This window comes from Chamaea fasciata, unplaced genomic scaffold, assembly GCF_029207755.1.
Source record: "Chamaea fasciata isolate MVZ Bird 193981 ecotype frontalis unplaced genomic scaffold, bChaFas1.0.hap1 SCAF_3, whole genome shotgun sequence".
NCBI classification, from domain to species: Eukaryota; Metazoa; Chordata; class Aves; order Passeriformes; family Sylviidae; genus Chamaea; species Chamaea fasciata.
In genome coordinates, this window is record NW_027094088.1 from 28,204,290 (window position 1) to 28,271,518 (window position 67,229).

The 67,229-nt window shown below is 55.5% G+C and overlaps 7 protein-coding genes and 1 pseudogene across 7 annotated transcripts in view; all 8 read left to right on the forward strand.

Moving 5' to 3' along the window:
* The first annotated feature begins 4,616 nt into the window (after positions 1–4,616).
* On the forward strand, positions 4,617–6,477 carry LOC136287506 (acrosin-like). The gene is made up of 4 exons (XM_066180289.1): positions 4,617–4,816; positions 5,132–5,397; positions 5,646–5,791; positions 6,289–6,477. Exons 1-4 carry the CDS (start codon positions 4,617–4,619, stop codon positions 6,475–6,477), a joined length of 801 nt encoding a protein of 266 aa, XP_066036386.1.
* Positions 6,478–11,480: 5,003 nt separating this feature from the next.
* On the forward strand, positions 11,481–13,348 carry LOC136287507 (acrosin-like). Its single transcript, XM_066180291.1, has 4 exons — positions 11,481–11,680; positions 11,996–12,261; positions 12,511–12,656; positions 13,160–13,348. Exons 1-4 carry the CDS (start codon positions 11,481–11,483, stop codon positions 13,346–13,348), a joined length of 801 nt encoding a protein of 266 aa, XP_066036388.1.
* Positions 13,349–18,351: 5,003 nt separating this feature from the next.
* LOC136287508 (acrosin-like) lies at positions 18,352–20,218 on the forward strand. Its single transcript, XM_066180292.1, has 4 exons — positions 18,352–18,411; positions 18,940–19,147; positions 19,388–19,527; positions 20,030–20,218. The coding sequence occupies exons 1-4, from the start codon at positions 18,352–18,354 to the stop codon at positions 20,216–20,218; spliced, it is 597 nt and encodes a 198-aa protein (XP_066036389.1).
* A 4,160-nt stretch (positions 20,219–24,378) lies between these two features.
* Positions 24,379–27,085, forward strand: LOC136287509 (acrosin-like; annotated as a pseudogene).
* A 4,631-nt stretch (positions 27,086–31,716) lies between these two features.
* On the forward strand, positions 31,717–33,954 carry LOC136287510 (acrosin-like). Its single transcript, XM_066180293.1, has 5 exons — positions 31,717–31,787; positions 32,046–32,148; positions 32,662–32,884; positions 33,119–33,264; positions 33,766–33,954. The coding sequence occupies exons 1-5, from the start codon at positions 31,717–31,719 to the stop codon at positions 33,952–33,954; spliced, it is 732 nt and encodes a 243-aa protein (XP_066036390.1).
* A 5,003-nt stretch (positions 33,955–38,957) lies between these two features.
* On the forward strand, positions 38,958–40,826 carry LOC136287511 (acrosin-like). The gene is made up of 4 exons (XM_066180294.1): positions 38,958–39,017; positions 39,546–39,753; positions 39,994–40,133; positions 40,638–40,826. The coding sequence occupies exons 1-4, from the start codon at positions 38,958–38,960 to the stop codon at positions 40,824–40,826; spliced, it is 597 nt and encodes a 198-aa protein (XP_066036391.1).
* A 5,003-nt stretch (positions 40,827–45,829) lies between these two features.
* LOC136287512 (acrosin-like) lies at positions 45,830–47,700 on the forward strand. The gene is made up of 4 exons (XM_066180295.1): positions 45,830–46,029; positions 46,345–46,610; positions 46,860–47,005; positions 47,512–47,700. The coding sequence occupies exons 1-4, from the start codon at positions 45,830–45,832 to the stop codon at positions 47,698–47,700; spliced, it is 801 nt and encodes a 266-aa protein (XP_066036392.1).
* Positions 47,701–59,201: 11,501 nt separating this feature from the next.
* LOC136287513 (transmembrane protease serine 9-like) overlaps positions 59,202–67,229 on the forward strand; it is a 9,055-nt gene continuing 1,027 nt past the window's right edge. The window contains exons 1-9 of the mRNA XM_066180296.1: positions 59,202–59,272; positions 59,531–59,773; positions 60,089–60,354; positions 60,604–60,749; positions 61,257–61,434; positions 62,501–62,553; positions 66,077–66,147; positions 66,406–66,627; positions 66,942–67,213. Coding sequence (XP_066036393.1) covers positions 59,202–59,272; positions 59,531–59,773; positions 60,089–60,354; positions 60,604–60,749; positions 61,257–61,434; positions 62,501–62,553; positions 66,077–66,147; positions 66,406–66,627; positions 66,942–67,213 — 1,522 coding nt within the window. The remainder of the gene's footprint in view (positions 59,273–59,530; positions 59,774–60,088; positions 60,355–60,603; positions 60,750–61,256; positions 61,435–62,500; positions 62,554–66,076; positions 66,148–66,405; positions 66,628–66,941; positions 67,214–67,229) is intronic.

A 67,229-nucleotide genomic window follows, 5' to 3' on the forward strand; every position in this document is an offset into this window, starting at 1 on the left:
AAAAGCAGACACCTTGGGGACAGTGCTCAAATGCCCGTGGGCTGATGATTTAGGGCCTGGTGTAGGCTTGGGCAAAGAGAACAGACCAGAGACAGTCCCAAGCATGACAAGGGAAGCTCCTGCCTCCTGAGTGGACTGCCAGTGATGGCTTGGGAGGGCTGACCTGAAACAGAGATTGGACAGAGATAAAAAAGGAAGTAGGTATTTCTTGAAAGGCCTCCAGAATCCACCTTGGCCAGGACAGGAGCCTGATCAGGGCTATCCACAAGTTGGACAAATAATGGCCACAAAATGGCTGCCGGGTCACAAGATCTTAAGTTTTTATTAAGTTTTGGTCCATTTGCATATTGGGGTTTAATTGTCCAATTGCAGCTTCGGGTTGTGGGGTCTCATCCTTCTTGTTTTCTCTCTTCAGTCCGCTGTTGTTTATGCTGTTGGCCTGAAAGTTGTCCTTGGTCCTCAGCAGGAAAAGGATTTGTTTGTCTACTTACTCTATGAAAAGAGCCTACTAGCACTTAATGCGAGGCTCAGAACTACACCCCTAAGCAGCACAGAATCTGAAACTAGGAAAGCTAAAGCTTAAGGCCCGTCACCAGTGCCCTAAGGCAGAGCCAGAGTTCACAGGTAGTAAAGGGGGACTGATGTGCTGGGCGGTCACACTTCACAGATACTCAAAGGAAGAGCTGGGCTCATTCTGGGGAGAGGAACCTGGCAGAAACAGTAGGAGAGCACACCGGGAATGCCATGGAAGGCCAAAGTGAGTGGGCCAACAGCAGCTGCAACACCGAGGCTGTTCACAGGCAGGGAGGGCCAAGCCTGGGAGCCATGGGAAAAAGATCCCTGGGCTTGGCTCCAAATTTGGGAGGAGACAAAGGCAGAGACAGGGAGGAGTCAAGGAAGATGAGGTTGCTGTGTAAGTCTGGCAAACGGAGAGAAGGAGCAGTCAAAGATCCAGCTGCACAGACACAAACTGCAGCTTGCCGTGCTTCCTTGTCTGAGTGCTGCACATAAGCACCACAGGATGGGCAAGAACCTTCTTATCTCGACTCACTAATTAACAAATCCTCTACAAACTGTACAAATTTGCCCCAGAATTTATACTCTTTTCAATCAAAGCTCAATATTTGGGGCGGTGGGACGGGCAAAGAAAAAAATGACAGCCTAATGCCACGGGGAAGACAGTTGTTGAAGGCAGTTGCTGTCTTTTCCAGGTGAAGGCAAGTGAACACTGACTTTCTAAATATACTGGAATGTTGCGGTGTGAAAATTATTACTTTGCAACTTTACGTAGAATGGTTTGTTCCAGATTACCCCGTGTTCCAACCCCTTTGGTTTTTCCCTAGTTGTGGCTCCTGTCCATCTCCCTGCAACCCTGCCCAGACTCTGGTGGGGGGCTGGGGTGATTGGCAGAGCCTATGACTTCTCCGCCCTGTAGCGTGTATCAGGATGCCCTGCGTACTGTCTTTTTGTCCTGGTAACTCCCACCCCCCATGGTATTGGTCCTGGGCTAATCCCTGCCCCTCTCCACACCCCTGGTACTTAAGGTCAAGGAGAGCCCAGAGAAGTCATTTTTCACCTGGCCAGCTGGCAGCAATCAACCTATCTTGTCACCCACGTGAGAGTCTGCCTGTCTTCCACGCCGGAGCCACACTTCTACCTGAGGGCCAGGGCTCACACAGCAAGAAGGAACCGGAGCTGTACCAATTAATGCGTGTTCAGGACCGAGCTAGCCGTTGCAGCTCTGAACGCCCGCATTAATGGAAGGCTTCAAAATGCCTTGGGCTAGGTGTCACTCCGTCTGCTTCTGGATATTCTTCTTGGGTTCCAGGCAAATGGAGTCCTGTCTCACGGCATGTGGCATTCTTCCCTTTGTATTAATCAAGGTGGGCTGTGCTGAGAGCAATCATCCCACATCTGTACTTGCCCCTGCCAGCCTGGCATAAGCTTCTTCAAATATTTACTGAAGTAAATTTCAGGGGCTGCCCGCTCACTAAAGACACTGAGTCCAAGAGTGTCACTCAGGGTTGGGGATGGTCATTACCCTGCCCAGAGGGGAGACAAGCTTCGAGCTGCCCCATCATCCTGGCACAACCTTAGTGTGCAAAATTCTGCTGCCCATTAAGAAGTTCTCCCAGTTCTCTACAACTTTGGCCACAGACACGTCCTCACCTAAAACAGGGATATTTCCCACCACGTCAAACACCTTGGTGCATGTGAAGCCCTCTTCTGCGTGCCAAGAAGGGATTTCCACCCCCTTCTGTGTGTGCTCTGGCACCCATTGTGCGGCATGAGGGACACAAGGTTCTCCCTGTGCCTGTCTGCAAAAGCCTTCAAGCAGAGACTCGAGCCCCTCTACCTCACAACTTACGGGGGCCTCCACAACTCCTCTGTGGCCACCTCACACCGCTCGTGCTGCGCACACCTTCTCCACCCACTACCCACGACTTCACCGAATCTGCGGCAAATGCCACAGCAATAGAGAGGCTCAATTCCACGCTTATAATTTACACAGACTCTGCACATGGAATTATAACACTCCTCCCGTGGCTCCTTCCTGCTCTAAAGGTCCCAGGTGAACTCACCAGTAGCTGCTCTTCAGGACGGAGGCTCCAGCAGTACTGTCCTTAGGTCCCATCTGGGCTGCCAAAATGCTGAGGAATCTCCCCTGTGTGACCATTCCAGAGGCACAGGTGACTCCAACAAGCTGATGGGTGACCCGTTTGATTCCCTACCCACACCACTCTCAGCCAGTCAGAGCGGGTATCCGTACCCATTCAACCTCAGGATTCATTCCCCCAGCAGACTCGCAGATGTCACATTCCAGAAAGAGCCACCGGCTCCTGCTGCAGCACTCAGGGTCCGTTCAAATCCCTGGCCTGTGCCACAGCTCCCTGTGCCCTCTGTCATGCAAAGGGTGGCAGTCTCTGGTCCCAGACTCCCACCAGCCAGAGCTCAATCTGCAGCTGGCACTGCAGCTGCACAACCAGCTCCCTGCCCCAAATGGATTCCTCAGCAGCTGCTGGCCTCAGAGACTGCACAGCCTCATCCTGCAAGAAGAGGGGCCTAAAGAAAGCAGCAGAGAGCAGCCCTTCTTACAAGGGCAGGTCCTCAAAGGACAAGGGCAATGGCTTTACAGCGACAGAGGGTAGCTTCGTATGAGATACTGGGAAGAAATTCTTGACTGTCAGGCTGCAGACATACTGGCACGGGTTGCCCAGAGCAGCTGCGGATGCCTGTTTTTCATGTAGGCAAAGTCAGCACAGAAGACACAGACACCAACTTCAGGAATAAATGCAACTTACTGTAATTCAAAACCGCAAAGAATGGGAAAAGGATAAGCTAAGCAATGCATCTAATCGTTACTGTAAAAGACTGCCTACAGTGATGAAGGGAGACACATCACAAGTTACCCTAATCCTTGACCATCATGCAGGTCTGCCCATCAATGGGGGGGGAAGCCAGTGTCAGTCACAGTGAAGGACTGGAGAACCACTGCCAGCAACTGGGAAATCCTGCAGGTGCCTTCCCCTCCAGGCAATGAGGTTTCTGACTGGGCTGCGAGAGAGGCCCATCTTTATGCTGTTGAATAAACAAGCTACCAGAACTACTAGTGCAGGATCATCTGGTTTTTTTCTCCTCTTGGGATGCTCCCCAGGCCTTGGAGGACTCCAGGAGGAACCAAGGAAGTTGTCTGTGATCCTACATCCCAAAAGAAGGCCAGATGTGGCCTTGTCCAGTTTCTGATTAGCGAAAGGCAAATCCACGTTTTGCCGATGAGCGGATCTCGACAACATTTGGTTGGAAGGTTCACGCAGAGGCCAACCTTTGATCAAGAGCTCTGGTTCCTGCCTCAGTCAGGTCCTGTTGATAAAGACTTTGTACTTCAATGTCCCATCCTCCCTCAAATTGTCCAACGACAGCTTCTGAGCCAGGCTCTGAGCAAACTTCTCCAGTACAAACTATCCATCCCTACCAATGGCAGGAAGTCGGAGCTATGTGATTTCCAAGGTCCCTTCCACCCCAAACCATTCCACGGCCCATGGATTCGGTGTTGCCCCTCCCCCAGTGGGCCCCGGTTGCACAGGCCCCCACAGCGCCCCAAACACGGAACCCAGCCCTCAGTGACATCAGCCCCGGGGCCGGGGCCACCACGGGCAGCGCGGCTGCTGCCGGGCACTGCGGCTGTGGCTGTGCTGCTGCACGGAGCCCTCAGTGCTTGCAGCTGACACGTGCCTCTGGCAGCCATGAATCGGCTCGGCCTCCTCGTCCTGCTGACCGTGGCCGCGCTGGCCCACGGCATACAGTACCCCTGCGGGTAAGTGGCCCCAGGCCCTGGGAGGGAGCCGTGGCAACACTTGGGGCCTTCCCTGGAGGGGACCCGCCTGTCCCCCGTGGCTGGGCCACAGCTTCCTACCCACCATGGGGAAGCCTCCGTTCCTTGGACAGACAAACATCCCATGGGCTTCCCTGGCCTGCTGGGCCTGCAAACGCTTGTGGGGAGGGCACAGGGCTGAGCTTCAGCCTGAGCCACAGCAGGCCACGCAGCAGCATGGAAATGACTTTCTGCTTGCAGAGGTTCCTGCGGCCTCCGCGCTCCGCAACCTGACTACTACCCCATGACTTATTCCACCGGCAACGAAGCTTACGACTTCGGCATGACACGCATTGTGGGTGGAGTAGGCGCTCTGGAAGCATCCTGGCCCTGGATCGTCAGCATCCAACATCCCCTTTCACCGAACCTGGGTCATTGGTGTGGAGGGTCCCTCATCACTGCAGATTGGGTCCTCACGGCGGCCCACTGCTTCGACAAGTTTGAGTAAGGCAGACCAGGGAATGGGGACACCCTCGCTACACCAGCAGGTGCCCTGTCAGCAGCCACCACCTGCTACTCCCGTCCCCTTTCCTCTCAGGCAGTCCAGCTGCCACACTGCTCAGGAGAAGCCTGGGCTTGTGCCAAGGCTTCCTAGCGGCCTCCAGCTCGACATTCCCCCAGCCTCATGTGTGTGAGGGCACTCACACCTGCCAGAGCACTGCTCCCTCTCTGCCTTGCCAAGCAGAAGAGAGGCAGCTGCTGGGCTGCTGTGGTACATGGCTCTGCTCCCTCTCAGCCCTCTCTCCATCTTCTTTCCAGTGACATCAGCATGCTGTATGTGGTGCTTGGAGCTACCAAGTTCACTCAGCCGGGCCCTGGGGCCGTAGTTCGCAACGTGAAGCAGGTGGTGGTTCACCCCTACTACAAGCGTGCCGACTTCAGCTACGACATTGCCCTGCTGCAACTGGACGGTTCTGTCCAGTGCAGCGCCTACATCCAGCTGGCCTGTCTGGCTGACCCCGCCCTAGAAGTCTCAAAGCTCAACAACTGCTGGATCGCTGGCTGGGGTTCCACCACTGCAAGATGTGAGTTCCAGCTAAGTGCAGTGGGGAGAGGGTTTGGGCTTCCTCACAGCAGAGTCCAAAGCCAGGCTGAAGGACGTAGCCCGGTGCAGAGATGGGCCTGGCCTGCTCCCCAAAGGCGGGAAGTAGGGACACCGTGCCCTAGCGCCTCTGCGGGGGAAAGCCGTGCCCAAGGGACAGGGATTCCCCTCAGACGGGGAAGGAGAACTGACATGGGGGTGCTGAGGGCTTATTGCTTTCTCTGCTCACAGCTCAAGGTTCACGTGGTCGCCTGCAGGAGGCCAAGGTCCAGCTCATCAATTCCCAGCTCTGCAACAGCAGTGACTGGTATGCAGGGAAAGTCCACCCCTACAACTTGTGTGCTGGTTACCCACAGGGCGCCATCGACGCCTGCCAGGTATGAATGTGTCACGAGCCTCTCAGCCCCCAGCAGCACCAGCAGCCCTGGCAGCGCTGCCCAAACACAGCCCAGGGTCTGCTTTGCCCCGGCCAGTTCTCCCGGTCACCCTCCCAGCCCCAGCTCCCCCCCAGCTGCTGGGGGGGGGGGGGGGGCTTCCTACACACTCCCCATCCACTCCTACTTGCCCAGTGCCCCCCTTGTGCCAGAAAGCCCAGAAAGCCCAGCTAGCGCTCTCGGCAGCGCAGAGATCCGGGTGCCAAACATCCATGCTCTGCACATCCAGGACTCCTGCCTTGTGCAGAGAGGACACAGAGAGCCCTACCCTACAGGACCCCAAGCCATTCACAGCCAAGGCTCTGGAGGCTCCAGCCTCTGAGGAGAGCCTTCCTCTGCCTGGAATACAGTTCTGGCAGGGGCTGTGAGAGAAGAGGAGACAGCCCCGGTGCTGGCAGGGGCCACTCAACACCACCTTAATCCTCTCTGCTCTATTGCAGGGCGACAGTGGTGGTCCTCTCATGTGCAAGGACAGCACCGCCGAGTACTGGTGGGTTGTCGGCATAACCAGCTGGGGAGAAGGCTGCGCCAGACCAAAGCAGCCTGGAATCTACATCTCCACTCGGCACTTCTATCACTGGATTGACTACAACATGCGTGCATACCACACCGCTGAAAGTGCTTCCTGAGCAGCAGGACAGGCAGGATCCAGGGCAGGCTGCAGTGCACCACAGCCCTTTCCTGCTGGGGCAATGCCTGCTGATCCAAAGGCAGCCTCAGTGTCAAAACCCTGCTCTGTCCCACCCACATTTCTCTCCGGTGTGCAGGCAAACACTGGAGTTGATCTAATTGTTGAAATAAAGCTAGCTTTGTTCACAGGGAACCATCTTTTCGGTGTAATTCCAATTCCTGGGAAGGGCAACAAGTGCCACCTTCGGCACCTGCAGAATGAGCCTGAGGCACAAAGGGACAGAGTGGCTCCAGAGAGCACCAGTGTGCCTGGTCAGAGAGGAGAGTGCCCTGAGCCACCATGGGCTGGAGGAACCCGGTACACCAAGCCTAGGAAGGGGATAGGACAAAAGCAGACACCTTGGGGACAGTGCTCAAATGCCCGTGGGCTGATGATTTAGGGCCTGGTGTAGGCTTGGGCAAAGAGAACAGACCAGAGACAGTCCCAAGCATGACAAGGGAAGCTCCTGCCTCCTGAGTGGACTGCCAGTGATGGCTTGGGAGGGCTGACCTGAAACAGAGATTGGACAGAGATAAAAAAGGAAGTAGGTATTTCTTGAAAGGCCTCCAGAATCCACCTTGGCCAGGACAGGAGCCTGATCAGGGCTATCCACAAGTTGGACAAATAATGGCCACAAAATGGCTGCCGGGTCACAAGATCTTAAGTTTTTATTAAGTTTTGGTCCATTTGCATATTGGGGTTTAATTGTCCAATTGCAGCTTCGGGTTGTGGGGTCTCATCCTTCTTGTTTTCTCTCTTCAGTCCGCTGTTGTTTATGCTGTTGGCCTGAAAGTTGTCCTTGGTCCTCAGCAGGAAAAGGATTTGTTTGTCTACTTACTCTATGAAAAGAGCCTACTAGCACTTAACGCGAGGCTCAGAACTACACCCCTAAGCAGCACAGAATCTGAAACTAGGAAAGCTAAAGCTTAAGGCCTGTCACCAGTGCCCTAAGGCAGAGCCAGAGTTCACAGGTAGTAAAGGGGGACTGATGTGCTGGGCGGTCACACTTCACAGATACTCAAAGGAAGAGCTGGGCTCATTCTGGGGAGAGGAACCTGGCAGAAACAGTAGGAGAGCACACCGGGAATGCCATGGAAGGCCAAAGTGAGTGGGCCAACAGCAGCTGCAACACCGAGGCTGTTCACAGGCAGGGAGGGCCAAGCCTGGGAGCCATGGGAAAAAGATCCCTGGGCTTGGCTCCAAATTTGGGAGGAGACAAAGGCAGAGACAGGGAGGAGTCAAGGAAGATGAGGTTGCTGTGTAAGTCTGGCAAACGGAGAGAAGGAGCAGTCAAAGATCCAGCTGCACAGACACAAACTGCAGCTTGCCGTGCTTCCTTGTCTGAGTGCTGCACATAAGCACCACAGGATGGGCAAGAACCTTCTTATCTCGACTCACTAATTAACAAATCCTCTACAAACTGTACAAATTTGCCCCAGAATTTATACTCTTTTCAATCAAAGCTCAATATTTGGGGCGGTGGGACGGGCAAAGAAAAAAATGACAGCCTAATGCCACGGGGAAGACAGTTGTTGAAGGCAGTTGCTGTCTTTTCCAGGTGAAGGCAAGTGAACACTGACTTTCTAAATATACTGGAATGTTGCGGTGTGAAAATTATTACTTTGCAACTTTACGTAGAATGGTTTGTTCCAGATTACCCCGTGTTCCAACCCCTTTGGTTTTTCCCTAGTTGTGGCTCCTGTCCATCTCCCTGCAACCCTGCCCAGACTCTGGTGGGGGGCTGGGGTGATTGGCAGAGCCTATGACTTCTCCGCCCTGTAGCGTGTATCAGATGCCCTGCGTACTGTCTTTTTGTCCTGGTAACTCCCACCCCCCATGGTATTGGTCCTGGGCTAATCCCTGCCCCTCTCCACACCCCTGGTACTTAAGGTCAAGGAGAGCCCAGAGAAGTCATTTTTCACCTGGCCAGCTGGCAGCAATCAACCTATCTTGTCACCCACGTGAGAGTCTGCCTGTCTTCCACGCCGGAGCCACACTTCTACCTGAGGGCCAGGGCTCACACAGCAAGAAGGAACCGGAGCTGTACCAATTAATGCGTGTTCAGGACCGAGCTAGCCGTTGCAGCTCTGAACGCCCGCATTAATGGAAGGCTTCAAAATGCCTTGGGCTAGGTGTCACTCCGTCTGCTTCTGGATATTCTTCTTGGGTTCCAGGCAAATGGAGTCCTGTCTCACGGCATGTGGCATTCTTCCCTTTGTATTAATCAAGGTGGGCTGTGCTGAGAGCAATCATCCCACATCTGTACTTGCCCCTGCCAGCCTGGCATAAGCTTCTTCAAATATTTACTGAAGTAAATTTCAGGGGCTGCCCGCTCACTAAAGACACTGAGTCCAAGAGTGTCACTCAGGGTTGGGGATGGTCATTACCCTGCCCAGAGGGGAGACAAGCTTCGAGCTGCCCCATCATCCTGGCACAACCTTAGTGTGCAAAATTCTGCTGCCCATTAAGAAGTTCTCCCAGTTCTCTACAACTTTGGCCACAGACACGTCCTCACCTAAAACAGGGATATTTCCCACCACGTCAAACACCTTGGTGCATGTGAAGCCCTCTTCTGCGTGCCAAGAAGGGATTTCCACCCCCTTCTGTGTGTGCTCTGGCACCCATTGTGCGGCATGAGGGACACAAGGTTCTCCCTGTGCCTGTGTGCAAAAGCCTTCAAGCAGAGACTCGAGCCCCTCTACCTCACAACTTACGGGGGCCTCCACAACTCCTCTGTGGCCACCTCACACCGCTCGTGCTGCGCACACCTTCTCCACCCACTACCCACGACTTCACCGAATCTGCGGCAAATGCCACAGCAATAGAGAGGCTCAATTCCACGCTTATAATTTACACAGACTCTGCACATGGAATTATAACACTCCTCCCGTGGCTCCTTCCTGCTCTAAAGGTCCCAGGTGAACTCACCAGTAGCTGCTCTTCAGGACGGAGGCTCCAGCAGTACTGTCCTTAGGTCCCATCTGGGCTGCCAAAATGCTGAGGAATCTCCCCTGTGTGACCATTCCAGAGGCACAGGTGACTCCAACAAGCTGATGGGTGACCCGTTTGATTCCCTACCCACACCACTCTCAGCCAGTCAGAGCGGGTATCCGTACCCATTCAACCTCAGGATTCATTCCCCCAGCAGACTCGCAGATGTCACATTCCAGAAAGAGCCACCGGCTCCTGCTGCAGCACTCAGGGTCCGTTCAAATCCCTGGCCTGTGCCACAGCTCCCTGTGCCCTCTGTCATGCAAAGGGTGGCAGTCTCTGGTCCCAGACTCCCACCAGCCAGAGCTCAATCTGCAGCTGGCACTGCAGCTGCACAACCAGCTCCCTGCCCCAAATGGATTCCTCAGCAGCTGCTGGCCTCAGAGACTGCACAGCCTCATCCTGCAAGAAGAGGGGCCTAAAGAAAGCAGCAGAGAGCAGCCCTTCTTACAAGGGCAGGTCCTCAAAGGACAAGGGCAATGGCTTTACAGCGACAGAGGGTAGCTTCGTATGAGATACTGGGAAGAAATTCTTGACTGTCAGGCTGCAGACATACTGGCACGGGTTGCCCAGAGCAGCTGCGGATGCCTGTTTTTCATGTAGGCAAAGTCAGCACAGAAGACACAGACACCATCTTCAGGAATAAATGCAACTTACTGTAATTCAAAACCGCAAAGAATGGGAAAAGGATAAGCTAAGCAATGCATCTAATCGTTACTGTAAAAGACTGCCTACAGTGATGAAGGGAGACACATCACAAGTTACCCTAATCCTTGACCATCATGCAGGTCTGCCCATCAACGGGGGGGGAAGCCAGTGTCAGTCACAGTGAAGGACTGGAGAACCACTGCCAGCAACTGGGAAATCCTGCAGGTGCCTTCCCCTCCAGGCAATGAGGTTTCTGACTGGGCTGCGAGAGAGGCCCATCTTTATGCTGTTGAATAAACAAGCTACCAGAACTTCTAGTGCAGGATCATCTGGTTTTTTTCTCCTCTTGGGATGCTCCCCAGGCCTTGGAGGACTCCGGGAGGAACCAAGGAAGTTGTCTGTGATCCTACATCCCAAAAGAAGGCCAGATGTGGCCTTGTCCAGTTTCTGATTAGCGAAAGGCAAATCCACGTTTTGCCGATGAGCGGATCTCGACAACATTTGGTTGGAAGGTTCACGCAGAGGCCAACCTTTGATCAAGAGCTCTGGTTCCTGCCTCAGTCAGGTCCTGTTGATAAAGACTTTGTACTTCAATGTCCCATCCTCCCTCAAATTGTCCAACGACAGCTTCTGAGCCAGGCTCTGAGCAAACTTCTCCAGTACAAACTATCCATCCCTACCAATGGCAGGAAGTCGGAGCTATGTGATTTCCAAGGTCCCTTCCACCCCAAACCATTCCACGGCCCATGGATTCGGTGTTGCCCCTCCCCCAGTGGGCCCCGGTTGCACAGGCCCCCACAGCGCCCCAAACACGGAACCCAGCCCTCAGTGACATCAGCCCCGGGGCCGGGGCCACCACGGGCAGCGCGGCTGCTGCCGGGCACTGCGGCTGTGGCTGTGCTGCTGCACGGAGCCCTCAGTGCTTGCAGCTGACACGTGCCTCTGGCAGCCATGAATCGGCTCGGCCTCCTCGTCCTGCTGACCGTGGCCGCGCTGGCCCACGGCATACAGTACCCCTGCGGGTAAGTGGCCCCAGGCCCTGGGAGGGAGCCGTGGCAACACTTGGGGCCTTCCCTGGAGGGGACCCGCCTGTCCCCCGTGGCTGGGCCACAGCTTCCTACCCACCATGGGGAAGCCTCCGTTCCTTGGACAGACAAACATCCCATGGGCTTCCCTGGCCTGCTGGGCCTGCAAACGCTTGTGGGGAGGGCACAGGGCTGAGCTTCAGCCTGAGCCACAGCAGGCCACGCAGCAGCATGGAAATGACTTTCTGCTTGCAGAGGTTCCTGCGGCCTCCGCGCTCCGCAACCTGACTACTACCCCATGACTTATTCCACCGGCAACGAAGCTTACGACTTTGGCATGACACGCATTGTGGGTGGAGTAGGCGCTCTGGAAGCATCCTGGCCCTGGATCGTCAGCATCCAACATCCCCTTTCACCGAACCTGGGTCATTGGTGTGGAGGGTCCCTCATCACTGCAGATTGGGTCCTCACGGCGGCCCACTGCTTCGACAAGTTTGAGTAAGGCAGACCAGGGAATGGGGACACCCTCGCTACACCAGCAGGTGCCCTGTCAGCAGCCACCACCTGCTACTCCCGTCCCCTTTCCTCTCAGGCAGTCCAGCTGCCACACTGCTCAGGAGAAGCCTGGGCTTGTGCCAAGGCTTCCTAGCGGCCTCCAGCTCGACATTCCCCCAGCCTCATGTGTGTGAGGGCACTCACACCTGCCAGAGCACTGCTCCCTCTCTGCCTTGCCAAGCAGAAGAGAGGCAGCTGCTGGGCTGCTGTGGTACATGGCTCTGCTCCCTCTCAGCCCTCTCTCCATCTTCTTTCCAGTGACATCAGCATGCTGTATGTGGTGCTTGGAGCTACCAAGTTCACTCAGCCGGGCCCTGGGGCCGTAGTTCGCAACGTGAAGCAGGTGGTGGTTCACCCCTACTACAAGCGTGCCGACTTCAGCTACGACATTGCCCTGCTGCAACTGGACGGTTCTGTCCAGTGCAGCGCCTACATCCAGCTGGCCTGTCTGGCTGACCCCGCCCTAGAAGTCTCAAAGCTCAACAACTGCTGGATCGCTGGCTGGGGTTCCACCACTGCAAGATGTGAGTTCCAGCTAAGTGCAGTGGGGAGAGGGTTTGGGCTTCCTCACAGCAGAGTCCAAAGCCAGGCTGAAGGACGTAGCCCGGTGCAGAGATGGGCCTGGCCTGCTCCCCAAAGGCGGGAAGCAGGGACACCGTGCCCTAGCGCCTCTGCGGAGGGAAAGCCGTGCCCAAGGGACAGGGATTCCCCTCAGACGGGGAAGGAGAACTGACATGGGGGTGCTGAGGGCTTATTGCTTTCTCTGCTCACAGCTCAAGGTTCACGTGGTCGCCTGCAGGAGGCCAAGGTCCAGCTCATCAATTCCCAGCTCTGCAACAGCAGTGACTGGTATGCAGGGAAAGTCCACCCCTACAACTTGTGTGCTGGTTACCCACAGGGCGCCATCGACGCCTGCCAGGTATGAATGTGTCACGAGCCTCTCAGCCCCCAGCAGCACCAGCAGCCCTGGCAGCGCTGCCCAAACACAGCCCAGGGTCTGCTTTGCCCCGGCCAGTTCTCCCGGTCACCCTCCCAGCCCCAGCTCCCCCCCAGCTGCTGGGGCGGGGGGGGGGGGGGGGGCTTCCTACACACTCCCCATCCACTCCTACTTGCCCAGTGCCCCCCTTGTGCCAGAAAGCCCAGAAAGCCCAGCTAGCGCTCTCGGCAGCGCAGAGATCCGGGTGCCAAACATCCATGCTCTGCACATCCAGGACTCCTGCCTTGTGCAGAGAGGACACAGAGAGCCCTACCCTACAGGACCCCAAGCCATTCACAGCCAAGGCTCTGGAGGCTCCAGCCTCTGAGGAGAGCCTTCCTCTGCCTGGAATACAGTTCTGGCAGGGGCTGTGAGAGAAGAGGAGACAGCCCCGGTGCTGGCAGGGGCCACTCAACACCACCTTAATCCTCTCTGCTCTATTGCAGGGCGACAGTGGTGGTCCTCTCATGTGCAAGGACAGCACCGCCGAGTACTGGTGGGTTGTCGGCATAACCAGCTGGGGAGAAGGCTGCGCCAGACCAAAGCAGCCTGGAATCTACATCTCCACTCGGCACTTCTATCACTGGATTGACTACAACATGCGTGCATACCACACCGCTGAAAGTGCTTCCTGAGCAGCAGGACAGGCAGGATCCAGGGCAGGCTGCAGTGCACCACAGCCCTTTCCTGCTGGGGCAATGCCTGCTGATCCAAAGGCAGCCTCAGTGTCAAAACCCTGCTCTGTCCCACCCACATTTCTCTCCGGTGTGCAGGCAAACACTGGAGTTGATCTAATTGTTGAAATAAAGCTAGCTTTGTTCACAGGGAACCATCTTTTCGGTGTAATTCCAATTCCTGGGAAGGGCAACAAGTGCCACCTTCGGCACCTGCAGAATGAGCCTGAGGCACAAAGGGACAGAGTGGCTCCAGAGAGCACCAGTGTGCCTGGTCAGAGAGGAGAGTGCCCTGAGCCACCATGGGCTGGAGGAACCCGGTACACCAAGCCTAGGAAGGGGATAGGACAAAAGCAGACACCTTGGGGACAGTGCTCAAATGCCCGTGGGCTGATGATTTAGGGCCTGGTGTAGGCTTGGGCAAAGAGAACAGACCAGAGACAGTCCCAAGCATGACAAGGGAAGCTCCTGCCTCCTGAGTGGACTGCCAGTGATGGCTTGGGAGGGCTGACCTGAAACAGAGATTGGACAGAGATAAAAAAGGAAGTAGGTATTTCTTGAAAGGCCTCCAGAATCCACCTTGGCCAGGACAGGAGCCTGATCAGGGCTGTCCACAAGTTGGACAAATAATGGCCACAAAATGGCTGCCGGGTCACAAGATCTTAAGTTTTTATTAAGTTTTGGTCCATTTGCATATTGGGGTTTAATTGTCCAATTGCAGCTTCGGGTTGTGGGGTCTCATCCTTCTTGTTTTCTCTCTTCAGTCCGCTGTTGTTTATGCTGTTGGCCTGAAAGTTGTCCTTGGTCCTCAGCAGGAAAAGGATTTGTTTGTCTACTTACTCTATGAAGAGAGCCTACTAGCACTTAATGCGAGGCTCAGAACTACACCCCTAAGCAGCACAGAATCTGAAACTAGGAAAGCTAAAGCTTAAGGCCCGTCACCAGTGCCCTAAGGCAGAGCCAGAGTTCACAGGTAGTAAAGGGGGACTGATGTGCTGGGCGGTCACACTTCACAGATACTCAGAGGAAGAGCTGGGCTCATTCTGGGGAGAGGAACCTGGCAGAAACAGTAGGAGAGCACACCGGGAATGCCATGGAAGGCCAAAGTGAGTGGGCCAACAGCAGCTGCAACACCGAGGCTGTTCACAGGCAGGGAGGGCCAAGCCTGGGAGCCATGGGAAAAAGATCCCTGGGCTTGGCTCCAAATTTGGGAGGAGACAAAGGCAGAGACAGGGAGGAGTCAAGGAAGATGAGGTTGCTGTGTAAGTCTGGCAAACGGAGAGAAGGAGCAGTCAAAGATCCAGCTGCACAGACACAAACTGCAGCTTGCCGTGCTTCCTTGTCTGAGTGCTGCACATAAGCACCACAGGATGGGCAAGAACCTTCTTATCTCGACTCACTAATTAACAAATCCTCTACAAACTGTACAAATTTGCCCCAGAATTTATACTCTTTTCAATCAAACCTCAATATTTGGGGCGGTGGGACGGGCAAAGAAAAAAATGACAGCCTAATGCCACGGGGAAGACAGTTGTTGAAGGCAGTTGCTGTCTTTTCCAGGTGAAGGCAAGTGAACACTGACTTTCTAAATATACTGGAATGTTGCGGTGTGAAAATTATTACTTTGCAACTTTACGTAGAATGGTTTGTTCCAGATTACCCCGTGTTCCAACCCCTTTGGTTTTTCCCTAGTTGTGGCTCCTGTCCATCTCCCTGCAACCCTGCCCAGACTCTGGTGGGGGGCTGGGGTGATTGGCAGAGCCTATGACTTCTCCGCCCTGTAGCGTGTATCAGATGCCCTGCGTACTGTCTTTTTGTCCTGGTAACTCCCACCCCCCATGGTATTGGTCCTGGGCTAATCCCTGCCCCTCTCCACACCCCTGGTACTTAAGGTCAAGGAGAGCCCAGAGAAGTCATTTTTCACCTGGCCAGCTGGCAGCAATCAACCTATCTTGTCACCCACGTGAGAGTCTGCCTGTCTTCCACGCCGGAGCCACACTTCTACCTGAGGGCCAGGGCTCACACAGCAAGAAGGAACCGGAGCTGTACCAATTAATGCGTGTTCAGGACCGAGCTAGCCGTTGCAGCTCTGAACGCCCGCATTAATGGAAGGCTTCAAAATGCCTTGGGCTAGGTGTCACTCCGTCTGCTTCTGGATATTCTTCTTGGGTTCCAGGCAAATGGAGTCCTGTCTCACGGCATGTGGCATTCTTCCCTTTGTATTAATCAAGGTGGGCTGTGCTGAGAGCAATCATCCCACATCTGTACTTGCCCCTGCCAGCCTGGCATAAGCTTCTTCAAATATTTACTGAAGTAAATTTCAGGGGCTGCCCGCTCACTAAAGACACTGAGTCCAAGAGTGTCACTCAGGGTTGGGGATGGTCATTACCCTGCCCAGAGGGGAGACAAGCTTCGAGCTGCCCCATCATCCTGGCACAACCTTAGTGTGCAAAATTCTGCTGCCCATTAAGAAGTTCTCCCAGTTCTCTACAACTTTGGCCACAGACACGTCCTCACCTAAAACAGGGATATTTCCCACCACGTCAAACACCTTGGTGCATGTGAAGCCCTCTTCTGCGTGCCAAGAAGGGATTTCCACCCCCTTCTGTGTGTGCTCTGGCACCCATTGTGCGGCATGAGGGACACAAGGTTCTCCCTGTGCCTGTCTGCAAAAGCCTTCAAGCAGAGACTCGAGCCCCTCTACCTCACAACTTACGGGGGCCTCCACAACTCCTCTGTGGCCACCTCACACCGCTCGTGCTGCGCACACCTTCTCCACCCACTACCCACGACTTCACCGAATCTGCGGCAAATGCCACAGCAATAGAGAGGCTCAATTCCACGCTTATAATTTACACAGACTCTGCACATGGAATTATAACACTCCTCCCGTGGCTCCTTCCTGCTCTAAAGGTCCCAGGTGAACTCACCAGTAGCTGCTCTTCAGGACGGAGGCTCCAGCAGTACTGTCCTTAGGTCCCATCTGGGCTGCCAAAATGCTGAGGAATCTCCCCTGTGTGACCATTCCAGAGGCACAGGTGACTCCAACAAGCTGATGGGTGACCCGTTTGATTCCCTACCCACACCACTCTCAGCCAGTCAGAGCGGGTATCCGTACCCATTCAACCTCAGGATTCATTCCCCCAGCAGACTCGCAGATGTCACATTCCAGAAAGAGCCACCGGCTCCTGCTGCAGCACTCAGGGTCCGTTCAAATCCCTGGCCTGTGCCACAGCTCCCTGTGCCCTCTGTCATGCAAAGGGTGGCAGTCTCTGGTCCCAGACTCCCACCAGCCAGAGCTCAATCTGCAGCTGGCACTGCAGCTGCACAACCAGCTCCCTGCCCCAAATGGATTCCTCAGCAGCTGCTGGCCTCAGAGACTGCACAGCCTCATCCTGCAAGAAGAGGGGCCTAAAGAAAGCAGCAGAGAGCAGCCCTTCTTACAAGGGCAGGTCCTCAAAGGACAAGGGCAATGGCTTTACAGCGACAGAGGGTAGCTTCGTATGAGATACTGGGAAGAAATTCTTGACTGTCAGGCTGCAGACATACTGGCACGGGTTGCCCAGAGCAGCTGCGGATGCCTGTTTTTCATGTAGGCAAAGTCAGCACAGAAGACACAGACACCAACTTCAGGAATAAATGCAACTTACTGTAATTCAAAACCGCAAAGAATGGGAAAAGGATAAGCTAAGCAATGCATCTAATCGTTACTGTAAAAGACTGCCTACAGTGATGAAGGGAGACACATCACAAGTTACCCTAATCCTTGACCATCATGCAGGTCTGCCCATCAATGGGGGGGGAAGCCAGTGTCAGTCACAGTGAAGGACTGGAGAACCACTGCCAGCAACTGGGAAATCCTGCAGGTGCCTTCCCCTCCAGGCAATGAGGTTTCTGACTGGGCTGCGAGAGAGGCCCATCTTTATGCTGTTGAATAAACAAGCTACCAGAACTACTAGTGCAGGATCATCTGGTTTTTTTCTCCTCTTGGGATGCTCCCCAGGCCTTGGAGGACTCCAGGAGGAACCAAGGAAGTTGTCTGTGATCCTACATCCCAAAAGAAGGCCAGATGTGGCCTTGTCCAGTTTCTGATTAGCGAAAGGCAAATCCACGTTTTGCCGATGAGCGGATCTCGACAACATTTGGTTGGAAGGTTCACGCAGAGGCCAACCTTTGATCAAGAGCTCTGGTTCCTGCCTCAGTCAGGTCCTGTTGATAAAGACTTTGTACTTCAATGTCCCATCCTCCCTCAAATTGTCCAACGACAGCTTCTGAGCCAGGCTCTGAGCAAACTTCTCCAGTACAAACTATCCATCCCTACCAATGGCAGGAAGTCGGAGCTATGTGATTTCCAAGGTCCCTTCCACCCCAAACCATTCCACGGCCCATGGATTCGGTGTTGCCCCTCCCCCAGTGGGCCCCGGTTGCACAGGCCCCCACAGCGCCCCAAACACGGAACCCAGCCCTCAGTGACATCAGCCCCGGGGCCGGGGCCACCACGGGCAGCGCGGCTGCTGCCGGGCACTGCGGCTGTGGCTGTGCTGCTGCACGGAGCCCTCAGTGCTTGCAGCTGACACGTGCCTCTGGCAGCCATGAATCGGCTCGGCCTCCTCGTCCTGCTGACCGTGGCCGCGCTGGCCCACGGCATACAGTACCCCTGCGGGTAAGTGGCCCCAGGCCCTGGGAGGGAGCCGTGGCAACACTTGGGGCCTTCCCTGGAGGGGACCCGCCTGTCCCCCGTGGCTGGGCCACAGCTTCCTACCCACCATGGGGAAGCCTCCGTTCCTTGGACAGACAAACATCCCATGGGCTTCCCTGGCCTGCTGGGCCTGCAAACGCTTGTGGGGAGGGCACAGGGCTGAGCTTCAGCCTGAGCCACAGCAGGCCACGCAGCAGCATGGAAATGACTTTCTGCTTGCAGAGGTTCCTGCGGCCTCCGCGCTCCGCAACCTGACTACTACCCCATGACTTATTCCACCGGCAACGAAGCTTACGACTTCGGCATGACACGCATTGTGGGTGGAGTAGGCGCTCTGGAAGCATCCTGGCCCTGGATCGTCAGCATCCAACATCCCCTTTCACCGAACCTGGGTCATTGGTGTGGAGGGTCCCTCATCACTGCAGATTGGGTCCTCACGGCGGCCCACTGCTTCGACAAGTTTGAGTAAGGCAGACCAGGGAATGGGGACACCCTCGCTACACCAGCAGGTGCCCTGTCAGCAGCCACCACCTGCTACTCCCGTCCCCTTTCCTCTCAGGCAGTCCAGCTGCCACACTGCTCAGGAGAAGCCTGGGCTTGTGCCAAGGCTTCCTAGCGGCCTCCAGCTCGACATTCCCCCAGCCTCATGTGTGTGAGGGCACTCACACCTGCCAGAGCACTGCTCCCTCTCTGCCTTGCCAAGCAGAAGAGAGGCAGCTGCTGGGCTGCTGTGGTACATGGCTCTGCTCCCTCTCAGCCCTCTCTCCATCTTCTTTCCAGTGACATCAGCATGCTGTATGTGGTGCTTGGAGCTACCAAGTTCACTCAGCCGGGCCCTGGGGCCGTAGTTCGCAACGTGAAGCAGGTGGTGGTTCACCCCTACTACAAGCGTGCCGACTTCAGCTACGACATTGCCCTGCTGCAACTGGACGGTTCTGTCCAGTGCAGCGCCTACATCCAGCTGGCCTGTCTGGCTGACCCCGCCCTAGAAGTCTCAAAGCTCAACAACTGCTGGATCGCTGGCTGGGGTTCCACCACTGCAAGATGTGAGTTCCAGCTAAGTGCAGTGGGGAGAGGGTTTGGGCTTCCTCACAGCAGAGTCCAAAGCCAGGCTGAAGGACGTAGCCCGGTGCAGAGATGGGCCTGGCCTGCTCCCCAAAGGCGGGAAGCAGGGACACCGTGCCCTAGCGCCTCTGCGGAGGGAAAGCCGTGCCCAAGGGACAGGGATTCCCCTCAGACGGGGAAGGAGAACTGACATGGGGGTGCTGAGGGCTTATTGCTTTCTCTGCTCACAGCTCAAGGTTCACGTGGTCGCCTGCAGGAGGCCAAGGTCCAGCTCATCAATTCCCAGCTCTGCAACAGCAGTGACTGGTATGCAGGGAAAGTCCACCCCTACAACTTGTGTGCTGGTTACCCACAGGGCGCCATCGACGCCTGCCAGGTATGAATGTGTCACGAGCCTCTCAGCCCCCAGCAGCACCAGCAGCCCTGGCAGCGCTGCCCAAACACAGCCCAGGGTCTGCTTTGCCCCGGCCAGTTCTCCCGGTCACCCTCCCAGCCCCAGCTCCCCCCCAGCTGCTGGGGCGGGGGGGGGGGGGGGGCTTCCTACACACTCCTCATCCACTCCTACTTGCCCAGTGCCCCCCTTGTGCCAGAAAGCCCAGAAAGCCCAGCTAGCGCTCTCGGCAGCGCAGAGATCCGGGTGCCAAACATCCATGCTCTGCACATCCAGGACTCCTGCCTTGTGCAGAGAGGACACAGAGAGCCCTACCCTACAGGACCCCAAGCCATTCACAGCCAAGGCTCTGGAGGCTCCAGCCTCTGAGGAGAGCCTTCCTCTGCCTGGAATACAGTTCTGGCAGGGGCTGTGAGAGAAGAGGAGACAGCCCCGGTGCTGGCAGGGGCCACTCAACACCACCTTAATCCTCTCTGCTCTATTGCAGGGCGACAGTGGTGGTCCTCTCATGTGCAAGGACAGCACCGCCGAGTACTGGTGGGTTGTCGGCATAACCAGCTGGGGAGAAGGCTGCGCCAGACCAAAGCAGCCTGGAATCTACATCTCCACTCGGCACTTCTATCACTGGATTGACTACAACATGCGTGCATACCACACCGCTGAAAGTGCTTCCTGAGCAGCAGGACAGGCAGGATCCAGGGCAGGCTGCAGTGCACCACAGCCCTTTCCTGCTGGGGCAATGCCTGCTGATCCAAAGGCAGCCTCAGTGTCAAAACCCTGCTCTGTCCCACCCACATTTCTCTCCGGTGTGCAGGCAAACACTGGAGTTGATCTAATTGTTGAAATAAAGCTAGCTTTGTTCACAGGGAACCATCTTTTCGGTGTAATTCCAATTCCTGGGAAGGGCAACAAGTGCCACCTTCGGCACCTGCAGAATGAGCCTGAGGCACAAAGGGACAGAGTGGCTCCAGAGAGCACCAGTGTGCCTGGTCAGAGAGGAGAGTGCCCTGAGCCACCATGGGCTGGAGGAACCCGGTACACCAAGCCTAGGAAGGGGATAGGACAAAAGCAGACACCTTGGGGACAGTGCTCAAATGCCCGTGGGCTGATGATTTAGGGCCTGGTGTAGGCTTGGGCAAAGAGAACAGACCAGAGACAGTCCCAAGCATGACAAGGGAAGCTCCTGCCTCCTGAGTGGACTGCCAGTGATGGCTTGGGAGGGCTGACCTGAAACAGAGATTGGACAGAGATAAAAAAGGAAGTAGGTATTTCTTGAAAGGCCTCCAGAATCCACCTTGGCCAGGACAGGAGCCTGATCAGGGCTATCCACAAGTTGGACAAATAATGGCCACAAAATGGCTGCCGGGTCACAAGATCTTAAGTTTTTATTAAGTTTTGGTCCATTTGCATATTGGGGTTTAATTGTCCAATTGCAGCTTCGGGTTGTGGGGTCTCATCCTTCTTGTTTTCTCTCTTCAGTCCGCTGTTGTTTATGCTGTTGGCCTGAAAGTTGTCCTTGGTCCTCAGCAGGAAAAGGATTTGTTTGTCTACTTACTCTATGAAAAGAGCCTACTAGCACTTAATGCGAGGCTCAGAACTACACCCCTAAGCAGCACAGAATCTGAAACTAGGAAAGCTAAAGCTTAAGGCCCGTCACCAGTGCCCTAAGGCAGGGCCAGAGTTCACAGGTAGTAAACGGGGACTGATGTGCTGGGCGGTCACACTTCACAGATACTCAGAGGAAGAGCTGGGCTCATTCTGGGGAGAGGAACCTGGCAGAAACAGTAGGAGAGCACACCGGGAATGCCATGGAAGGCCAAAGTGAGTGGGCCAACAGCAGCTGCAACACCGAGGCTGTTCACAGGCAGGGAGGGCCAAGCCTGGGAGCCATGGGAAAAAGATCCCTGGGCTTGGCTCCAAATTTGGGAGGAGACAAAGGCAGAGACAGGGAGGAGTCAAGGAAGATGAGGTTGCTGTGTAAGTCTGGCAAACGGAGAGAAGGAGCAGTCAAAGATCCAGCTGCACAGACACAAACTGCAGCTTGCCGTGCTTCCTTGTCTGAGTGCTGCACATAAGCACCACAGGATGGGCAAGAACCTTCTTATCTCGACTCACTAATTAACAAATCCTCTACAAACTGTACAAATTTGCCCCAGAATTTATACTCTTTTCAATCAAACCTCAATATTTGGGGCGGTGGGACGGGCAAAGAAAAAAATGACAGCCTAATGCCACGGGGAAGACAGTTGTTGAAGGCAGTTGCTGTCTTTTCCAGGTGAAGGCAAGTGAACACTGACTTTCTAAATATACTGGAATGTTGCGGTGTGAAAATTATTACTTTGCAACTTTACGTAGAATGGTTTGTTCCAGATTACCCCGTGTTCCAACCCCTTTGGTTTTTCCCTAGTTGTGGCTCCTGTCCATCTCCCTGCAACCCTGCCCAGACTCTGGTGGGGGGCTGGGGTGATTGGCAGAGCCTATGACTTCTCCGCCCTGTAGCGTGTATCAGATGCCCTGCGTACTGTCTTTTTGTCCTGGTAACTCCCACCCCCCATGGTATTGGTCCTGGGCTAATCCCTGCCCCTCTCCACACCCCTGGTACTTAAGGTCAAGGAGAGCCCAGAGAAGTCATTTTTCACCTGGCCAGCTGGCAGCAATCAACCTATCTTGTCACCCACGTGAGAGTCTGCCTGTCTTCCACGCCGGAGCCACACTTCTACCTGAGGGCCAGGGCTCACACAGCAAGAAGGAACCGGAGCTGTACCAATTAATGCGTGTTCAGGACCGAGCTAGCCGTTGCAGCTCTGAACGCCCGCATTAATGGAAGGCTTCAAAATGCCTTGGGCTAGGTGTCACTCCGTCTGCTTCTGGATATTCTTCTTGGGTTCCAGGCAAATGGAGTCCTGTCTCACGGCATGTGGCATTCTTCCCTTTGTATTAATCAAGGTGGGCTGTGCTGAGAGCAATCATCCCACATCTGTACTTGCCCCTGCCAGCCTGGCATAAGCTTCTTCAAATATTTACTGAAGTAAATTTCAGGGGCTGCCCGCTCACTAAAGACACTGAGTCCAAGAGTGTCACTCAGGGTTGGGGATGGTCATTACCCTGCCCAGAGGGGAGACAAGCTTCGAGCTGCCCCATCATCCTGGCACAACCTTAGTGTGCAAAATTCTGCTGCCCATTAAGAAGTTCTCCCAGTTCTCTACAACTTTGGCCACAGACACGTCCTCACCTAAAACAGGGATATTTCCCACCACGTCAAACACCTTGGTGCATGTGAAGCCCTCTTCTGCGTGCCAAGAAGGGATTTCCACCCCCTTCTGTGTGTGCTCTGGCACCCATTGTGCGGCATGAGGGACACAAGGTTCTCCCTGTGCCTGTGTGCAAAAGCCTTCAAGCAGAGACTCGAGCCCCTCTACCTCACAACTTACGGGGGCCTCCACAACTCCTCTGTGGCCACCTCACACCGCTCGTGCTGCGCACACCTTCTCCACCCACTACCCACGACTTCACCGAATCTGCGGCAAATGCCACAGCAATAGAGAGGCTCAATTCCACGCTTATAATTTACACAGACTCTGCACATGGAATTATAACACTCCTCCCGTGGCTCCTTCCTGCTCTAAAGGTCCCAGGTGAACTCACCAGTAGCTGCTCTTCAGGACGGAGGCTCCAGCAGTACTGTCCTTAGGTCCCATCTGGGCTGCCAAAATGCTGAGGAATCTCCCCTGTGTGACCATTCCAGAGGCACAGGTGACTCCAACAAGCTGATGGGTGACCCGTTTGATTCCCTACCCACACCACTCTCAGCCAGTCAGAGCGGGTATCCGTACCCATTCAACCTCAGGATTCATTCCCCCAGCAGACTCGCAGATGTCACATTCCAGAAAGAGCCACCGGCTCCTGCTGCAGCACTCAGGGTCCGTTCAAATCCCTGGCCTGTGCCACAGCTCCCTGTGCCCTCTGTCATGCAAAGGGTGGCAGTCTCTGGTCCCAGACTCCCACCAGCCAGAGCTCAATCTGCAGCTGGCACTGCAGCTGCACAACCAGCTCCCTGCCCCAAATGGATTCCTCAGCAGCTGCTGGCCTCAGAGACTGCACAGCCTCATCCTGCAAGAAGAGGGGCCTAAAGAAAGCAGCAGAGAGCAGCCCTTCTTACAAGGGCAGGTCCTCAAAGGACAAGGGCAATGGCTTTACAGCGACAGAGGGTAGCTTCGTATGAGATACTGGGAAGAAATTCTTGACTGTCAGGCTGCAGACATACTGGCACGGGTTGCCCAGAGCAGCTGCGGATGCCTGTTTTTCATGTAGGCAAAGTCAGCACAGAAGACACAGACACCAACTTCAGGAATAAATGCAACTTACTGTAATTCAAAACCGCAAAGAATGGGAAAAGGATAAGCTAAGCAATGCATCTAATCGTTACTGTAAAAGACTGCCTACAGTGATGAAGGGAGACACATCACAAGTTACCCTAATCCTTGACCATCATGCAGGTCTGCCCATCAACGGGGGGGGAAGCCAGTGTCAGTCACAGTGAAGGACTGGAGAACCACTGCCAGCAACTGGGAAATCCTGCAGGTGCCTTCCCCTCCAGGCAATGAGGTTTCTGACTGGGCTGCGAGAGAGGCCCATCTTTATGCTGTTGAATAAACAAGCTACCAGAACTTCTAGTGCAGGATCATCTGGTTTTTTTCTCCTCTTGGGATGCTCCCCAGGCCTTGGAGGACTCCAGGAGGAACCAAGGAAGTTGTCTGTGATCCTACATCCCAAAAGAAGGCCAGATGTGGCCTTGTCCAGTTTCTGATTAGCGAAAGGCAAATCCACGTTTTGCCGATGAGCGGATCTCGACAACATTTGGTTGGAAGGTTCACGCAGAGGCCAACCTTTGATCAAGAGCTCTGGTTCCTGCCTCAGTCAGGTCCTGTTGGTAAAGACTTTGTACTTCAATGTCCCATCCTCCCTCAAATTGTCCAACGACAGCTTCTGAGCCAGGCTCTGAGCAAACTTCTCCAGTACAAACTATCCATCCCTACCAATGGCAGGAAGTCGGAGCTATGTGATTTCCAAGGTCCCTTCCACCCCAAACCATTCCACGGCCCATGGATTCGGTGTTGCCCCTCCCCCAGTGGGCCCCGGTTGCACAGGCCCCCACAGCGCCCCAAACACGGAACCCAGCCCTCAGTGACATCAGCCCCGGGGCCGGGGCCACCACGGGCAGCGCGGCTGCTGCCGGGCACTGCGGCTGTGGCTGTGCTGCTGCACGGAGCCCTCAGTGCTTGCAGCTGACACGTGCCTCTGGCAGCCATGAATCGGCTCGGCCTCCTCGTCCTGCTGACCGTGGCCGCGCTGGCCCACGGCATACAGTACCCCTGCGGGTAAGTGGCCCCAGGCCCTGGGAGGGAGCCGTGGCAACACTTGGGGCCTTCCCTGGAGGGGACCCGCCTGTCCCCCGTGGCTGGGCCACAGCTTCCTACCCACCATGGGGAAGCCTCCGTTCCTTGGACAGACAAACATCCCATGGGCTTCCCTGGCCTGCTGGGCCTGCAAACGCTTGTGGGGAGGGCACAGGGCTGAGCTTCAGCCTGAGCCACAGCAGGCCACGCAGCAGCATGGAAATGACTTTCTGCTTGCAGAGGTTCCTGCGGCCTCCGCGCTCCGCAACCTGACTACTACCCCATGACTTATTCCACCGGCAACGAAGCTTACGACTTTGGCATGACACGCATTGTGGGTGGAGTAGGCGCTCTGGAAGCATCCTGGCCCTGGATCGTCAGCATCCAACATCCCCTTTCACCGAACCTGGGTCATTGGTGTGGAGGGTCCCTCATCACTGCAGATTGGGTCCTCACGGCGGCCCACTGCTTCGACAAGTTTGAGTAAGGCAGACCAGGGAATGGGGACACCCTCGCTACACCAGCAGGTGCCCTGTCAGCAGCCACCACCTGCTACTCCCGTCCCCTTTCCTCTCAGGCAGTCCAGCTGCCACACTGCTCAGGAGAAGCCTGGGCTTGTGCCAAGGCTTCCTAGCGGCCTCCAGCTCGACATTCCCCCAGCCTCATGTGTGTGAGGGCACTCACACCTGCCAGAGCACTGCTCCCTCTCTGCCTTGCCAAGCAGAAGAGAGGCAGCTGCTGGGCTGCTGTGGTACATGGCTCTGCTCCCTCTCAGCCCTCTCTCCATCTTCTTTCCAGTGACATCAGCATGCTGTATGTGGTGCTTGGAGCTACCAAGTTCACTCAGCCGGGCCCTGGGGCCGTAGTTCGCAACGTGAAGCAGGTGGTGGTTCACCCCTACTACAAGCGTGCCGACTTCAGCTACGACATTGCCCTGCTGCAACTGGACGGTTCTGTCCAGTGCAGCGCCTACATCCAGCTGGCCTGTCTGGCTGACCCCGCCCTAGAAGTCTCAAAGCTCAACAACTGCTGGATCGCTGGCTGGGGTTCCACCACTGCAAGATGTGAGTTCCAGCTAAGTGCAGTGGGGAGAGGGTTTGGGCTTCCTCACAGCAGAGTCCAAAGCCAGGCTGAAGGACGTAGCCCGGTGCAGAGATGGGCCTGGCCTGCTCCCCAAAGGCGGGAAGCAGGGACACCGTGCCCTAGCGCCTCTGCGGAGGGAAAGCCGTGCCCAAGGGACAGGGATTCCCCTCAGACGGGGAAGGAGAACTGACATGGGGGTGCTGAGGGCTTATTGCTTTCTCTGCTCACAGCTCAAGGTTCACGTGGTCGCCTGCAGGAGGCCAAGGTCCAGCTCATCAATTCCCAGCTCTGCAACAGCAGTGACTGGTATGCAGGGAAAGTCCACCCCTACAACTTGTGTGCTGGTTACCCACAGGGCGCCATCGACGCCTGCCAGGTATGAATGTGTCACGAGCCTCTCAGCCCCCAGCAGCACCAGCAGCCCTGGCAGCGCTGCCCAAACACAGCCCAGGGTCTGCTTTGCCCCGGCCAGTTCTCCCGGTCACCCTCCCAGCCCCAGCTCCCCCCCAGCTGCTGGGGGGGGGGGGGGGGGGCTTCCTACACACTCCCCATCCACTCCTACTTGCCCAGTGCCCCCCTTGTGCCAGAAAGCCCAGAAAGCCCAGCTAGCGCTCTCGGCAGCGCAGAGATCCGGGTGCCAAACATCCATGCTCTGCACATCCAGGACTCCTGCCTTGTGCAGAGAGGACACAGAGAGCCCTACCCTACAGGACCCCAAGCCATTCACAGCCAAGGCTCTGGAGGCTCCAGCCTCTGAGGAGAGCCTTCCTCTGCCTGGAATACAGTTCTGGCAGGGGCTGTGAGAGAAGAGGAGACAGCCCCGGTGCTGGCAGGGGCCACTCAACACCACCTTAATCCTCTCTGCTCTATTGCAGGGCGACAGTGGTGGTCCTCTCATGTGCAAGGACAACACCGCCGAGTACTGGTGGGTTGTCGGCATAACCAGCTGGGGAGAAGGCTGCGCCAGACCAAAGCAGCCTGGAATCTACATCTCCACTCGGCACTTCTATCACTGGATTGACTACAACATGCGTGCATACCACACCGCTGAAAGTGCTTCCTGAGCAGCAGGACAGGCAGGATCCAGGGCAGGCTGCAGTGCACCACAGCCCTTTCCTGCTGGGGCAATGCCTGCTGATCCAAAGGCAGCCTCAGTGTCAAAACCCTGCTCTGTCCCACCCACATTTCTCTCCGGTGTGCAGGCAAACACTGGAGTTGATCTAATTGTTGAAATAAAGCTAGCTTTGTTCACAGGGAACCATCTTTTCGGTGTAATTCCAATTCCTGGGAAGGGCAACAAGTGCCACCTTCGGCACCTGCAGAATGAGCCTGAGGCACAAAGGGACAGAGTGGCTCCAGAGAGCACCAGTGTGCCTGGTCAGAGAGGAGAGTGCCCTGAGCCACCATGGGCTGGAGGAACCCGGTACACCAAGCCTAGGAAGGGGATAGGACAAAAGCAGACACCTTGGGGACAGTGCTCAAATGCCCGTGGGCTGATGATTTAGGGCCTGGTGTAGGCTTGGGCAAAGAGAACAGACCAGAGACAGTCCCAAGCATGACAAGGGAAGCTCCTGCCTCCTGAGTGGACTGCCAGTGATGGCTTGGGAGGGCTGACCTGAAACAGAGATTGGACAGAGATAAAAAAGGAAGTAGGTATTTCTTGAAAGGCCTCCAGAATCCACCTTGGCCAGGACAGGAGCCTGATCAGGGCTGTCCACAAGTTGGACAAATAATGGCCACAAAATGGCTGCCGGGTCACAAGATCTTAAGTTTTTATTAAGTTTTGGTCCATTTGCATATTGGGGTTTAATTGTCCAATTGCAGCTTCGGGTTGTGGGGTCTCATCCTTCTTGTTTTCTCTCTTCAGTCCGCTGTTGTTTATGCTGTTGGCCTGAAAGTTGTCCTTGGTCCTCAGCAGGAAAAGGATTTGTTTGTCTACTTACTCTATGAAGAGAGCCTACTAGCACTTAATGCGAGGCTCAGAACTACACCCCTAAGCAGCACAGAATCTGAAACTAGGAAAGCTAAAGCTTAAGGCCCGTCACCAGTGCCCTAAGGCAGAGCCAGAGTTCACAGGTAGTAAAGGGGGACTGATGTGCTGGGCGGTCACACTTCACAGATACTCAGAGGAAGAGCTGGGCTCATTCTGGGGAGAGGAACCTGGCAGAAACAGTAGGAGAGCACACCGGGAATGCCATGGAAGGCCAAAGTGAGTGGGCCAACAGCAGCTGCAACACCGAGGCTGTTCACAGGCAGGGAGGGCCAAGCCTGGGAGCCATGGGAAAAAGATCCCTGGGCTTGGCTCCAAATTTGGGAGGAGACAAAGGCAGAGACAGGGAGGAGTCAAGGAAGATGAGGTTGCTGTGTAAGTCTGGCAAACGGAGAGAAGGAGCAGTCAAAGATCCAGCTGCACAGACACAAACTGCAGCTTGCCGTGCTTCCTTGTCTGAGTGCTGCACATAAGCACCACAGGATGGGCAAGAACCTTCTTATCTCGACTCACTAATTAACAAATCCTCTACAAACTGTACAAATTTGCCCCAGAATTTATACTCTTTTCAATCAAAGCTCAATATTTGGGGCGGTGGGACGGGCAAAGAAAAAAATGACAGCCTAATGCCACGGGGAAGACAGTTGTTGAAGGCAGTTGCTGTCTTTTCCAGGTGAAGGCAAGTGAACACTGACTTTCTAAATATACTGGAATGTTGCGGTGTGAAAATTATTACTTTGCAACTTTACGTAGAATGGTTTGTTCCAGATTACCCCGTGTTCCAACCCCTTTGGTTTTTCCCTAGTTGTGGCTCCTGTCCATCTCCCTGCAACCCTGCCCAGACTCTGGTGGGGGGCTGGGGTGATTGGCAGAGCCTATGACTTCTCCGCCCTGTAGCGTGTATCAGATGCCCTGCGTACTGTCTTTTTGTCCTGGTAACTCCCACCCCCCATGGTATTGGTCCTGGGCTAATCCCTGCCCCTCTCCACACCCCTGGTACTTAAGGTCAAGGAGAGCCCAGAGAAGTCATTTTTCACCTGGCCAGCTGGCAGCAATCAACCTATCTTGTCACCCACGTGAGAGTCTGCCTGTCTTCCACGCCGGAGCCACACTTCTACCTGAGGGCCAGGGCTCACACAGCAAGAAGGAACCGGAGCTGTACCAATTAATGCGTGTTCAGGACCGAGCTAGCCGTTGCAGCTCTGAACGCCCGCATTAATGGAAGGCTTCAAAATGCCTTGGGCTAGGTGTCACTCCGTCTGCTTCTGGATATTCTTCTTGGGTTCCAGGCAAATGGAGTCCTGTCTCACGGCATGTGGCATTCTTCCCTTTGTATTAATCAAGGTGGGCTGTGCTGAGAGCAATCATCCCACATCTGTACTTGCCCCTGCCAGCCTGGCATAAGCTTCTTCAAATATTTACTGAAGTAAATTTCAGGGGCTGCCCGCTCACTAAAGACACTGAGTCCAAGAGTGTCACTCAGGGTTGGGGATGGTCATTACCCTGCCCAGAGGGGAGACAAGCTTCGAGCTGCCCCATCATCCTGGCACAACCTTAGTGTGCAAAATTCTGCTGCCCATTAAGAAGTTCTCCCAGTTCTCTACAACTTTGGCCACAGACACGTCCTCACCTAAAACAGGGATATTTCCCACCACGTCAAACACCTTGGTGCATGTGAAGCCCTCTTCTGCGTGCCAAGAAGGGATTTCCACCCCCTTCTGTGTGTGCTCTGGCACCCATTGTGCGGCATGAGGGACACAAGGTTCTCCCTGTGCCTGTCTGCAAAAGCCTTCAAGCAGAGACTCGAGCCCCTCTACCTCACAACTTACGGGGGCCTCCACAACTCCTCTGTGGCCACCTCACACCGCTCGTGCTGCGCACACCTTCTCCACCCACTACCCACGACTTCACCGAATCTGCGGCAAATGCCACAGCAATAGAGAGGCTCAATTCCACGCTTATAATTTACACAGACTCTGCACATGGAATTATAACACTCCTCCCGTGGCTCCTTCCTGCTCTAAAGGTCCCAGGTGAACTCACCAGTAGCTGCTCTTCAGGACGGAGGCTCCAGCAGTACTGTCCTTAGGTCCCATCTGGGCTGCCAAAATGCTGAGGAATCTCCCCTGTGTGACCATTCCAGAGGCACAGGTGACTCCAACAAGCTGATGGGTGACCCGTTTGATTCCCTACCCACACCACTCTCAGCCAGTCAGAGCGGGTATCCGTACCCATTCAACCTCAGGATTCATTCCCCCAGCAGACTCGCAGATGTCACATTCCAGAAAGAGCCACCGGCTCCTGCTGCAGCACTCAGGGTCCGTTCAAATCCCTGGCCTGTGCCACAGCTCCCTGTGCCCTCTGTCATGCAAAGGGTGGCAGTCTCTGGTCCCAGACTCCCACCAGCCAGAGCTCAATCTGCAGCTGGCACTGCAGCTGCACAACCAGCTCCCTGCCCCAAATGGATTCCTCAGCAGCTGCTGGCCTCAGAGACTGCACAGCCTCATCCTGCAAGAAGAGGGGCCTAAAGAAAGCAGCAGAGAGCAGCCCTTCTTACAAGGGCAGGTCCTCAAAGGACAAGGGCAATGGCTTTACAGCGACAGAGGGTAGCTTCGTATGAGATACTGGGAAGAAATTCTTGACTGTCAGGCTGCAGACATACTGGCACGGGTTGCCCAGAGCAGCTGCGGATGCCTGTTTTTCATGTAGGCAAAGTCAGCACAGAAGACACAGACACCAACTTCAGGAATAAATGCAACTTACTGTAATTCAAAACCGCAAAGAATGGGAAAAGGATAAGCTAAGCAATGCATCTAATCGTTACTGTAAAAGACTGCCTACAGTGATGAAGGGAGACACATCACAAGTTACCCTAATCCTTGACCATCATGCAGGTCTGCCCATCAACGGGGGGGGAAGCCAGTGTCAGTCACAGTGAAGGACTGGAGAACCACTGCCAGCAACTGGGAAATCCTGCAGGTGCCTTCCCCTCCAGGCAATGAGGTTTCTGACTGGGCTGCGAGAGAGGCCCATCTTTATGCTGTTGAATAAACAAGCTACCAGAACTTCTAGTGCAGGATCATCTGGTTTTTTTCTCCTCTTGGGATGCTCCCCAGGCCTTGGAGGACTCCAGGAGGAACCAAGGAAGTTGTCTGTGATCCTACATCCCAAAAGAAGGCCAGATGTGGCCTTGTCCAGTTTCTGATTAGCGAAAGGCAAATCCACGTTTTGCCGATGAGCGGATCTCGACAACATTTGGTTGGAAGGTTCACGCAGAGGCCAACCTTTGATCAAGAGCTCTGGTTCCTGCCTCAGTCAGGTCCTGTTGATAAAGACTTTGTACTTCAATGTCCCATCCTCCCTCAAATTGTCCAACGACAGCTTCTGAGCCAGGCTCTGAGCAAACTTCTCCAGTACAAACTATCCATCCCTACCAATGGCAGGAAGTCGGAGCTATGTGATTTCCAAGGTCCCTTCCACCCCAAACCATTCCACGGCCCATGGATTCGGTGTTGCCCCTCCCCCAGTGGGCCCCGGTTGCACAGGCCCCCACAGCGCCCCAAACACGGAACCCAGCCCTCAGTGACATCAGCCCCGGGGCCGGGGCCACCACGGGCAGCGCGGCTGCTGCCGGGCACTGCGGCTGTGGCTGTGCTGCTGCACGGAGCCCTCAGTGCTTGCAGCTGACACGTGCCTCTGGCAGCCATGAATCGGCTCGGCCTCCTCGTCCTGCTGACTGTGGCCGCGCTGGCCCACGGCATACAGTACCCCTGCGGGTAAGTGGCCCCAGGCCCTGGGAGGGAGCCGTGGCAACACTTGGGGCCTTCCCTGGAGGGGACCCGCCTGTCCCCCGTGGCTGGGCCACAGCTTCCTACCCACCATGGGGAAGCCTCCGTTCCTTGGACAGACAAACATCCCATGGGCTTCCCTGGCCTGCTGGGCCTGCAAACGCTTGTGGGGAGGGCACAGGGCTGAGCTTCAGCCTGAGCCACAGCAGGCCACGCAGCAGCATGGAAATGACTTTCTGCTTGCAGAGGTTCCTGCGGCCTCCGCGCTCCGCAACCTGACTACTACCCCATGACTTATTCCACCGGCAACGAAGCTTACGACTTCGGCATGACACGCATTGTGGGTGGAGTAGGCGCTCTGGAAGCATCCTGGCCCTGGATCGTCAGCATCCAACATCCCCTTTCACCGAACCTGGGTCATTGGTGTGGAGGGTCCCTCATCACTGCAGATTGGGTCCTCACGGCGGCCCACTGCTTCGACAAGTTTGAGTAAGGCAGACCAGGGAATGGGGACACCCTCGCTACACCAGCAGGTGCCCTGTCAGCAGCCACCACCTGCTACTCCCGTCCCCTTTCCTCTCAGGCAGTCCAGCTGCCACACTGCTCAGGAGAAGCCTGGGCTTGTGCCAAGGCTTCCTAGCGGCCTCCAGCTCGACATTCCCCCAGCCTCATGTGTGTGAGGGCACTCACACCTGCCAGAGCACTGCTCCCTCTCTGCCTTGCCAAGCAGAAGAGAGGCAGCTGCTGGGCTGCTGTGGTACATGGCTCTGCTCCCTCTCAGCCCTCTCTCCATCTTCTTTCCAGTGACATCAGCATGCTGTATGTGGTGCTTGGAGCTACCAAGTTCACTCAGCCGGGCCCTGGGGCCGTAGTTCGCAACGTGAAGCAGGTGGTGGTTCACCCCTACTACAAGCGTGCCGACTTCAGCTACGACATTGCCCTGCTGCAACTGGACGGTTCTGTCCAGTGCAGCGCCTACATCCAGCTGGCCTGTCTGGCTGACCCCGCCCTAGAAGTCTCAAAGCTCAACAACTGCTGGATCGCTGGCTGGGGTTCCACCACTGCAAGATGTGAGTTCCAGCTAAGTGCAGTGGGGAGAGGGTTTGGGCTTCCTCACAGCAGAGTCCAAAGCCAGGCTGAAGGACGTAGCCCGGTGCAGAGATGGGCCTGGCCTGCTCCCCAAAGGCGGGAAGCAGGGACACCGTGCCCTAGCGCCTCTGCGGAGGGAAAGCCGTGCCCAAGGGACAGGGATTCCCCTCAGACGGGGAAGGAGAACTGACATGGGGGTGCTGAGGGCTTATTGCTTTCTCTGCTCACAGCTCAAGGTTCACGTGGTCGCCTGCAGGAGGCCAAGGTCCAGCTCATCAATTCCCAGCTCTGCAACAGCAGTGACTGGTATGCAGGGAAAGTCCACCCCTACAACTTGTGTGCTGGTTACCCACAGGGCGCCATCGACGCCTGCCAGGTATGAATGTGTCACGAGCCTCTCAGCCCCCAGCAGCACCAGCAGCCCTGGCAGCGCTGCCCAAACACAGCCCAGGGTCTGCTTTGCCCCGGCCAGTTCTCCCGGTCACCCTCCCAGCCCCAGCTCCCCCCCAGCTGCTGGGGCGGGGGGGGGGGGGGGCTTCCTACACACTCCCCATCCACTCCTACTTGCCCAGTGCCCCCCTTGTGCCAGAAAGCCCAGAAAGCCCAGCTAGCGCTCTCGGCAGCGCAGAGATCCGGGTGCCAAACATCCATGCTCTGCACATCCAGGACTCCTGCCTTGTGCAGAGAGGACACAGAGAGCCCTACCCTACAGGACCCCAAGCCATTCACAGCCAAGGCTCTGGAGGCTCCAGCCTCTGAGGAGAGCCTTCCTCTGCCTGGAATACAGTTCTGGCAGGGGCTGTGAGAGAAGAGGAGACAGCCCCGGTGCTGGCAGGGGCCACTCAACACCACCTTAATCCTCTCTGCTCTGTTGCAGGGCGACAGTGGTGGTCCTCTCATGTGCAAGGACAACACCGCCGAGTACTGGTGGGTTGTCGGCATAACCAGCTGGGGAGAAGGCTGCGCCAGACCAAAGCAGCCTGGAATCTACATCTCCACTCGGCACTTCTATCACTGGATTGACTACAACATGCGTGCATACCACACCGCTGAAAGTGCTTCCTGAGCAGCAGGACAGGCAGGATCCAGGGCAGGCTGCAGTGCACCACAGCCCTTTCCTGCTGGGGCAATGCCTGCTGATCCAAAGGCAGCCTCAGTGTCAAAACCCTGCTCTGTCCCGCCCACATTTCTCTCCGGTGTGCAGGCAAACACTGGAGTTGATCTAATTGTTGAAATAAAGCTAGCTTTGTTCACAGGGAACCATCTTTTCGGTGTAATTCCAATTCCTGGGAAGGGCAACAAGTGCCACCTTCGGCACCTGCAGAATGAGCCTGAGGCACAAAGGGACAGAGTGGCTCCAGAGAGCACCAGTGTGCCTGGTCAGAGAGGAGAGTGCCCTGAGCCACCATGGGCTGGAGGAACCCGGTACACCAAGCCTAGGAAGGGGATAGGACAAAAGCAGACACCTTGGGGACAGTGCTCAAATGCCCGTGGGCTGATGATTTAGGGCCTGGTGTAGGCTTGGGCAAAGAGAACAGACCAGAGACAGTCCCAAGCATGACAAGGGAAGCTCCTGCCTCCTGAGTGGACTGCCAGTGATGGCTTGGGAGGGCTGACCTGAAACAGAGATTGGACAGAGATAAAAAAGGAAGTAGGTATTTCTTGAAAGGCCTCCAGAATCCACCTTGGCCAGGACAGGAGCCTGATCAGGGCTATCCACAAGTTGGACAAATAATGGCCACAAAATGGCTGCCGGGTCACAAGATCTTAAGTTTTTATTAAGTTTTGGTCCATTTGCATATTGGGGTTTAATTGTCCAATTGCAGCTTCGGGTTGTGGGGTCTCATCCTTCTTGTTTTCTCTCTTCAGTCCGCTGTTGTTTATGCTGTTGGCCTGAAAGTTGTCCTTGGTCCTCAGCAGGAAAAGGATTTGTTTGTCTACTTACTCTATGAAAAGAGCCTACTAGCACTTAATGCGAGGCTCAGAACTACACCCCTAAGCAGCACAGAATCTGAAACTAGGAAAGCTAAAGCTTAAGGCCCGTCACCAGTGCCCTAAGGCAGGGCCAGAGTTCACAGGTAGTAAACGGGGACTGATGTGCTGGGCGGTCACACTTCACAGATACTCAGAGGAAGAGCTGGGCTCATTCTGGGGAGAGGAACCTGGCAGAAACAGTAGGAGAGCACACCGGGAATGCCATGGAAGGCCAAAGTGAGTGGGCCAACAGCAGCTGCAACACCGAGGCTGTTCACAGGCAGGGAGGGCCAAGCCTGGGAGCCATGGGAAAAAGATCCCTGGGCTTGGCTCCAAATTTGGGAGGAGACAAAGGCAGAGACAGGGAGGAGTCAAGGAAGATGAGGTTGCTGTGTAAGTCTGGCAAACGGAGAGAAGGAGCAGTCAAAGATCCAGCTGCACAGACACAAACTGCAGCTTGCCGTGCTTCCTTGTCTGAGTGCTGCACATAAGCACCACAGGATGGGCAAGAACCTTCTTATCTCGACTCACTAATTAACAAATCCTCTACAAACTGTACAAATTTGCCCCAGAATTTATACTCTTTTCAATCAAAGCTCAATATTTGGGGCGGTGGGACGGGCAAAGAAAAAAATGACAGCCTAATGCCACGGGGAAGACAGTTGTTGAAGGCAGTTGCTGTCTTTTCCAGGTGAAGGCAAGTGAACACTGACTTTCTAAATATACTGGAATGTTGCGGTGTGAAAATTATTACTTTGCAACTTTACGTAGAATGGTTTGTTCCAGATTACCCCGTGTTCCAACCCCTTTGGTTTTTCCCTAGTTGTGGCTCCTGTCCATCTCCCTGCAACCCTGCCCAGACTCTGGTGGGGGGCTGGGGTGATTGGCAGAGCCTATGACTTCTCCGCCCTGTAGCGTGTATCAGATGCCCTGCGTACTGTCTTTTTGTCCTGGTAACTCCCACCCCCCATGGTATTGGTCCTGGGCTAATCCCTGCCCCTCTCCACACCCCTGGTACTTAAGGTCAAGGAGAGCCCAGAGAAGTCATTTTTCACCTGGCCAGCTGGCAGCAATCAACCTATCTTGTCACCCACGTGAGAGTCTGCCTGTCTTCCACGCCGGAGCCACACTTCTACCTGAGGGCCAGGGCTCACACAGCAAGAAGGAACCGGAGCTGTACCAATTAATGCGTGTTCAGGACCGAGCTAGCCGTTGCAGCTCTGAACGCCCGCATTAATGGAAGGCTTCAAAATGCCTTGGGCTAGGTGTCACTCCGTCTGCTTCTGGATATTCTTCTTGGGTTCCAGGCAAATGGAGTCCTGTCTCACGGCATGTGGCATTCTTCCCTTTGTATTAATCAAGGTGGGCTGTGCTGAGAGCAATCATCCCACATCTGTACTTGCCCCTGCCAGCCTGGCATAAGCTTCTTCAAATATTTACTGAAGTAAATTTCAGGGGCTGCCCGCTCACTAAAGACACTGAGTCCAAGAGTGTCACTCAGGGTTGGGGATGGTCATTACCCTGCCCAGAGGGGAGACAAGCTTCGAGCTGCCCCATCATCCTGGCACAACCTTAGTGTGCAAAATTCTGCTGCCCATTAAGAAGTTCTCCCAGTTCTCTACAACTTTGGCCACAGACACGTCCTCACCTAAAACAGGGATATTTCCCACCACGTCAAACACCTTGGTGCATGTGAAGCCCTCTTCTGCGTGCCAAGAAGGGATTTCCACCCCCTTCTGTGTGTGCTCTGGCACCCATTGTGCGGCATGAGGGACACAAGGTTCTCCCTGTGCCTGTCTGCAAAAGCCTTCAAGCAGAGACTCGAGCCCCTCTACCTCACAACTTACGGGGGCCTCCACAACTCCTCTGTGGCCACCTCACACCGCTCGTGCTGCGCACACCTTCTCCACCCACTACCCACGACTTCACCGAATCTGCGGCAAATGCCACAGCAATAGAGAGGCTCAATTCCACGCTTATAATTTACACAGACTCTGCACATGGAATTATAACACTCCTCCCGTGGCTCCTTCCTGCTCTAAAGGTCCCAGGTGAACTCACCAGTAGCTGCTCTTAAGGACGGAGGCTCCAGCAGTACTGTCCTTAGGTCCCATCTGGGCTGCCAAAATGCTGAGGAATCTCCCCTGTGTGACCATTCCAGAGGCACAGGTGACTCCAACAAGCTGATGGGTGACCCGTTTGATTCCCTACCCACACCACTCTCAGCCAGTCAGAGCGGGTATCCGTACCCATTCAACCTCAGGATTCATTCCCCCAGCAGACTCGCAGATGTCACATTCCAGAAAGAGCCACCGGCTCCTGCTGCAGCACTCAGGGTCCGTTCAAATCCCTGGCCTGTGCCACAGCTCCCTGTGCCCTCTGTCATGCAAAGGGTGGCAGTCTCTGGTCCCAGACTCCCACCAGCCAGAGCTCAATCTGCAGCTGGCACTGCAGCTGCACAACCAGCTCCCTGCCCCAAATGGATTCCTCAGCAGCTGCTGGCCTCAGAGACTGCACAGCCTCATCCTGCAAGAAGAGGGGCCTAAAGAAAGCAGCAGAGAGCAGCCCTTCTTACAAGGGCAGGTCCTCAAAGGACAAGGGCAGTGGCTTTACAGCGACAGAGGGTAGCTTCGTATGAGATACTGGGAAGAAATTCTTGACCGTCAGGCTGCAGACATACTGGCACGGGTTGCCCAGAGCAGCTGCGGATGCCTGTTTTTCATGTAGGCAAAGTCAGCACAGAAGACACAGACACCAACTTCAGGAATAAATGCAACTTACTGTAATTCAAAACCGCAAAGAATGGGAAAAGGATAAGCTAAGCAATGCATCTAATCGTTACTGTAAAAGACTGCCTACAGTGATGAAGGGAGACACATCACAAGTTACCCTAATCCTTGACCATCATGCAGGTCTGCCCATCAACGGGGGGGGAAGCCAGTGTCAGTCACAGTGAAGGACTGGAGAACCACTGCCAGCAACTGGGAAATCCTGCAGGTGCCTTCCCCTCCAGGCAATGAGGTTTCTGACTGGGCTGCGAGAGAGGCCCATCTTTATGCTGTTGAATAAACAAGCTACCAGAACTTCTAGTGCAGGATCATCTGGTTTTTTTCTCCTCTTGGGATGCTCCCCAGGCCTTGGAGGACTCGAGGAGGAACCAAGGAAGTTGTCTGTGATCCTACATCCCAAAAGAAGGCCAGATGTGGCCTTGTCCAGTTTCTGATTAGCGAAAGGCAAATCCACGTTTTGCCGATGAGCGGATCTCGACAACATTTGGTTGGAAGGTTCACGCAGAGGCCAACCTTTGATCAAGAGCTCTGGTTCCTGCCTCAGTCAGGTCCTGTTGATAAAGACTTTGTACTTCAATGTCCCATCCTCCCTCAAATTGTCCAACGACAGCTTCTGAGCCAGGCTCTGAGCAAACTTCTCCAGTACAAACTATCCATCCCTACCAATGGCAGGAAGTCGGAGCTATGTGATTTCCAAGGTCCCTTCCACCCCAAACCATTCCACGGCCCATGGATTCGGTGTTGCCCCTCCCCCAGTGGGCCCCGGTTGCACAGGCCCCCACAGCGCCCCAAACACGGAACCCAGCCCTCAGTGACATCAGCCCCGGGGCCGGGGCCACCACGGGCAGCGCGGCTGCTGCCGGGCACTGCGGCTGTGGCTGTGCTGCTGCACGGAGCCCTCAGTGCTTGCAGCTGACACGTGCCTCTGGCAGCCATGAATCGGCTCGGCCTCCTCGTCCTGCTGACCGTGGCCGCGCTGGCCCACGGCATACAGTACCCCTGCGGGTAAGTGGCCCCAGGCCCTGGGAGGGAGCCGTGGCAACACTTGGGGCCTTCCCTGGAGGGGACCCGCCTGTCCCCCGTGGCTGGGCCACAGCTTCCTACCCACCATGGGGAAGCCTCCGTTCCTTGGACAGACAAACATCCCATGGGCTTCCCTGGCCTGCTGGGCCTGCAAACGCTTGTGGGGAGGGCACAGGGCTGAGCTTCAGCCTGAGCCACAGCAGGCCACGCAGCAGCATGGAAATGACTTTCTGCTTGCAGAGGTTCCTGCGGCCTCCGCGCTCCGCAACCTGACTACTACCCCATGACTTATTCCACCGGCAACGAAGCTTACGACTTCGGCATGACACGCATTGTGGGTGGAGTAGGCGCTCTGGAAGCATCCTGGCCCTGGATCGTCAGCATCCAACATCCCCTTTCACCGAACCTGGGTCATTGGTGTGGAGGGTCCCTCATCACTGCAGATTGGGTCCTCACGGCGGCCCACTGCTTCGACAAGTTTGAGTAAGGCAGACCAGGGAATGGGGACACCCTCGCTACACCAGCAGGTGCCCTGTCAGCAGCCACCACCTGCTACTCCCGTCCCCTTTCCTCTCAGGCAGTCCAGCTGCCACACTGCTCAGGAGAAGCCTGGGCTTGTGCCAAGGCTTCCTAGCGGCCTCCAGCTCGACATTCCCCCAGCCTCATGTGTGTGAGGGCACTCACACCTGCCAGAGCACTGCTCCCTCTCTGCCTTGCCAAGCAGAAGAGAGGCAGCTGCTGGGCTGCTGTGGTACATGGCTCTGCTCCCTCTCAGCCCTCTCTCCATCTTCTTTCCAGTGACATCAGCATGCTGTATGTGGTGCTTGGAGCTACCAAGTTCACTCAGCCGGGCCCTGGGGCCGTAGTTCGCAACGTGAAGCAGGTGGTGGTTCACCCCTACTACAAGCGTGCCGACTTCAGCTACGACATTGCCCTGCTGCAACTGGACGGTTCTGTCCAGTGCAGCGCCTACATCCAGCTGGCCTGTCTGGCTGACCCCGCCCTAGAAGTCTCAAAGCTCAACAACTGCTGGATCGCTGGCTGGGGTTCCACCACTGCAAGATGTGAGTTCCAGCTAAGTGCAGTGGGGAGAGGGTTTGGGCTTCCTCACAGCAGAGTCCAAAGCCAGGCTGAAGGACGTAGCCCGGTGCAGAGATGGGCCTGGCCTGCTCCCCAAAGGCGGGAAGCAGGGACACCGTGCCCTAGCGCCTCTGCGGAGGGAAAGCCGTGCCCAAGGGACAGGGATTCCCCTCAGACGGGGAAGGAGAACTGACATGGGGGTGCTGAGGGCTTATTGCTTTCTCTGCTCACAGCTCAAGGTTCACGTGGTCGCCTGCAGGAGGCCAAGGTCCAGCTCATCAATTCCCAGCTCTGCAACAGCAGTGACTGGTATGCAGGGAAAGTCCACCCCTACAACTTGTGTGCTGGTTACCCACAGGGCGCCATCGACGCCTGCCAGGTATGAATGTGTCACGAGCCTCTCAGCCCCCAGCAGCACCAGCAGCCCTGGCAGCGCTGCCCAAACACAGCCCAGGGTCTGCTTTGCCCCGGCCAGTTCTCCCGGTCACCCTCCCAGCCCCAGCTCCCCCCCAGCTGCTGGGGCGGGGGGGGGGGGGGGGGGCTTCCTACACACTCCCCATCCACTCCTACTTGCCCAGTGCCCCCCTTGTGCCAGAAAGCCCAGAAAGCCCAGCTAGCGCTCTCGGCAGCGCAGAGATCCGGGTGCCAAACATCCATGCTCTGCACATCCAGGACTCCTGCCTTGTGCAGAGAGGACACAGAGAGCCCTACCCTACAGGACCCCAAGCCATTCACAGCCAAGGCTCTGGAGGCTCCAGCCTCTGAGGAGAGCCTTCCTCTGCCTGGAATACAGTTCTGGCAGGGGCTGTGAGAGAAGAGGAGACAGCCCCGGTGCTGGCAGGGGCCACTCAACACCACCTTAATCCTCTCTGCTCTGTTGCAGGGCGACAGTGGTGGTCCTCTCATGTGCAAGGACAGCACCGCCGAGTACTGGTGGGTTGTCGGCATAACCAGCTGGGGAGAAGGCTGCGCCAGACCAAAGCAGCCTGGAATCTACATCTCCACTCGGCACTTCTATCACTGGATTGACTACAACATGCGTGCATACCACACCGCTGAAAGTGCTTCCTGAGCAGCAGGACAGGCAGGATCCAGGGCAGGCTGCAGTGCACCACAGCCCTTTCCTGCTGGGGCAATGCCTGCTGATCCAAAGGCAGCCTCAGTGTCAAAACCCTGCTCTGTCCCGCCCACATTTCTCTCCGGTGTGCAGGCAAACACTGGAGTTGATCTAATTGTTGAAATAAAGCTAGCTTTGTTCACAGGGAACCATCTTTTCGGTGTAATTCCAATTCCTGGGAAGGGCAACAAGTGCCACCTTCGGCACCTGCAGAATGAGCCTGAGGCACAAAGGGACAGAGTGGCTCCAGAGAGCACCAGTGTGCCTGGTCAGAGAGGAGAGTGCCCTGAGCCACCATGGGCTGGAGGAACCCGGTACACCAAGCCTAGGAAGGGGATAGGACAAAAGCAGACACCTTGGGGACAGTGCTCAAATGCCCGTGGGCTGATGATTTAGGGCCTGGTGTAGGCTTGGGCAAAGAGAACAGACCAGAGACAGTCCCAAGCATGACAAGGGAAGCTCCTGCCTCCTGAGTGGACTGCCAGTGATGGCTTGGGAGGGCTGACCTGAAACAGAGATTGGACAGAGATAAAAAAGGAAGTAGGTATTTCTTGAAAGGCCTCCAGAATCCACCTTGGCCAGGACAGGAGCCTGATCAGGGCTATCCACAAGTTGGACAAATAATGGCCACAAAATGGCTGCCGGGTCACAAGATCTTAAGTTTTTATTAAGTTTTGGTCCATTTGCATATTGGGGTTTAATTGTCCAATTGCAGCTTCGGGTTGTGGGGTCTCATCCTTCTTGTTTTCTCTCTTCAGTCCGCTGTTGTTTATGCTGTTGGCCTGAAAGTTGTCCTTGGTCCTCAGCAGGAAAAGGATTTGTTTGTCTACTTATTCTATGAAAAGAGCCTACTAGCACTTAACGCGAGGCTCAGAACTACACCCCTAAGCAGCACAGAATCTGAAACTAGGAAAGCTAAAGCTTAAGGCCCGTCACCAGTGCCCTAAGGCAGAGCCAGAGTTCACAGGTAGTAAACGGGGACTGATGTGCTGGGCGGTCACACTTCACAGATACTCAGAGGAAGAGCTGGGCTCATTCTGGGGAGAGGAACCTGGCAGAAACAGTAGGAGAGCACACCGGGAATGCCATGGAAGGCCAAAGTGAGTGGGCCAACAGCAGCTGCAACACCGAGGCTGTTCACAGGCAGGGAGGGCCAAGCCTGGGAGCCATGGGAAAAAGATCCCTGGGCTTGGCTCCAAATTTGGGAGGAGACAAAGGCAGAGACAGGGAGGAGTCAAGGAAGATGAGGTTGCTGTGTAAGTCTGGCAAACGGAGAGAAGGAGCAGTCAAAGATCCAGCTGCACAGACACAAACTGCAGCTTGCCGTGCTTCCTTGTCTGAGTGCTGCACATAAGCACCACAGGATGGGCAAGAACCTTCTTATCTCGACTCACTAATTAACAAATCCTCTACAAACTGTACAAATTTGCCCCAGAATTTATACTCTTTTCAATCAAAGCTCAATATTTGGGGCGGTGGGACGGGCAAAGAAAAAAATGACAGCCTAATGCCACGGGGAAGACAGTTGTTGAAGGCAGTTGCTGTCTTTTCCAGGTGAAGGCAAGTGAACACTGACTTTCTAAATATACTGGAATGTTGCGGTGTGAAAATTATTACTTTGCAACTTTACGTAGAATGGTTTGTTCCAGATTACCCCGTGTTCCAACCCCTTTGGTTTTTCCCTAGTTGTGGCTCCTGTCCATCTCCCTGCAACCCTGCCCAGACTCTGGTGGGGGGCTGGGGTGATTGGCAGAGCCTATGACTTCTCCGCCCTGTAGCGTGTATCAGATGCCCTGCGTACTGTCTTTTTGTCCTGGTAACTCCCACCCCCCATGGTATTGGTCCTGGGCTAATCCCTGCCCCTCTCCACACCCCTGGTACTTAAGGTCAAGGAGAGCCCAGAGAAGTCATTTTTCACCTGGCCAGCTGGCAGCAATCAACCTATCTTGTCACCCACGTGAGAGTCTGCCTGTCTTCCACGCCGGAGCCACACTTCTACCTGAGGGCCAGGGCTCACACAGCAAGAAGGAACCGGAGCTGTACCAATTAATGCGTGTTCAGGACCGAGCTAGCCGTTGCAGCTCTGAACGCCCGCATTAATGGAAGGCTTCAAAATGCCTTGGGCTAGGTGTCACTCCGTCTGCTTCTGGATATTCTTCTTGGGTTCCAGGCAAATGGAGTCCTGTCTCACGGCATGTGGCATTCTTCCCTTTGTATTAATCAAGGTGGGCTGTGCTGAGAGCAATCATCCCACATCTGTACTTGCCCCTGCCAGCCTGGCATAAGCTTCTTCAAATATTTACTGAAGTAAATTTCAGGGGCTGCCCGCTCACTAAAGACACTGAGTCCAAGAGTGTCACTCAGGGTTGGGGATGGTCATTACCCTGCCCAGAGGGGAGACAAGCTTCGAGCTGCCCCATCATCCTGGCACAACCTTAGTGTGCAAAATTCTGCTGCCCATTAAGAAGTTCTCCCAGTTCTCTACAACTTTGGCCACAGACACGTCCTCACCTAAAACAGGGATATTTCCCACCACGTCAAACACCTTGGTGCATGTGAAGCCCTCTTCTGCGTGCCAAGAAGGGATTTCCACCCCCTTCTGTGTGTGCTCTGGCACCCATTGTGCGGCATGAGGGACACAAGGTTCTCCCTGTGCCTGTCTGCAAAAGCCTTCAAGCAGAGACTCGAGCCCCTCTACCTCACAACTTACGGGGGCCTCCACAACTCCTCTGTGGCCACCTCACACCGCTCGTGCTGCGCACACCTTCTCCACCCACTACCCACGACTTCACCGAATCTGCGGCAAATGCCACAGCAATAGAGAGGCTCAATTCCACGCTTATAATTTACACAGACTCTGCACATGGAATTATAACACTCCTCCCGTGGCTCCTTCCTGCTCTAAAGGTCCCAGGTGAACTCACCAGTAGCTGCTCTTCAGGACGGAGGCTCCAGCAGTACTGTCCTTAGGTCCCATCTGGGCTGCCAAAATGCTGAGGAATCTCCCCTGTGTGACCATTCCAGAGGCACAGGTGACTCCAACAAGCTGATGGGTGACCCGTTTGATTCCCTACCCACACCACTCTCAGCCAGTCAGAGCGGGTATCCGTACCCATTCAACCTCAGGATTCATTCCCCCAGCAGACTCGCAGATGTCACATTCCAGAAAGAGCCACCGGCTCCTGCTGCAGCACTCAGGGTCCGTTCAAATCCCTGGCCTGTGCCACAGCTCCCTGTGCCCTCTGTCATGCAAAGGGTGGCAGTCTCTGGTCCCAGACTCCCACCAGCCAGAGCTCAATCTGCAGCTGGCACTGCAGCTGCACAACCAGCTCCCTGCCCCAAATGGATTCCTCAGCAGCTGCTGGCCTCAGAGACTGCACAGCCTCATCCTGCAAGAAGAGGGGCCTAAAGAAAGCAGCAGAGAGCAGCCCTTCTTACAAGGGCAGGTCCTCAAAGGACAAGGGCAATGGCTTTACAGCGACAGAGGGTAGCTTCGTATGAGATACTGGGAAGAAATTCTTGACTGTCAGGCTGCAGACATACTGGCACGGGTTGCCCAGAGCAGCTGCGGATGCCTGTTTTTCATGTAGGCAAAGTCAGCACAGAAGACACAGACACCAACTTCAGGAATAAATGCAACTTACTGTAATTCAAAACCGCAAAGAATGGGAGAAGGATAAGCTAAGCAATGCATCTAATCGTTACTGTAAAAGACTGCCTACAGTGATGAAGGGAGACACATCACAAGTTACCCTAATCCTTGACCATCATGCAGGTCTGCCCATCAACGGGGGGGGAAGCCAGTGTCAGTCACAGTGAAGGACTGGAGAACCACTGCCAGCAACTGGGAAATCCTGCAGGTGCCTTCCCCTCCAGGCAATGAGGTTTCTGACTGGGCTGCGAGAGAGGCCCATCTTTATGCTGTTGAATAAACAAGCTACCAGAACTTCTAGTGCAGGATCATCTGGTTTTTTTCTCCTCTTGGGATGCTCCCCAGGCCTTGGAGGACTCCAGGAGGAACCAAGGAAGTTGTCTGTGATCCTACATCCCAAAAGAAGGCCAGATGTGGCCTTGTCCAGTTTCTGATTAGCGAAAGGCAAATCCACGTTTTGCCGATGAGCGGATCTCGACAACATTTGGTTGGAAGGTTCACGCAGAGGCCAACCTTTGATCAAGAGCTCTGGTTCCTGCCTCAGTCAGGTCCTGTTGATAAAGACTTTGTACTTCAATGTCCCATCCTCCCTCAAATTGTCCAACGACAGCTTCTGAGCCAGGCTCTGAGCAAACTTCTCCAGTACAAACTATCCATCCCTACCAATGGCAGGAAGTCGGAGCTATGTGATTTCCAAGGTCCCTTCCACCCCAAACCATTCCACGGCCCATGGATTCGGTGTTGCCCCTCCCCCAGTGGGCCCCGGTTGCACAGGCCCCCACAGCGCCCCAAACACGGAACCCAGCCCTCAGTGACATCAGCCCCGGGGCCGGGGCCACCACGGGCAGCGCGGCTGCTGCCGGGCACTGCGGCTGTGGCTGTGCTGCTGCACGGAGCCCTCAGTGCTTGCAGCTGACACGTGCCTCTGGCAGCCATGAATCGGCTCGGCCTCCTCGTCCTGCTGACCGTGGCCGCGCTGGCCCACGGCATACAGTACCCCTGCGGGTAAGTGGCCCCAGGCCCTGGGAGGGAGCCGTGGCAACACTTGGGGCCTTCCCTGGAGGGGACCCGCCTGTCCCCCGTGGCTGGGCCACAGCTTCCTACCCACCATGGGGAAGCCTCCGTTCCTTGGACAGACAAACATCCCATGGGCTTCCCTGGCCTGCTGGGCCTGCAAACGCTTGTGGGGAGGGCACAGGGCTGAGCTTCAGCCTGAGCCACAGCAGGCCACGCAGCAGCATGGAAATGACTTTCTGCTTGCAGAGGTTCCTGCGGCCTCCGCGCTCCGCAACCTGACTACTACCCCATGACTTATTCCACCGGCAACGAAGCTTACGACTTCGGCATGACACGCATTGTGGGTGGAGTAGGCGCTCTGGAAGCATCCTGGCCCTGGATCGTCAGCATCCAACATCCCCTTTCACCGAACCTGGGTCATTGGTGTGGAGGGTCCCTCATCACTGCAGATTGGGTCCTCACGGCGGCCCACTGCTTCGACAAGTTTGAGTAAGGCAGACCAGGGAATGGGGACACCCTCGCTACACCAGCAGGTGCCCTGTCAGCAGCCACCACCTGCTACTCCCGTCCCCTTTCCTCTCAGGCAGTCCAGCTGCCACACTGCTCAGGAGAAGCCTGGGCTTGTGCCAAGGCTTCCTAGCGGCCTCCAGCTCGACATTCCCCCAGCCTCATGTGTGTGAGGGCACTCACACCTGCCAGAGCACTGCTCCCTCTCTGCCTTGCCAAGCAGAAGAGAGGCAGCTGCTGGGCTGCTGTGGTACATGGCTCTGCTCCCTCTCAGCCCTCTCTCCATCTTCTTTCCAGTGACATCAGCATGCTGTATGTGGTGCTTGGAGCTACCAAGTTCACTCAGCCGGGCCCTGGGGCCGTAGTTCGCAACGTGAAGCAGGTGGTGGTTCACCCCTACTACAAGCGTGCCGACTTCAGCTACGACATTGCCCTGCTGCAACTGGACGGTTCTGTCCAGTGCAGCGCCTACATCCAGCTGGCCTGTCTGGCTGACCCCGCCCTAGAAGTCTCAAAGCTCAACAACTGCTGGATCGCTGGCTGGGGTTCCACCACTGCAAGATGTGAGTTCCAGCTAAGTGCAGTGGGGAGAGGGTTTGGGCTTCCTCACAGCAGAGTCCAAAGCCAGGCTGAAGGACGTAGCCCGGTGCAGAGATGGGCCTGGCCTGCTCCCCAAAGGCGGGAAGCAGGGACACCGTGCCCTAGCGCCTCTGCGGAGGGAAAGCCGTGCCCAAGGGACAGGGATTCCCCTCAGACGGGGAAGGAGAACTGACATGGGGGTGCTGAGGGCTTATTGCTTTCTCTGCTCACAGCTCAAGGTTCACGTGGTCGCCTGCAGGAGGCCAAGGTCCAGCTCATCAATTCCCAGCTCTGCAACAGCAGTGACTGGTATGCAGGGAAAGTCCACCCCTACAACTTGTGTGCTGGTTACCCACAGGGCGCCATCGACGCCTGCCAGGTATGAATGTGTCACGAGCCTCTCAGCCCCCAGCAGCACCAGCAGCCCTGGCAGCGCTGCCCAAACACAGCCCAGGGTCTGCTTTGCCCCGGCCAGTTCTCCCGGTCACCCTCCCAGCCCCAGCTCCCCCCCAGCTGCTGGGGCGGGGGGGGGGGGGGGGGGGGCTTCCTACACACTCCCCATCCACTCCTACTTGCCCAGTGCCCCCCTTGTGCCAGAAAGCCCAGAAAGCCCAGCTAGCGCTCTCGGCAGCGCAGAGATCCGGGTGCCAAACATCCATGCTCTGCACATCCAGGACTCCTGCCTTGTGCAGAGAGGACACAGAGAGCCCTACCCTACAGGACCCCAAGCCATTCACAGCCAAGGCTCTGGAGGCTCCAGCCTCTGAGGAGAGCCTTCCTCTGCCTGGAATACAGTTCTGGCAGGGGCTGTGAGAGAAGAGGAGACAGCCCCGGTGCTGGCAGGGGCCACTCAACACCACCTTAATCCTCTCTGCTCTATTGCAGGGCGACAGTGGTGGTCCTCTCATGTGCAAGGACAACACCGCCGAGTACTGGTGGGTTGTCGGCATAACCAGCTGGGGAGAAGGCTGCGCCAGACCAAAGCAGCCTGGAATCTACATCTCCACTCGGCACTTCTATCACTGGATTGACTACAACATGCGTGCATACCACACCGCTGAAAGTGCTTCCTGAGCAGCAGGACAGGCAGGATCCAGGGCAGGCTGCAGTGCACCACAGCCCTTTCCTGCTGGGGCAATGCCTGCTGATCCAAAGGCAGCCTCAGTGTCAAAACCCTGCTCTGTCCCGCCCACATTTCTCTCCGGTGTGCAGGCAAACACTGGAGTTGATCTAATTGTTGAAATAAAGCTAGCTTTGTTCACAGGGAACCATCTTTTCGGTGTAATTCCAATTCCTGGGAAGGGCAACAAGTGCCACCTTCGGCACCTGCAGAATGAGCCTGAGGCACAAAGGGACAGAGTGGCTCCAGAGAGCACCAGTGTGCCTGGTCAGAGAGGAGAGTGCCCTGAGCCACCATGGGCTGGAGGAACCCGGTACACCAAGCCTAGGAAGGGGATAGGACAAAAGCAGACACCTTGGGGACAGTGCTCAAATGCCCGTGGGCTGATGATTTAGGGCCTGGTGTAGGCTTGGGCAAAGAGAACAGACCAGAGACAGTCCCAAGCATGACAAGGGAAGCTCCTGCCTCCTGAGTGGACTGCCAGTGATGGCTTGGGAGGGCTGACCTGAAACAGAGATTGGACAGAGATAAAAAAGGAAGTAGGTATTTCTTGAAAGGCCTCCAGAATCCACCTTGGCCAGGACAGGAGCCTGATCAGGGCTATCCACAAGTTGGACAAATAATGGCCACAAAATGGCTGCCGGGTCACAAGATCTTAAGTTTTTATTAAGTTTTGGTCCATTTGCATATTGGGGTTTAATTGTCCAATTGCAGCTTCGGGTTGTGGGGTCTCATCCTTCTTGTTTTCTCTCTTCAGTCCGCTGTTGTTTATGCTGTTGGCCTGAAAGTTGTCCTTGGTCCTCAGCAGGAAAAGGATTTGTTTGTCTACTTACTCTATGAAAAGAGCCTACTAGCACTTAACGCGAGGCTCAGAACTACACCCCTAAGCAGCACAGAATCTGAAACTAGGAAAGCTAAAGCTTAAGGCCCGTCACCAGTGCCCTAAGGCAGAGCCAGAGTTCACAGGTAGTAAAGGGGGACTGATGTGCTGGGCGGTCACACTTCACAGATACTCAAAGGAAGAGCTGGGCTCATTCTGGGGAGAGGAACCTGGCAGAAACAGTAGGAGAGCACACCGGGAATGCCATGGAAGGCCAAAGTGAGTGGGCCAACAGCAGCTGCAACACCGAGGCTGTTCACAGGCAGGGAGGGCCAAGCCTGGGAGCCATGGGGAAAAGATCCCTGGGCTTGGCTCCAAATTTGGGAGGAGACAAAGGCAGAGACAGGGAGGAGTCAAGGAAGATGAGGTTGCTGTGTAAGTCTGGCAAACGGAGAGAAGGAGCAGTCAAAGATCCAGCTGCACAGACACAAACTGCAGCTTGCCGTGCTTCCTTGTCTGAGTGCTGCACATAAGCACCACAGGATGGGCAAGAACCTTCTTATCTCGACTCACTAATTAACAAATCCTCTACAAACTGTACAAATTTGCCCCAGAATTTATACTCTTTTCAATCAAACCTCAATATTTGGGGCGGTGGGACGGGCAAAGAAAAAAATGACAGCCTAATGCCACGGGGAAGACAGTTGTTGAAGGCAGTTGCTGTCTTTTCCAGGTGAAGGCAAGTGAACACTGACTTTCTAAATATACTGGAATGTTGCGGTGTGAAAATTATTACTTTGCAACTTTACGTAGAATGGTTTGTTCCAGATTACCCCGTGTTCCAACCCCTTTGGTTTTTCCCTAGTTGTGGCTCCTGTCCATCTCCCTGCAACCCTGCCCAGACTCTGGTGGGGGGCTGGGGTGATTGGCAGAGCCTATGACTTCTCCGCCCTGTAGCGTGTATCAGATGCCCTGCGTACTGTCTTTTTGTCCTGGTAACTCCCACCCCCCATGGTATTGGTCCTGGGCTAATCCCTGCCCCTCTCCACACCCCTGGTACTTAAGGTCAAGGAGAGCCCAGAGAAGTCATTTTTCACCTGGCCAGCTGGCAGCAATCAACCTATCTTGTCACCCACGTGAGAGTCTGCCTGTCTTCCACGCCGGAGCCACACTTCTACCTGAGGGCCAGGGCTCACACAGCAAGAAGGAACCGGAGCTGTACCAATTAATGCGTGTTCAGGACCGAGCTAGCCGTTGCAGCTCTGAACGCCCGCATTAATGGAAGGCTTCAAAATGCCTTGGGCTAGGTGTCACTCCGTCTGCTTCTGGATATTCTTCTTGGGTTCCAGGCAAATGGAGTCCTGTCTCACGGCATGTGGCATTCTTCCCTTTGTATTAATCAAGGTGGGCTGTGCTGAGAGCAATCATCCCACATCTGTACTTGCCCCTGCCAGCCTGGCATAAGCTTCTTCAAATATTTACTGAAGTAAATTTCAGGGGCTGCCCGCTCACTAAAGACACTGAGTCCAAGAGTGTCACTCAGGGTTGGGGATGGTCATTACCCTGCCCAGAGGGGAGACAAGCTTCGAGCTGCCCCATCATCCTGGCACAACCTTAGTGTGCAAAATTCTGCTGCCCATTAAGAAGTTCTCCCAGTTCTCTACAACTTTGGCCACAGACACGTCCTCACCTAAAACAGGGATATTTCCCACCACGTCAAACACCTTGGTGCATGTGAAGCCCTCTTCTGCGTGCCAAGAAGGGATTTCCACCCCCTTCTGTGTGTGCTCTGGCACCCATTGTGCGGCATGAGGGACACAAGGTTCTCCCTGTGCCTGTCTGCAAAAGCCTTCAAGCAGAGACTCGAGCCCCTCTACCTCACAACTTACGGGGGCCTCCACAACTCCTCTGTGGCCACCTCACACCGCTCGTGCTGCGCACACCTTCTCCACCCACTACCCACGACTTCACCGAATCTGCGGCAAATGCCACAGCAATAGAGAGGCTCAATTCCACGCTTATAATTTACACAGACTCTGCACATGGAATTATAACACTCCTCCCGTGGCTCCTTCCTGCTCTAAAGGTCCCAGGTGAACTCACCAGTAGCTGCTCTTCAGGACGGAGGCTCCAGCAGTACTGTCCTTAGGTCCCATCTGGGCTGCCAAAATGCTGAGGAATCTCCCCTGTGTGACCATTCCAGAGGCACAGGTGACTCCAACAAGCTGATGGGTGACCCGTTTGATTCCCTACCCACACCACTCTCAGCCAGTCAGAGCGGGTATCCGTACCCATTCAACCTCAGGATTCATTCCCCCAGCAGACTCGCAGATGTCACATTCCAGAAAGAGCCACCGGCTCCTGCTGCAGCACTCAGGGTCCGTTCAAATCCCTGGCCTGTGCCACAGCTCCCTGTGCCCTCTGTCATGCAAAGGGTGGCAGTCTCTGGTCCCAGACTCCCACCAGCCAGAGCTCAATCTGCAGCTGGCACTGCAGCTGCACAACCAGCTCCCTGCCCCAAATGGATTCCTCAGCAGCTGCTGGCCTCAGAGACTGCACAGCCTCATCCTGCAAGAAGAGGGGCCTAAAGAAAGCAGCAGAGAGCAGCCCTTCTTACAAGGGCAGGTCCTCAAAGGACAAGGGCAATGGCTTTACAGCGACAGAGGGTAGCTTCGTATGAGATACTGGGAAGAAATTCTTGACTGTCAGGCTGCAGACATACTGGCACGGGTTGCCCAGAGCAGCTGCGGATGCCTGTTTTTCATGTAGGCAAAGTCAGCACAGAAGACACAGACACCAACTTCAGGAATAAATGCAACTTACTGTAATTCAAAACCGCAAAGAATGGGAGAAGGATAAGCTAAGCAATGCATCTAATCGTTACTGTAAAAGACTGCCTACAGTGATGAAGGGAGACACATCACAAGTTACCCTAATCCTTGACCATCATGCAGGTCTGCCCATCAACGGGGGGGGAAGCCAGTGTCAGTCACAGTGAAGGACTGGAGAACCACTGCCAGCAACTGGGAAATCCTGCAGGTGCCTTCCCCTCCAGGCAATGAGGTTTCTGACTGGGCTGCGAGAGAGGCCCATCTTTATGCTGTTGAATAAACAAGCTACCAGAACTTCTAGTGCAGGATCATCTGGTTTTTTTCTCCTCTTGGGATGCTCCCCAGGCCTTGGAGGACTCCAGGAGGAACCAAGGAAGTTGTCTGTGATCCTACATCCCAAAAGAAGGCCAGATGTGGCCTTGTCCAGTTTCTGATTAGCGAAAGGCAAATCCACGTTTTGCCGATGAGCGGATCTCGACAACATTTGGTTGGAAGGTTCACGCAGAGGCCAACCTTTGATCAAGAGCTCTGGTTCCTGCCTCAGTCAGGTCCTGTTGATAAAGACTTTGTACTTCAATGTCCCATCCTCCCTCAAATTGTCCAACGACAGCTTCTGAGCCAGGCTCTGAGCAAACTTCTCCAGTACAAACTATCCATCCCTACCAATGGCAGGAAGTCGGAGCTATGTGATTTCCAAGGTCCCTTCCACCCCAAACCATTCCACGGCCCATGGATTCGGTGTTGCCCCTCCCCCAGTGGGCCCCGGTTGCACAGGCCCCCACAGCGCCCCAAACACGGAACCCAGCCCTCAGTGACATCAGCCCCGGGGCCGGGGCCACCACGGGCAGCGCGGCTGCTGCCGGGCACTGCGGCTGTGGCTGTGCTGCTGCACGGAGCCCTCAGTGCTTGCAGCTGACACGTGCCTCTGGCAGCCATGAATCGGCTCGGCCTCCTCGTCCTGCTGACCGTGGCCGCGCTGGCCCACGGCGTACAGTACCCCTGCGGGTAAGTGGCCCCAGGCCCTGGGAGGGAGCCGTGGCAACACTTGGGGCCTTCCCTGGAGGGGACCCGCCTGTCCCCCGTGGCTGGGCCACAGCTTCCTACCCACCATGGGGAAGCCTCCGTTCCTTGGACAGACAAACATCCCATGGGCTTCCCTGGCCTGCTGGGCCTGCAAACGCTTGTGGGGAGGGCACAGGGCTGAGCTTCAGCCTGAGCCACAGCAGGCCACGCAGCAGCATGGAAATGACTTTCTGCTTGCAGAGGTTCCTGCGGCCTCCGCGCTCCGCAACCTGACTACTACCCCATGACTTATTCCACCGGCAACGAAGCTTACGACTTCGGCATGACACGCATTGTGGGTGGAGTAGGCGCTCTGGAAGCATCCTGGCCCTGGATCGTCAGCATCCAACATCCCCTTTCACCGAACCTGGGTCATTGGTGTGGAGGGTCCCTCATCACTGCAGATTGGGTCCTCACGGCGGCCCACTGCTTCGACAAGTTTGAGTAAGGCAGACCAGGGAATGGGGACACCCTCGCTACACCAGCAGGTGCCCTGTCAGCAGCCACCACCTGCTACTCCCGTCCCCTTTCCTCTCAGGCAGTCCAGCTGCCACACTGCTCAGGAGAAGCCTGGGCTTGTGCCAAGGCTTCCTAGCGGCCTCCAGCTCGACATTCCCCCAGCCTCATGTGTGTGAGGGCACTCACACCTGCCAGAGCACTGCTCCCTCTCTGCCTTGCCAAGCAGAAGAGAGGCAGCTGCTGGGCTGCTGTGGTACATGGCTCTGCTCCCTCTCAGCCCTCTCTCCATCTTCTTTCCAGTGACATCAGCATGCTGTATGTGGTGCTTGGAGCTACCAAGTTCACTCAGCCGGGCCCTGGGGCCGTAGTTCGCAACGTGAAGCAGGTGGTGGTTCACCCCTACTACAAGCGTGCCGACTTCAGCTACGACATTGCCCTGCTGCAACTGGACGGTTCTGTCCAGTGCAGCGCCTACATCCAGCTGGCCTGTCTGGCTGACCCCGCCCTAGAAGTCTCAAAGCTCAACAACTGCTGGATCGCTGGCTGGGGTTCCACCACTGCAAGATGTGAGTTCCAGCTAAGTGCAGTGGGGAGAGGGTTTGGGCTTCCTCACAGCAGAGTCCAAAGCCAGGCTGAAGGACGTAGCCCGGTGCAGAGATGGGCCTGGCCTGCTCCCCAAAGGCGGGAAGCAGGGACACCGTGCCCTAGCGCCTCTGCGGAGGGAAAGCCGTGCCCAAGGGACAGGGATTCCCCTCAGACGGGGAAGGAGAACTGACATGGGGGTGCTGAGGGCTTATTGCTTTCTCTGCTCACAGCTCAAGGTTCACGTGGTCGCCTGCAGGAGGCCAAGGTCCAGCTCATCAATTCCCAGCTCTGCAACAGCAGTGACTGGTATGCAGGGAAAGTCCACCCCTACAACTTGTGTGCTGGTTACCCACAGGGCGCCATCGACGCCTGCCAGGTATGAATGTGTCACGAGCCTCTCAGCCCCCAGCAGCACCAGCAGCCCTGGCAGCGCTGCCCAAACACAGCCCAGGGTCTGCTTTGCCCCGGCCAGTTCTCCCGGTCACCCTCCCAGCCCCAGCTCCCCCCCAGCTGCTGGGGGGGGGGGGGGGGGGGGCTTCCTACACACTCCCCATCCACTCCTACTTGCCCAGTGCCCCCCTTGTGCCAGAAAGCCCAGAAAGCCCAGCTAGCGCTCTCGGCAGCGCAGAGATCCGGGTGCCAAACATCCATGCTCTGCACATCCAGGACTCCTGCCTTGTGCAGAGAGGACACAGAGAGCCCTACCCTACAGGACCCCAAGCCATTCACAGCCAAGGCTCTGGAGGCTCCAGCCTCTGAGGAGAGCCTTCCTCTGCCTGGAATACAGTTCTGGCAGGGGCTGTGAGAGAAGAGGAGACAGCCCCGGTGCTGGCAGGGGCCACTCAACACCACCTTAATCCTCTCTGCTCTGTTGCAGGGCGACAGTGGTGGTCCTCTCATGTGCAAGGACAACACCGCCGAGTACTGGTGGGTTGTCGGCATAACCAGCTGGGGAGAAGGCTGCGCCAGACCAAAGCAGCCTGGAATCTACATCTCCACTCGGCACTTCTATCACTGGATTGACTACAACATGCGTGCATACCACACCGCTGAAAGTGCTTCCTGAGCAGCAGGACAGGCAGGATCCAGGGCAGGCTGCAGTGCACCACAGCCCTTTCCTGCTGGGGCAATGCCTGCTGATCCAAAGGCAGCCTCAGTGTCAAAACCCTGCTCTGTCCCGCCCACATTTCTCTCCGGTGTGCAGGCAAACACTGGAGTTGATCTAATTGTTGAAATAAAGCTAGCTTTGTTCACAGGGAACCATCTTTTCGGTGTAATTCCAATTCCTGGGAAGGGCAACAAGTGCCACCTTCGGCACCTGCAGAATGAGCCTGAGGCACAAAGGGACAGAGTGGCTCCAGAGAGCACCAGTGTGCCTGGTCAGAGAGGAGAGTGCCCTGAGCCACCATGGGCTGGAGGAACCCGGTACACCAAGCCTAGGAAGGGGATAGGACAAAAGCAGACACCTTGGGGACAGTGCTCAAATGCCCGTGGGCTGATGATTTAGGGCCTGGTGTAGGCTTGGGCAAAGAGAACAGACCAGAGACAGTCCCAAGCATGACAAGGGAAGCTCCTGCCTCCTGAGTGGACTGCCAGTGATGGCTTGGGAGGGCTGACCTGAAACAGAGATTGGACAGAGATAAAAAAGGAAGTAGGTATTTCTTGAAAGGCCTCCAGAATCCACCTTGGCCAGGACAGGAGCCTGATCAGGGCTATCCACAAGTTGGACAAATAATGGCCACAAAATGGCTGCCGGGTCACAAGATCTTAAGTTTTTATTAAGTTTTGGTCCATTTGCATATTGGGGTTTAATTGTCCAATTACAGCTTCGGGTTGTGGGGTCTCATCCTTCTTGTTTTCTCTCTTCAGTCCGCTGTTGTTTATGCTGTTGGCCTGAAAGTTGTCCTTGGTCCTCAGCAGGAAAAGGATTTGTTTGTCTACTTACTCTATGAAAAGAGCCTACTAGCACTTAATGCGAGGCTCAGAACTACACCCCTAAGCAGCACAGAATCTGAAACTAGGAAAGCTAAAGCTTAAGGCCCGTCACCAGTGCCCTAAGGCAGAGCCAGAGTTCACAGGTAGTAAAGGGGGACTGATGTGCTGGGCGGTCACACTTCACAGATACTCAAAGGAAGAGCTGGGCTCATTCTGGGGAGAGGAACCTGGCAGAAACAGTAGGAGAGCACACCGGGAATGCCATGGAAGGCCAAAGTGAGTGGGCCAACAGCAGCTGCAACACCGAGGCTGTTCACAGGCAGGGAGGGCCAAGCCTGGGAGCCATGGGGAAAAGATCCCTGGGCTTGGCTCCAAATTTGGGAGGAGACAAAGGCAGAGACAGGGAGGAGTCAAGGAAGATGAGGTTGCTGTGTAAGTCTGGCAAACGGAGAGAAGGAGCAGTCAAAGATCCAGCTGCACAGACACAAACTGCAGCTTGCCGTGCTTCCTTGTCTGAGTGCTGCACATAAGCACCACAGGATGGGCAAGAACCTTTCTTATCTCGACTCACTAATTAACAAATCCTCTACAAACTGTACAAATTTGCCCCAGAATTTATACTCTTTTCAATCAAACCTCAATATTTGGGGCGGTGGGACGGGCAAAGAAAAAAATGACAGCCTAATGCCACGGGGAAGACAGTTGTTGAAGGCAGTTGCTGTCTTTTCCAGGTGAAGGCAAGTGAACACTGACTTTCTAAATATACTGGAATGTTGCGGTGTGAAAATTATTACTTTGCAACTTTACGTAGAATGGTTTGTTCCAGATTACCCCGTGTTCCAACCCCTTTGGTTTTTCCCTAGTTGTGGCTCCTGTCCATCTCCCTGCAACCCTGCCCAGACTCTGGTGGGGGGCTGGGGTGATTGGCAGAGCCTATGACTTCTCCGCCCTGTAGTGTGTATCAGATGCCCTGCGTACTGTCTTTTTGTCCTGGTAACTCCCACCCCCCATGGTATTGGTCCTGGGCTAATCCCTGCCCCTCTCCACACCCCTGGTACTTAAGGTCAAGGAGAGCCCAGAGAAGTCATTTTTCACCTGGCCAGCTGGCAGCAATCAACCTATCTTGTCACCCACGTGAGAGTCTGCCTGTCTTCCACGCCGGAGCCACACTTCTACCTGAGGGCCAGGGCTCACACAGCAAGAAGGAACCGGAGCTGTACCAATTAATGCGTGTTCAGGACCGAGCTAGCCGTTGCAGCTCTGAACGCCCGCATTAATGGAAGGCTTCAAAATGCCTTGGGCTAGGTGTCACTGCGTCTGCTTCTGGATATTCTTCTTGGGTTCCAGGCAAATGGAGTCCTGTCTCACGGCATGTGGCATTCTTCCCTTTGTATTAATCAAGGTGGGCTGTGCTGAGAGCAATCATCCCACATCTGTACTTGCCCCTGCCAGCCTGGCATAAGCTTCTTCAAATATTTACTGAAGTAAATTTCAGGGGCTGCCCGCTCACTAAAGACACTGAGTCCAAGAGTGTCACTCAGGGTTGGGGATGGTCATTACCCTGCCCAGAGGGGAGACAAGCTTCGAGCTGCCCCATCATCCTGGCACAACCTTAGTGTGCAAAATTCTGCTGCCCATTAAGAAGTTCTCCCAGTTCTCTACAACTTTGGCCACAGACACGTCCTCACCTAAAACAGGGATATTTCCCACCACGTCAAACACTTTGGTGCATGTGAAGCCCTCTTCTGCGTGCCAAGAAGGGATTTCCACCCCCTTCTGTGTGTGCTCTGGCACCCATTGTGCGGCATGAGGGACACAAGGTTCTCCCTGTGCCTGTCTGCAAAAGCCTTCAAGCAGAGACTCGAGCCCCTCTACCTCACAACTTACGGGGGCCTCCACAACTCCTCTGTGGCCACCTCACACCGCTCGTGCTGCGCACACCTTCTCCACCCACTACCCACGACTTCACCGAATCTGCGGCAAATGCCACAGCAATAGAGAGGCTCAATTCCACGCTTATAATTTACACAGACTCTGCACATGAAATTATAACACTCCTCCCGTGGCTCCTTCCTGCTCTAAAGGTCCCAGGTGAACTCACCAGTAGCTGCTCTTAAGGACGGAGGCTCCAGCAGTACTGTCCTTAGGTCCCATCTGGGCTGCCAAAATGCTGAGGAATCTCCCCTGTGTGACCATTCCAGAGGCACAGGTGACTCCAACAAGCTGATGGGTGACCCGTTTGATTCCCTACCCACACCACTCTCAGCCAGTCAGAGCGGGTATCCGTACCCATTCAACCTCAGGATTCATTCCCCCAGCAGACTCGCAGATGTCACATTCCAGAAAGAGCCACCGGCTCCTGCTGCAGCACTCAGGGTCCGTTCAAATCCCTGGCCTGTGCCACAGCTCCCTGTGCCCTCTGTCATGCAAAGGGTGGCAGTCTCTGGTCCCAGACTCCCACCAGCCAGAGCTCAATCTGCAGCTGGCACTGCAGCTGCACAACCAGCTCCCTGCCCCAAATGGATTCCTCAGCAGCTGCTGGCCTCAGAGACTGCACAGCCTCATCCTGCAAGAAGAGGGGCCTAAAGAAAGCAGCAGAGAGCAGCCCTTCTTACAAGGGCAGGTCCTCAAAGGACAAGGGCAATGGCTTTACAGCGACAGAGGGTAGCTTCGTATGAGATACTGGGAAGAAATTCTTGACCGTCAGGCTGCAGACATACTGGCACGGGTTGCCCAGAGCAGCTGCGGATGCCTGTTTTTCATGTAGGCAAAGTCAGCACAGAAGACACAGACACCAACTTCAGGAATAAATGCAACTTACTGTAATTCAAAACCGCAAAGAATGGGAAAAGGATAAGCTAAGCAATGCATCTAATCGTTACTGTAAAAGACTGCCTACAGTGATGAAGGGAGACACATCACAAGTTACCCTAATCCTTGACCATCATGCAGGTCTGCCCATCAACGGGGGGGGAAGCCAGTGTCAGTCACAGTGAAGGACTGGAGAACCACTGCCAGCAACTGGGAAATCCTGCAGGTGCCTTCCCCTCCAGGCAATGAGGTTTCTGACTGGGCTGCGAGAGAGGCCCATCTTTATGCTGTTGAATAAACAAGCTACCAGAACTTCTAGTGCAGGATCATCTGGTTTTTTTCTCCTCTTGGGATGCTCCCCAGGCCTTGGAGGACTCCAGGAGGAACCAAGGAAGTTGTCTGTGATCCTACATCCCAAAAGAAGGCCAGATGTGGCCTTGTCCAGTTTCTGATTAGCGAAAGGCAAATCCACGTTTTGCCGATGAGCGGATCTCGACAACATTTGGTTGGAAGGTTCACGCAGAGGCCAACCTTTGATCAAGAGCTCTGGTTCCTGCCTCAGTCAGGTCCTGTTGATAAAGACTTTGTACTTCAATGTCCCATCCTCCCTCAAATTGTCCAACGACAGCTTCTGAGCCAGGCTCTGAGCAAACTTCTCCAGTACAAACTATCCATCCCTACCAATGGCAGGAAGTCGGAGCTATGTGATTTCCAAGGTCCCTTCCACCCCAAACCATTCCACGGCCCATGGATTCGGTGTTGCCCCTCCCCCAGTGGGCCCCGGTTGCACAGGCCCCCACAGCGCCCCAAACACGGAACCCAGCCCTCAGTGACATCAGCCCCGGGGCCGGGGCCACCACGGGCAGCGCGGCTGCTGCCGGGCACTGCGGCTGTGGCTGTGCTGCTGCACGGAGCCCTCAGTGCTTGCAGCTGACACGTGCCTCTGGCAGCCATGAATCGGCTCGGCCTCCTCGTCCTGCTGACCGTGGCCGCGCTGGCCCACGGCATACAGTACCCCTGCGGGTAAGTGGCCCCAGGCCCTGGGAGGGAGCCGTGGCAACACTTGGGGCCTTCCCTGGAGGGGACCCGCCTGTCCCCCGTGGCTGGGCCACAGCTTCCTACCCACCATGGGGAAGCCTCCGTTCCTTGGACAGACAAACATCCCATGGGCTTCCCTGGCCTGCTGGGCCTGCAAACGCTTGTGGGGAGGGCACAGGGCTGAGCTTCAGCCTGAGCCACAGCAGGCCACGCAGCAGCATGGAAATGACTTTCTGCTTGCAGAGGTTCCTGCGGCCTCCGCGCTCCGCAACCTGACTACTACCCCATGACTTATTCCACCGGCAACGAAGCTTACGACTTCGGCATGACACGCATTGTGGGTGGAGTAGGCGCTCTGGAAGCATCCTGGCCCTGGATCGTCAGCATCCAACATCCCCTTTCACCGAACCTGGGTCATTGGTGTGGAGGGTCCCTCATCACTGCAGATTGGGTCCTCACGGCGGCCCACTGCTTCGACAAGTTTGAGTAAGGCAGACCAGGGAATGGGGACACCCTCGCTACACCAGCAGGTGCCCTGTCAGCAGCCACCACCTGCTACTCCCGTCCCCTTTCCTCTCAGGCAGTCCAGCTGCCACACTGCTCAGGAGAAGCCTGGGCTTGTGCCAAGGCTTCCTAGCGGCCTCCAGCTCGACATTCCCCCAGCCTCATGTGTGTGAGGGCACTCACACCTGCCAGAGCACTGCTCCCTCTCTGCCTTGCCAAGCAGAAGAGAGGCAGCTGCTGGGCTGCTGTGGTACATGGCTCTGCTCCCTCTCAGCCCTCTCTCCATCTTCTTTCCAGTGACATCAGCATGCTGTATGTGGTGCTTGGAGCTACCAAGTTCACTCAGCCGGGCCCTGGGGCCGTAGTTCGCAACGTGAAGCAGGTGGTGGTTCACCCCTACTACAAGCGTGCCGACTTCAGCTACGACATTGCCCTGCTGCAACTGGACGGTTCTGTCCAGTGCAGCGCCTACATCCAGCTGGCCTGTCTGGCTGACCCCGCCCTAGAAGTCTCAAAGCTCAACAACTGCTGGATCGCTGGCTGGGGTTCCACCACTGCAAGATGTGAGTTCCAGCTAAGTGCAGTGGGGAGAGGGTTTGGGCTTCCTCACAGCAGAGTCCAAAGCCAGGCTGAAGGACGTAGCCCGGTGCAGAGATGGGCCTGGCCTGCTCCCCAAAGGCGGGAAGCAGGGACACCGTGCCCTAGCGCCTCTGCGGAGGGAAAGCCGTGCCCAAGGGACAGGGATTCCCCTCAGACGGGGAAGGAGAACTGACATGGGGGTGCTGAGGGCTTATTGCTTTCTCTGCTCACAGCTCAAGGTTCACGTGGTCGCCTGCAGGAGGCCAAGGTCCAGCTCATCAATTCCCAGCTCTGCAACAGCAGTGACTGGTATGCAGGGAAAGTCCACCCCTACAACTTGTGTGCTGGTTACCCACAGGGCGCCATCGACGCCTGCCAGGTATGAATGTGTCACGAGCCTCTCAGCCCCCAGCAGCACCAGCAGCCCTGGCAGCGCTGCCCAAACACAGCCCAGGGTCTGCTTTGCCCCGGCCAGTTCTCCCGGTCACCCTCCCAGCCCCAGCTCCCCCCCAGCTGCTGGGGCGGGGGGGGGGGGGGGGGGGGGCTTCCTACACACTCCCCATCCACTCCTACTTGCCCAGTGCCCCCCTTGTGCCAGAAAGCCCAGAAAGCCCAGCTAGCGCTCTCGGCAGCGCAGAGATCCGGGTGCCAAACATCCATGCTCTGCACATCCAGGACTCCTGCCTTGTGCAGAGAGGACACAGAGAGCCCTACCCTACAGGACCCCAAGCCATTCACAGCCAAGGCTCTGGAGGCTCCAGCCTCTGAGGAGAGCCTTCCTCTGCCTGGAATACAGTTCTGGCAGGGGCTGTGAGAGAAGAGGAGACAGCCCCGGTGCTGGCAGGGGCCACTCAACACCACCTTAATCCTCTCTGCTCTATTGCAGGGCGACAGTGGTGGTCCTCTCATGTGCAAGGACAACACCGCCGAGTACTGGTGGGTTGTCGGCATAACCAGCTGGGGAGAAGGCTGCGCCAGACCAAAGCAGCCTGGAATCTACATCTCCACTCGGCACTTCTATCACTGGATTGACTACAACATGCGTGCATACCACACCGCTGAAAGTGCTTCCTGAGCAGCAGGACAGGCAGGATCCAGGGCAGGCTGCAGTGCACCACAGCCCTTTCCTGCTGGGGCAATGCCTGCTGATCCAAAGGCAGCCTCAGTGTCAAAACCCTGCTCTGTCCCGCCCACATTTCTCTCCGGTGTGCAGGCAAACACTGGAGTTGATCTAATTGTTGAAATAAAGCTAGCTTTGTTCACAGGGAACCATCTTTTCGGTGTAATTCCAATTCCTGGGAAGGGCAACAAGTGCCACCTTCGGCACCTGCAGAATGAGCCTGAGGCACAAAGGGACAGAGTGGCTCCAGAGAGCACCAGTGTGCCTGGTCAGAGAGGAGAGTGCCCTGAGCCACCATGGGCTGGAGGAACCCGGTACACCAAGCCTAGGAAGGGGATAGGACAAAAGCAGACACCTTGGGGACAGTGCTCAAATGCCCGTGGGCTGATGATTTAGGGCCTGGTGTAGGCTTGGGCAAAGAGAACAGACCAGAGACAGTCCCAAGCATGACAAGGGAAGCTCCTGCCTCCTGAGTGGACTGCCAGTGATGGCTTGGGAGGGCTGACCTGAAACAGAGATTGGACAGAGATAAAAAAGGAAGTAGGTATTTCTTGAAAGGCCTCCAGAATCCACCTTGGCCAGGACAGGAGCCTGATCAGGGCTATCCACAAGTTGGACAAATAATGGCCACAAAATGGCTGCCGGGTCACAAGATCTTAAGTTTTTATTAAGTTTTGGTCCATTTGCATATTGGGGTTTAATTGTCCAATTGCAGCTTCGGGTTGTGGGGTCTCATCCTTCTTGTTTTCTCTCTTCAGTCCGCTGTTGTTTATGCTGTTGGCCTGAAAGTTGTCCTTGGTCCTCAGCAGGAAAAGGATTTGTTTGTCTACTTACTCTATGAAAAGAGCCTACTAGCACTTAATGCGAGGCTCAGAACTACACCCCTAAGCAGCACAGAATCTGAAACTAGGAAAGCTAAAGCTTAAGGCCCGTCACCAGTGCCCTAAGGCAGGGCCAGAGTTCACAGGTAGTAAAGGGGGACTGATGTGCTGGGCGGTCACACTTCACAGATACTCAAAGGAAGAGCTGGGCTCATTCTGGGGAGAGGAACCTGGCAGAAACAGTAGGAGAGCACACCGGGAATGCCATGGAAGGCCAAAGTGAGTGGGCCAACAGCAGCTGCAACACCGAGGCTGTTCACAGGCAGGGAGGGCCAAGCCTGGGAGCCATGGGAAAAAGATCCCTGGGCTTGGCTCCAAATTTGGGAGGAGACAAAGGCAGAGACAGGGAGGAGTCAAGGAAGATGAGGTTGCTGTGTAAGTCTGGCAAACGGAGAGAAGGAGCAGTCAAAGATCCAGCTGCACAGACACAAACTGCAGCTTGCCGTGCTTCCTTGTCTGAGTGCTGCACATAAGCACCACAGGATGGGCAAGAACCTTCTTATCTCGACTCACTAATTAACAAATCCTCTACAAACTGTACAAATTTGCCCCAGAATTTATACTCTTTTCAATCAAACCTCAATATTTGGGGCGGTGGGACGGGCAAAGAAAAAAATGACAGCCTAATGCCACGGGGAAGACAGTTGTTGAAGGCAGTTGCTGTCTTTTCCAGGTGAAGGCAAGTGAACACTGACTTTCTAAATATACTGGAATGTTGCGGTGTGAAAATTATTACTTTGCAACTTTACGTAGAATGGTTTGTTCCAGATTACCCCGTGTTCCAACCCCTTTGGTTTTTCCCTAGTTGTGGCTCCTGTCCATCTCCCTGCAACCCTGCCCAGACTCTGGTGGGGGGCTGGGGTGATTGGCAGAGCCTATGACTTCTCCGCCCTGTAGCGTGTATCAGATGCCCTGCGTACTGTCTTTTTGTCCTGGTAACTCCCACCCCCCATGGTATTGGTCCTGGGCTAATCCCTGCCCCTCTCCACACCCCTGGTACTTAAGGTCAAGGAGAGCCCAGAGAAGTCATTTTTCACCTGGCCAGCTGGCAGCAATCAACCTATCTTGTCACCCACGTGAGAGTCTGCCTGTCTTCCACGCCGGAGCCACACTTCTACCTGAGGGCCAGGGCTCACACAGCAAGAAGGAACCGGAGCTGTACCAATTAATGCGTGTTCAGGACCGAGCTAGCCGTTGCAGCTCTGAACGCCCGCATTAATGGAAGGCTTCAAAATGCCTTGGGCTAGGTGTCACTCCGTCTGCTTCTGGATATTCTTCTTGGGTTCCAGGCAAATGGAGTCCTGTCTCACGGCATGTGGCATTCTTCCCTTTGTATTAATCAAGGTGGGCTGTGCTGAGAGCAATCATCCCACATCTGTACTTGCCCCTGCCAGCCTGGCATAAGCTTCTTCAAATATTTACTGAAGTAAATTTCAGGGGCTGCCCGCTCACTAAAGACACTGAGTCCAAGAGTGTCACTCAGGGTTGGGGATGGTCATTACCCTGCCCAGAGGGGAGACAAGCTTCGAGCTGCCCCATCATCCTGGCACAACCTTAGTGTGCAAAATTCTGCTGCCCATTAAGAAGTTCTCCCAGTTCTCTACAACTTTGGCCACAGACACGTCCTCACCTAAAACAGGGATATTTCCCACCACGTCAAACACCTTGGTGCATGTGAAGCCCTCTTCTGCGTGCCAAGAAGGGATTTCCACCCCCTTCTGTGTGTGCTCTGGCACCCATTGTGCGGCATGAGGGACACAAGGTTCTCCCTGTGCCTGTCTGCAAAAGCCTTCAAGCAGAGACTCGAGCCCCTCTACCTCACAACTTACGGGGGCCTCCACAACTCCTCTGTGGCCACCTCACACCGCTCGTGCTGCGCACACCTTCTCCACCCACTACCCACGACTTCACCGAATCTGCGGCAAATGCCACAGCAATAGAGAGGCTCAATTCCACGCTTATAATTTACACAGACTCTGCACATGGAATTATAACACTCCTCCCGTGGCTCCTTCCTGCTCTAAAGGTCCCAGGTGAACTCACCAGTAGCTGCTCTTCAGGACGGAGGCTCCAGCAGTACTGTCCTTAGGTCCCATCTGGGCTGCCAAAATGCTGAGGAATCTCCCCTGTGTGACCATTCCAGAGGCACAGGTGACTCCAACAAGCTGATGGGTGACCCGTTTGATTCCCTACCCACACCACTCTCAGCCAGTCAGAGCGGGTATCCGTACCCATTCAACCTCAGGATTCATTCCCCCAGCAGACTCGCAGATGTCACATTCCAGAAAGAGCCACCGGCTCCTGCTGCAGCACTCAGGGTCCGTTCAAATCCCTGGCCTGTGCCACAGCTCCCTGTGCCCTCTGTCATGCAAAGGGTGGCAGTCTCTGGTCCCAGACTCCCACCAGCCAGAGCTCAATCTGCAGCTGGCACTGCAGCTGCACAACCAGCTCCCTGCCCCAAATGGATTCCTCAGCAGCTGCTGGCCTCAGAGACTGCACAGCCTCATCCTGCAAGAAGAGGGGCCTAAAGAAAGCAGCAGAGAGCAGCCCTTCTTACAAGGGCAGGTCCTCAAAGGACAAGGGCAATGGCTTTACAGCGACAGAGGGTAGCTTCGTATGAGATACTGGGAAGAAATTCTTGACCGTCAGGCTGCAGACATACTGGCACGGGTTGCCCAGAGCAGCTGCGGATGCCTGTTTTTCATGTAGGCAAAGTCAGCACAGAAGACACAGACACCAACTTCAGGAATAAATGCAACTTACTGTAATTCAAAACCGCAGAGAATGGGAAAAGGATAAGCTAAGCAATGCATCTAATCGTTACTGTAAAAGACTGCCTACAGTGATGAAGGGAGACACATCACAAGTTACCCTAATCCTTGACCATCATGCAGGTCTGCCCATCAACGGGGGGGGAAGCCAGTGTCAGTCACAGTGAAGGACTGGAGAACCACTGCCAGCAACTGGGAAATCCTGCAGGTGCCTTCCCCTCCAGGCAATGAGGTTTCTGACTGGGCTGCGAGAGAGGCCCATCTTTATGCTGTTGAATAAACAAGCTACCAGAACTTCTAGTGCAGGATCATCTGGTTTTTTTCTCCTCTTGGGATGCTCCCCAGGCCTTGGAGGACTCCAGGAGGAACCAAGGAAGTTGTCTGTGATCCTACATCCCAAAAGAAGGCCAGATGTGGCCTTGTCCAGTTTCTGATTAGCGAAAGGCAAATCCACGTTTTGCCGATGAGCGGATCTCGACAACATTTGGTTGGAAGGTTCACGCAGAGGCCAACCTTTGATCAAGAGCTCTGGTTCCTGCCTCAGTCAGGTCCTGTTGATAAAGACTTTGTACTTCAATGTCCCATCCTCCCTCAAATTGTCCAACGACAGCTTCTGAGCCAGGCTCTGAGCAAACTTCTCCAGTACAAACTATCCATCCCTACCAATGGCAGGAAGTCGGAGCTATGTGATTTCCAAGGTCCCTTCCACCCCAAACCATTCCACGGCCCATGGATTCGGTGTTGCCCCTCCCCCAGTGGGCCCCGGTTGCACAGGCCCCCACAGCGCCCCAAACACGGAACCCAGCCCTCAGTGACATCAGCCCCGGGGCCGGGGCCACCACGGGCAGCGCGGCTGCTGCCGGGCACTGCGGCTGTGGCTGTGCTGCTGCACGGAGCCCTCAGTGCTTGCAGCTGACACGTGCCTCTGGCAGCCATGAATCGGCTCGGCCTCCTCGTCCTGCTGACCGTGGCCGCGCTGGCCCACGGCATACAGTACCCCTGCGGGTAAGTGGCCCCAGGCCCTGGGAGGGAGCCGTGGCAACACTTGGGGCCTTCCCTGGAGGGGACCCGCCTGTCCCCCGTGGCTGGGCCACAGCTTCCTACCCACCATGGGGAAGCCTCCGTTCCTTGGACAGACAAACATCCCATGGGCTTCCCTGGCCTGCTGGGCCTGCAAACGCTTGTGGGGAGGGCACAGGGCTGAGCTTCAGCCTGAGCCACAGCAGGCCACGCAGCAGCATGGAAATGACTTTCTGCTTGCAGATGGACCTGCGGCCTCCGACCCATGGTGTCTGCCTCTGGGTATAAGAGTCATGTCTATGGAATGACACGCATCGTGGGTGGCACAGATGCCAAGCCCGGGGCTTGGCCATGGATGGTCAGCATCCAGCATCCCAGGATACCAGGCACACATCATTTCTGCGGAGGGTCTCTCATCAGGGCAGAGTGGGTCCTCACAGCGGCCCACTGCTTCGACGTCATTTTGTAAGAGGGGGCAGGAAATAGGGACATCCCCTCAACACCAGCAGGTGCTTTGTCAATAGCACCACCTGCTACCCCCATCCACTTTCCTCTCAGGCAGCCCAGCTGCCACACAGCTCAGGAGAAGCCTGGGCTCGTGCCAAGGCTTCCTCGCAGCCTCCGGCTCGACATTCCCCCAGCCTCATGTGTGTGAGGGCACTCACACCTGCCAGAGCACTGCTCCCTCTCTGCCTTGCCAAGCAGAGGTCTGGCAACTGCTGGGCTGCTGTCATATATGGCACTGCTCCCTCTCAGCCTTCTCTCTATTTGCCTTCCAGTAACACCAGCTTGGTGTATGTGGTGATTGGGGCTACCCAGTTGACTCAGCCGGGCCCTGGGGCACAAGTGCGCCAAATTAAGAAGTTAGTGCGTCATGAAAACTATAAGAGGCATGACATGAGCTATGACATTGCCTTGCTGGAACTGAGCAATCCTGTCGAATGCAGCCCCTATATCCAGCGGGCGTGTGTGGCCGACGCTATCCTAGGAGTGTCAGTGTCAGAGAAGCAGACCTGCTGGGTGGCTGGCTGGGGTGCCACCTCTGAAAAAGGTGAGTTCCCAAGAGG

Bases quoted from the DNA above. Each gene is read 5' to 3' on its own strand.
- LOC136287506 (XM_066180289.1), top strand. From the start codon at position 4,617: ATGACTTATTCCACCGGCAACGAAGCTTACGACTTCGGCATGACACGC. The intron at 4,817-5,131 runs GTAAGGCAGACC...TCTTCTTTCCAG, and splicing joins CACTGCTTCGACAAGTTTGA to TGACATCAGCATGCTGTATG. The intron at 5,792-6,288 runs GTATGAATGTGT...GCTCTATTGCAG, and splicing joins GCGCCATCGACGCCTGCCAG to GGCGACAGTGGTGGTCCTCT.
- LOC136287507 (XM_066180291.1), top strand. From the start codon at position 11,481: ATGACTTATTCCACCGGCAACGAAGCTTACGACTTTGGCATGACACGC. The intron at 12,262-12,510 runs GTGAGTTCCAGC...CTCTGCTCACAG, and splicing joins GGGTTCCACCACTGCAAGAT to CTCAAGGTTCACGTGGTCGC. The intron at 12,657-13,159 runs GTATGAATGTGT...GCTCTATTGCAG, and splicing joins GCGCCATCGACGCCTGCCAG to GGCGACAGTGGTGGTCCTCT.
- LOC136287508 (XM_066180292.1), top strand. From the start codon at position 18,352: ATGACTTATTCCACCGGCAACGAAGCTTACGACTTCGGCATGACACGC. The intron at 18,412-18,939 runs GTAGGCGCTCTG...GCCGTAGTTCGC, and splicing joins TGACACGCATTGTGGGTGGA to AACGTGAAGCAGGTGGTGGT. The intron at 19,528-20,029 runs GTATGAATGTGT...GCTCTATTGCAG, and splicing joins GCGCCATCGACGCCTGCCAG to GGCGACAGTGGTGGTCCTCT.
- LOC136287510 (XM_066180293.1), top strand. From the start codon at position 31,717: ATGAATCGGCTCGGCCTCCTCGTCCTGCTGACTGTGGCCGCGCTGGCC. The intron at 31,788-32,045 runs GTAAGTGGCCCC...TTCTGCTTGCAG, and splicing joins GGCATACAGTACCCCTGCGG to AGGTTCCTGCGGCCTCCGCG. The intron at 32,149-32,661 runs GTAGGCGCTCTG...CAGCCGGGCCCT, and splicing joins TGACACGCATTGTGGGTGGA to GGGGCCGTAGTTCGCAACGT.
- LOC136287511 (XM_066180294.1), top strand. From the start codon at position 38,958: ATGACTTATTCCACCGGCAACGAAGCTTACGACTTCGGCATGACACGC. The intron at 39,018-39,545 runs GTAGGCGCTCTG...GCCGTAGTTCGC, and splicing joins TGACACGCATTGTGGGTGGA to AACGTGAAGCAGGTGGTGGT. The intron at 40,134-40,637 runs GTATGAATGTGT...GCTCTGTTGCAG, and splicing joins GCGCCATCGACGCCTGCCAG to GGCGACAGTGGTGGTCCTCT.
- LOC136287512 (XM_066180295.1), top strand. From the start codon at position 45,830: ATGACTTATTCCACCGGCAACGAAGCTTACGACTTCGGCATGACACGC. The intron at 46,611-46,859 runs GTGAGTTCCAGC...CTCTGCTCACAG, and splicing joins GGGTTCCACCACTGCAAGAT to CTCAAGGTTCACGTGGTCGC. The intron at 47,006-47,511 runs GTATGAATGTGT...GCTCTATTGCAG, and splicing joins GCGCCATCGACGCCTGCCAG to GGCGACAGTGGTGGTCCTCT.